Raw genomic sequence first — 72,089 nt, forward strand, 5'->3', positions numbered from 1 at the left:
AAAAAAAAAATCTAAATCGATCGTGGGTTATATGCTGCATAAAATATTGGACAGGAGAAACTGTCGTCGGGACGTGTACCGCGTTTTCTTCCTCCATACAACCCGAAGATGTTTCATGACGGTTGACAAAACATGGATCCACTCGTACATACCAAAACCAAGAAACAGACGAAACAATATACTTAACCCGGCGAACCTGGTCCGAAAAATTCAAAGATGGATCTATCGGCCTAAAAGGTACATAATGACCACCGTTTTCTGCGATTCACAAAGTGGAATTTTTCGACCTCAGAACTCTACTATGCCGAGTTATTAAGTCGAAGAAAGTGCCAATTCGAAGATGTTTCATGTCCGTCGACGAAAGATGGATCCACTAGTACACACTAAAGGGTAAGAAACAGAGGAAACAAACGAATGAAATAATTCAATCGAATGATGACTACGGTATTCTGGGTTTCACAAGGTATGTTCTATCGGATACAGGGCTCTACTATGTCTAGTTATTGAGTCGAAAAATAAGTGGCCTTTCACTATTATGATCAAATTGAACGAATTAGATCACAAACTACTATCCAAAATTTTGACCCTATGTTATTAAAAAACACAATTGAAGAAAGTACTTGCTTTATTTAAATATAAAAAAATGAAAAAGGCTCAAGAACAAATCAATCACGGTTGATAACTTCTATTAACAACAAAAGCGAAAAGTGGGTGGAAACCTCTCACCAATCTCCAATGAGAGCTTCCCCCACATAACTTTCCGTGCGCCATAATTTATTGACCAAAGAAATAATAGAATCAAATTACGTGTTAATGATAGCTTTATTATCGCCGACGAAACGAGCGAGCCATTAAACGGCTGCTTGTGTTTACCCCAACGCTTGTCAATCCACCCCTCCTCCGCTCGGCAAACGGTGCAAGTATAATTCATAGTGCCAAATTTTTCTTTGGGGAATTAGCGCGCGTGTCGTAGACTAACGACATTTAGATTACCCAAACGTTTGCGAAAACCAAAGTGATCCCAACCCTCTCTACACTACTCCTCCCAGTTTGCCTCGTTCGCATTAACGCTGATTTCTGGTGCTAATCTAAAATTCATTACACTAGCAATGCGTTAAATCGCCGCCGAATATGTCGTGGTAATGTCACATTAACTCGAAACAACAAAAATTATGAACGCAGCTGCTCGTGTTTGTTTTTGTAGTTGTTTGCCTTACTCCGTGATTTCGCTGACACCGCTCCACCGCAGAGTGTGTGTTGACAGTTATCACCCTCATCACACTCCCCATTCCCCCATCGACACTTGTTTTATACTCGTCTGCTTGTTGTTGTTGTAGTGAGGGTTGTTGCTTAGTCGTTCTCTAGATGCTAGCAAAAGCAGAAGTCAGTTAAAATAACAACAAAAACATTAAAAAAATTAAATTCGATTTAATCTGACAAAGTTGACTATATCTCTCGGCTTCTTCTTGAGGCAACAACAAAAACAAGTTGTAAAACGGGGAGTTTGTATAGCAGTTATGTTGACAAGAGGGTAGTCAATTGAGAGTAAATAAACCACCCCTTGCTATCATTTGATATGTAACGGTGTGTGTGTTGTTGTTGTTGTATGTGTATTTGTGTAATCAAATCAAATGTTGCTTGCGAACAATGAAATTGCTGCCGCTGCCGCGGCAGAAGCCGCCACCCTTCAGCAACTTCATTGCTATAGTTGTTGTTGTTTCATTTATTTATTTATTATTTTTGCTGTGATATTCAATTTAGTGACGGCGGTGACGCTGATGGTTATGGTGCGTTTATTGAATAACAGCTAAATGGCTGCACTGTCAACCGACACTGTATGTGTGGCGGAAGAAGAAGAAGCACCCTTCCAGCCCTCATAAACAGCCCCTTCATTCGCCACCTTTCTCACTCGGCTTCATTTAACAGCAGGCAAATAAATAGGTAAATACAATTTTTGATTTCTTCTCTACGATTTTTGTCGTTTGTCTTTCTTTGCTGCCTGTTGTTGTTGTTGCCCACACACACTCATTTATCTCATCATTTTGCATGCGCAGCTTTACCTCGGCTGCTTGTTTTGCGGGTGAGAATGGCAGCTTTGATTGTCTTGGTTAAATTGTGTGCAAATAGGAGTATTTTCCTTACACGAAGACATACATATATAGGCTTTAGTGTCCCTGCTGGAAATAAATCTTAAATTACTAAATATTGGTTAAAACAAGTAAGGAAGGGCTAAGTTCGGGTGCAACCGAACATTTTATAGTCTCGCAATTTATTACTACAAGATAACACACAATATGGCTTAGATATTTCAAATATTAACCCATTTAAAAGATATTAAGGCCATCGTATTTCTGAAAATGCTATAATTTGGTATATGAGAGTTAGGGGAAGTTATGACCCGATTTTAATAATTTCTGATACAGATACACACTATTAGAAGAAAACAATTTCCTCTGAATTAAATTAAGATATCTGAGAGATTTACCGATATTTTAGGTGAAAAAATACCATAAAGCACAGAGTTCTTCATTTTCGATATTCGGGGCATTGAAAAGTTATAGTCCGATTTCGACAATTTTTTCACAAGTGATGCCACGAATCATATATAGTATTTGTGTAAACTTTTGTATACTTTATGTATAACTTATAAAGTGAACGAATCAGATGGAATTCAAAATTGATTTATATGGGAAGTTGTCGTGGTTGTGAACCGAATTCATCCATCTTCCACACGTATCATCAGGGTGTCAGAAAATATTATATACCTAATTTTATTGAAATCTGTCGAGTAGTTCCTGAGATATGGTTTTTGACCCAAAAGTGGGCGATGCCCCGCCTATTTTCTATTTTGTAAAAAATCTGAGTGCAGCTTCTTTCTGCTATTTCTTCTGTAAAATTTAGTGTTTCTGACGTTTTTCGTTAGTGAATTAACGCGCTTTTAGTTATTATCCGATTTCAACTATTTTCATTGTGTGTGTTGGGGTACGTAAGAGAATCGACTGCAGAAAGTTTGGTTTACATAGCTTTATCGGTTTGCGAGATATATACAAATAACCGATTTAGGGGCGGGCCACGCCCACTTCCCCAAAAAATTACATCCAAATATGCCCCATTCCTAGTGCGATCCTTTATTCCAAATTTTACTGTTATAACTTTATTTTTGGCTAAGTTAAGTGTAGCTTTATGTGTTTTCGGTTTTCGCCATTTTGTGGGCGTGGCAGTGGTCCGATTTTGTCCACTTTCGAAAGCAACCCTCTCACGGTCCCAAGGAATATGTGTCCAAGTTTCATTAAGATATCTCAATTTTTACTCAAGTTATCGCTTGCACGGACTGACGGACAGACATCCGCATTTCAACTTCACTCGTCATCCTGATCATTTATATAAATAACCCCTGTCTAACTCTTTTATTTCTGAGTGATACAAACAACTGTTATGTGAACAAAACTATAATACTTTGTGCAACATGTTGCGAGAGTATAAAAACGACTTACGTATTTTTTTAAATATTTTACGAAAAAATAATCATAAATATTTTATTCAAAATATGAAATCATTAAATCATAAGAAACGAAAAAGGGTCCACTGTTAAGTGCTGGCCAGCAGAAGGAAAGTTATTGACAATGCCTCTCTATATTATTTCCATTTTTCGTCACTTACACCTTAGATTTAATTTCATTTTTATTATTTCCATATGAGAATATTCAAAAATATTTATGTATTTACAATTTATTTTACATTTCTTGTTATTGTCTGAACACATTTTTGTCAACACACAGGTTGGGTTAACTTGTCTTTATTTGAAAATGTATGTTAGAATAAATGAATTCTGTTCAGTTAAATCACAAAATAGAATAAGCTATACATACACAAGTGTGCACACATTTAAAATATGCATGAAAAAGTATGTATGTACCTCTAAACGTTCCCAAATTTCCTTTTTCATTTCTTCACCATTTTAATTACTTTTTGGAAGACAAAAATATAAAATGTGTTTTTATATTTCTTAATTTAATGGTTAAGTTATTTCACTCACATATAAATTTAAATAAATATATAAACAAGCTGTAAGTTGATTTAAAAATTATATGCAAAGGCTAAGCTGTTTTTATAATCAACTAAAAATTTAGGTTTGAAACTTGTTACTTGTTCTAGTATCGTTCTTGTTGCTCTTTTAGAGCATTCAGAAAATCATGAAATATTTAAAGAGTTTGCGGAAAATATTGTAGTTTAACGATCAGAAATGTATCGAATCCAATATAAAAGTACAAACTTTCAGCTGTCATTCATTAGTTTGGAGTTTCCGAAAGAAATAGTGCCGAATTAGTCCCGTAGCAAGAGTAGCAAGTGCCACGGCTCCCGCTTTTATCGACAAATCTTTAATTTATTACGTTAGATAGGGTCTTAGTCGTACTTAGATTACTCAAAAAAAGCTTCGCTTGCATTCGTTTCCAGTCTTGAGATTTAGAAGTTATTCTAAATCTCTCTTCGATCAATAAAGCTTTAAAAGCGATAACTAAAAATGTTTACCATAAGAATGATCCACAATTGCGTCTGTATCATGTTATACAAGGTCTCAATGTTATTATAAACAGAAAAGATCCGATAATGATCAGAAGCGACCAAATAGTTTATGAAGTTCGAATGACAAGTCGCGAAATTTAGAGATAACCAGGTTTCATATTCTCTGTTTTGGAATATAACTATGAATCATCGTAATCCCGACCAGATATCAAATATCAATCAATATATCTATCAGGGTTTAACGATTCTATATATACCTAAAAGGAGATTTATTCATATTTGATTTGACAAGAATCTGAACATGTTTTGTACACATATATAACTATTGTAGATCGGTACTAATTATAATCCCATAAATGACTATGATCGGATCATCAAGTGAAATATAATCGACTATTCAATTAGTCCGATATTATATAAGGAAACATACATATTTATATTTATATATAATATATATATGAATGTCTAGTATCTGTAGCTAAAAGTATATGTACAAATTAACGATCATTCATCCACCGATAACGCTACACACGAGCAACCATATAGTAGATAGCTTATGGTTCTACCAAATACATCTTTCAACCGCAGAGCTCACACAGCATTCTGTATTCGAATTTCGAAGTAGTCTATCTGTCTGCCAGCTGAAGTGGTTGCGATGATGCTGCTGCGGCAGCTCTTGGTGGTGGTCTGCTCAAGCGGTTGAGGTTGTCCAGTTTTCTCTAGCATCGACGGCTGCGCAACATGCTTTACAACGCTTCAGTTGTAGCTTACATATGTGAAGTATGTATGTATGTACTCAGCGTATGCATGTGTTCACTGGAGTGTTTGCATTTACTTAATTTCAGATTTCAACGCCAAATGAATTGTTGCGCTAATAAAGATGAATGACTTAATAAATTGCGACCCTAATCGTAACAAGATGGCGGTGCACTTCACTGCTTGCCAGCAAACGGCAGTTGGCGGATGGTGGATAGCGGTTCGGCGGTTGGCGGGCGCTGTATTCCACTTTTATTTCTGTTTAATGATGTGTACACACATCGAACGCACCACATCGTGTGAAGTGTCAGCCGACGACTCATGCTCAGCCGTGAATATCGAGGTGGAAGTGATGATAGTGTTAATGGGGAAGATATATAGAATAGATATACGTATTGTTATTGCTGTTGGTGGCATTGGTTGCTAATGCTAATGTTACATTTTGTGTTAGCAAAAATGGCTGAAGTACTTGAGCGGCATTGATGGCATTAGTTAATGCACGAGGGTGGGGGGAGGTTTGTGCATTATTTCACACGTTTTAGAAGCACAAACGTGTACTAATAGCTGCATTTCCTTTAGTAAGTGGCAATTAGTAATTTACTATCAAGCATTTGTTAGTCAACTTTAATTAAATCAACATAGTTTTAAGGTGAGCATAAGCGGAACTAAATTGTTTACATCTAGTAACAGTTGAGGTAGATCTTGAGCTCGGTGTATTTGATGTATAAATATTTTCTATTTTTTTATTTTTTTGACATACAATTTTTTGCTAAATTTCCGAAATTGCTGGAATTGTTAAATTTCGTTAGACAATTATTTGCTATAAAATATAATAATATATAAAAAAAATTAATTCAATTTTTTTAATAATAATCACTTTCGTCTCATTTATTAAATAATGATGCTAATTACGAGCCAAACTTATCACTAAAGCCAAACAAAAATTAAAATTTTTTTTTTTTTTCTATAAAACTTATTTAATAACAAAAGTATATAAGCGGAACAGATTTTAAAATTCAATTTCTATTTTTAGCATTTTATAGCCGGCGAAAATTCATTAAAAGTGGTAATTAATTCCGGAGCAGCCTAGACGTTTTGCGCTCAATTTACTCGTATTTGCGATAATCACATCGGCTTGACTACAAAATATATTATGATTGCTGCGAGTTCTAGAATCTAGACATAACTCAGAAGCATGCTAAATTTCGCGCTAATTATAATATAAAATAATTATAGAAATATATATATAAATAATATTCTACCATGTGATTAATATATATAACTGTATGTGTGACGAATCTTTATTGGAATCTGGAAGCTGAGTGCCAAACTCATTTGCTAGTTCTATTGTAGGTTATCAGCAGTGTGGCGAACTAATCATTGAAATCATTGCGTTTAATATGCAGAATATATGTACATACAGTGTATGTATGTTAGCTGCAATACGTATATAAATAAATATTCTGTAGAACATACATATACATATATGTATATTAATTTTTGCATTTCTTAGAAATAAAAGAAAATAATTAATTTAAATTAAAATAGACAAATGAATTATAATTGCAGAATATTCGCTTTCTGAAATCACTTGTCATTTCATTTGACATTTTGAAAGCAATTAATTGTGTTGCGCCTTTAAACCGCAATAAAAGATTTCCATAATTTTTAATGCGCATAGCATTTATTTCTATTTCTTCAAATTAAAATCTTCGCCTTAACAACTCACTTGTTGTTAGCTTTTCTACACATTTTGCTTTGTTAGACTAAATAAAACTATCAAAATATTTACATTCCACACGCTGAGTGGGCTAATTTATCATTTTCATCCGTCAAAGCATTGTACGCAGCTGCGAGACTATGGCGGTGTATTATCAAAAGATTCACACAGCGCAAAGTTTATGATCTGCAACACAAAAAGCCAAAAAAAAAAATAAAGACACAAGTGGGCATAATAATAAAAATTGCGTTGGTGTAATTCAGAAAATTAAGAAATTTTCACAATCAGCGGTTTTTGAGTGGATAATTTGGGTTTTTATTTTTTTTTAGCTAAGCACAATAGCCAGCCATAGTTTCCAGCTATTACAGCTATTCTCAATTTAATAAAAAATATATTAAAATTAGCAAATATACATACATACTCACGTATGTTGTTTTTGTTATTATTCTTTTATAAAGTCTGTAAGAAACACCGCGATTATACATATATCCAATTGCTGATACAGCCATAGAAGATACATATAAGTCAATGAGAGAGATATAGAGAATTTAGCAGCCCATTAATCCCAGGGTTGCTTTGATAATCATGACTTAATTGTATTAAAATAAAATAATTTTTTATATAAAACAATATTTAAAAAAATTACGAAAATTTCAGAATTTGTCTTATTTCAAGAAAATTATATAGTAGAAGATATACCTTGGCTAGTTTCATCGATAATGATTTTCATATGAATTTCGCATATTTGAAATAATTTTTTACATTTTTATTCTTCATTTTTAGCGCAAAATCACTAACACTAGAACCCTTTCTGAGAAACACATAAAGCAAATTTTACTCATATCAACGACATATGTATATATAAAAAATGTATATATTATTACTTGATCTATCATATAAAAAATATTTTCGCTTTTGTTCGCAGCAACTTTCAAAAACTCTCGATTAACAAAACCGCAGACATGGAAATCACTACTCATACCACATAACCACCAACCAGAGGGAGGACTCCACAAAGCGCAAAATCACTAACATTAACGGCACTTGAACACAACAAAATAATAGATATTTACTGCTTGATTCCTCTTCCTTCTGCCTGCGACAGGTTACACTTTCAACACACAAGCATACACACCCGCTTCCCTCCACCAACACCACTAGCAACTAGCAATTTATCACTTTGAATGGTGTTGCAGCCACTTCCAAGCCAACAATTTCGAATAATAATAATCCTTAAAATGAGTTTAATTTGTTCAGTCAAATTGCTGGCGCGCCTGCTTCGCTTCACTGCACTGCGCTGCGTTGACTTGGTTGAGGTGGAGGTGGGTGGAGAGGAGTCAGGAGTGTGTGAGCCCAACAACTCGTTGGTTGTTGCTTGTAGTTGCTAGCGCTTTGGGTGTTGCAGCAAACTTTTGTGGGTGGCAAATGGGCGAGAAATAGCTAAAAGCCGTAGTCGAAGTCGTAACTTCAACTCGAACTACTTATGTAACCAGTAAAATGGCATAATAATGAAATAAGATGGGAAATTAATTTGCAGTAGATACGAGTATACGCTCAGCGCGAAACAGCGCTACATCCGGAATAACTGTAATTTCAAAGAAATTATTTTAAAAATAATTTTAGTGCCAAGTGGTTCACTAACTACAGTGTTATTGGTGCATTAGCCTGCAAAAATATTATTACTCGAAAATTTTCGACCATAAAATTACCGTTACTCTAAAAAGCACACAAATATGATTTTATGTTAAGTACTTACGGCTGTAGCGCACTAACAAGTCGTCGCACGCTTGCCTGCCTTTTAAGTCAAGCATTTCATCATTCATTCATACATTTAATCGTCTCTTCATTGTAGCGTAATGATTCTACCACCCGTTTTTAATGAGCTTTTTTCGCTCCCTTCCATTTCACTTGGATCGGCGTCGTCATTTGGTTTCGGTTGCTTTTGCCCACCAAAATGGCTGTGGCACTGATTGTGGCACTGTGGCAGCTATAGCCGTGGCGCAACAATTTCATCCGCCCGCCACAACAAAAGAAATCGCAAAAATGTAATTTCCGTTTTGCTGCTGCTGCGCTTTTCATACTTGCAAATAAAAAGATCTCCGGTCGATGATAAGCCACACCATTCAAGCGCCCGCCATGCCACACCATCACTAACTATTTATGTACATATGAATGTACATATGTATGTGTGTACCGTTGTCAGTTTGCAGTCATTGTGGCTATCAATTGTACTTATGTGCAAACATGGTTTGTACATATTTACCGTTGCAACCCATTCTCATCATCGGCTGTTGGTGCCGTCAATAACAGCATCTATGTATATCAACGATGGTAACGCCATCAGCTCAGCCAAAAATAGTCACACACACACACACATCCATACTATATAGTTTGATACCTTCAAGTGAATTGCTGCCCACCACCCTTCTTCCTGACAGCTCTGTTATTTAATTTGTTGTCCTTTTTGTCAACGAATTCGTTTTGTCTGATAATAACGGGACGGCTTATTAATTTATTAATATTTTCTATAACTGTAATTTGATGCGCATATTTGGAGTGCTGATGGCAAAACGGTGAATCGGGATTTGGAGTTGAATAATTAGCCTCTTACATATAAATATATGTAAACTCAAGAACATTTTTTTACATATAACAGTAAAAACAAGTAAGGAAGGGCTAAGTTCGGGTGTAACCGAACATTTTATACTCTCGCAATTTATTTATTTAACTTTATTTATATTATATAATACTCGTATACAATTTACAATTCAAAGTTCTGATATATAGGAAGTAGGCGTGGTTGTGAAGCGATTTGGCCTATTTTCACAACAAATCATTGGGATGTAAGGAAACTATTACAAACCAAGTTTCATTGAAATCGTTCGAGTAGTTCCTGAGATATTGTTTTTGACCCATAAGTGGGCGATGCCACGCCCATTTTTCATTTTGTAAAAAAATCTGAGTGCAGCTTTCATCTGCCATTTCTTATGTGAAATTTAGTGTTCTGACGTTTTTCGTTAGTGAATTAACCCACTTTTTGTAATTTTCAACCTAACTTTTGTATGGGAGATGGGCGTGGTTATTATCCGATTTCTTTCATTTTTGGACTGTATTAGGAAATGGCTAAAAAAAACGACTGCAGAAAGTTTGGTTTATATAGCTTTTTTGGTTTGCGAGATATATACAAATAATATACAATATAAAAATAACCGATTTGAGGGCGGGGTCACGCCCACTTTTCCAAACAAATTACGTCCACATGTGCCCCTCCCTAATGCGAGCCTATGTTCCAAATTTTATTTTCAGAACTTTATTTATGGCTTAGTTATAACACTTTTTGTGTTGTCGGTTTTCGCCATTTTGTGGGCGTGGCAGTGGTCCGATTTTGCCCATTTTCGAAAGCAACCCTCTCACGGCCTCAAGGAACGTGTGTTCCAAGTTTCATCAAGATATCTGAATTTTTACTCAAGTTATCCGATGCACGGACGGACAGACGGACGGACAGACGGACAGACGGACAGACAGACATTCGGATTTTGACTCGTCTCGTCACCCTGATCATTTTGATATATATAACCCTATATCTAACTCGTTTAGTTTTATAACTTACAAACAACCGTTAGGTGAACAAAACTATAATACTCTCTTAACAACTTTTGTTGCGAGAGTATAAAAATTAATTTTAAGGTTACTATAATGTATTATAATATAGTAAAATAATTGAAATTTGGAACTTTTAAGGGGTTACATGGATTTCTTCCAGAATAAAATGTCCTCTGTTCAATACAATTATTTAATACAAAAGTTCAAATATTAAGTTTAAACTTTTTATTGTCCTAAAGATAGAAAATTTAATGAGAGATTACTGAAATTTTTAAAAAAAGAATATTAAAAATGCTGCTATTGTGACGTCATATCCAACAAGCCCTCGAGAAGAGAATCATCTGATTAAGACTTTAAACTTTTAGTACTGTAGAAAAAATAATAATTGTATTTTTGTCAGAGATCTTTGCGAAAAAAATTGATGAAATTTCATGGCATTGTTTCATTGTAATAAAATAATTGGACTCGTCTAATTAAATTGTAACTCAAATTGTAACTATGTAATATTTCTTGACAACCAAATCTGAAACCAGAGTTTTGAAAAAAACGCGTTTAAAGTTTTGAGATTTGACACTAAAAGAGGTCCAGTTACCCTAGAGCGCGCAATTTATTCAGACTGTATCTCCAAAACTATTACTCGGATCGACGTTTTTTAGAACAATATTCAAGAGGTTTTGTAGAATTTATTAAAACAATAAAAAATCGATTTTTTGAAGGCGTGAAACCCATGTAATCTCTCACAATTTAATAATCTAATTATGTTTTTAAACCACGTAAATATAACTCCTTTCGTTCTTTCAGCATCGAAGAAAAGATTTCGAAACCAAAATACTTAGAGAACAATCCAGTTGAAGCTCCTATAATCTCAACAGATATTGTTCAAATACCGTTTATTACAACATGGAATGAAAATCAATTCGATGAAAACATTATTAAATATTTTAAAGATTTTAGGAAATTTCTTCTTCTGCAGCACAACAACAAGGTATAAGAAAAGTTTATGTAGTGTAGGGATATTTTTCAATACGTAAAATAAAAATGCCAAACCGAGAAATTGATATTACTTAAAAGGTGTCTTTGTCACTGATTTCTAATTAAGCTACCGATGATGTATTTGCCATTATCGTACTCTAAAATCTCTTGAAACTTCTAGTGTAATATTATTTTAAATTTGATATGAACTATTTGAGGGTTTTTGGGGATTAGTTTATTAATAATAATCTTAAATAAATAAAATTTAATTACACTAAAACCACTTTATTTTATTCTATTTCATTTGCAAACATATCGTATATTATAAATTATACTCAATTATCATGTTAATGCCCAGTGAACAAAGTTTTTAAAGATCCCCCATTTTAATTTGCCGCAACTGTACTTAATGTAGTTCGCTTTGTTACAATTTAATTTATTCCGCTATTACAATCTTACAATTAAATCCTTGAAATGACCGCAATCTCTAACAAATAATCTGCCTTCTAATATGAACGCAAATTAAGAATTCTGCAAAAGGCCAGACAATGTGGCCCCAACTGCCACAGAAAGCGAGCAGTGAGTAAAGTGGAAGAGGTGAATTTCCCCAGTGGATATACAGACATACCTACACCCCTATAAACATACATATAAGCTTAGACTTTTCCAAATACAAGCAAAAAATGTGCACGAAGTAGTCATTTCATACATACTTATATGTAATGTATATGTAGACACTACGTGCGATTATCAGTTGCATATTAGTGGCCAACGACGAAAATAAAGCCATAAGCTATAATGGCCAACTAAAAGGAATTAATAAAAATATAAAAATGTGCAAATAAACTCTATAAAAGAATTGTCTATGTGCGCATACATACACATTTACATACACACACATCTGTATATAATTCGTGTTTGCCAATAGTAAATGCGCAATCGCTCTCGCTCGACTGCAGAGAAGCCGTTAGCAAAGCCTTGCAAAAACAAAACTCAACTTCAATGCATGTGTGTGCGTGTGTGTGTGTTCGCGAATAAAGTATGGCGGAGACACACTGGAGACCAATTAGGTTATGTGCGCCAAGCGCAAAGCATTAGTAAGCGCTGACGTCGACGACGGCGTCGACAACAACACGTACGCTTAACTGCTTGGCTGTGTGCTGGAATGCAACCGGCTGTAAAAAGGTGAATAGAAAGAAATATTATAGGAGAAGACATAATACATATTGCTGGACATAATACATATTGCTTAACAGTTTCCGTTGCTGGCAAGCGCACTAAATTAAGCAGCGACGCGTTGCATTTAGCGTCTGGGAAAAATAGTTACCGACATGCGCTATGTTGAACGCGTTTAAGAAGAAACGTTAATGCAATTAGCGGTGCCAACGCATACATACAAACATATCTACATTCTTACATACATACCTACATACATATATAGCAAATATATGCGATCCGTAGCGTTTATAAAAACTAAATAAATAAATAACTTTGTAAGCAAATAAGCCATCAAATGCAAAACAAATTGCCGTGTGACGCGCTCGCTGCAAAGAAAGAGATAGCTGGCTGCGCTGAGCGTTGTACAAGTTGGCAGTTGGCGCGTATGTTGATAGAGCGGTTAAGTATGGCATGGCATTAAATAAAAATAATATGATAAATAGTAAATAAATATTTAACATTATTGTCTTAACTTACAACAAGGAACACTGTTGCATTTTTCTCAACACTGCAGCTGCTGTTCCGTTGCATGCCACGTTAATGCAATGAGTTATTTGCTAATGTTCTGTTGGGAAAGGTATAAACACTAACAATACTTAATGCTTCTATATGAAAATTGTATTAGATTAAATGTGCCCCTGTGAGGAGTCTGTCAGTGGTGAGGTGAAAGTTGATAGCATAAAGTTCTTTTAAGTGAGTTAAAAAACTTGTCTGCATATAACAAAAAGACCATTTTAATTTTTAGAAAATAAATTTCTAAAATTTTTCTTCTTTTTAAATATTTTTATATGCTATGTAGGTACTTATAATTTTTCAGATATTGTAACACAAAAAACTTAAAAAATAATAATTGTGACAATAACGAAAACACTTACTAAACGCTTAGAAATAAGTGCGTTATTATATTGAACAATTTTTTTCTCGGGATGTTAGGATAAATTACAAATGTTTTGCATAGGAATGGTATGCGAGTTATTTAATTTTTTAATTCTTTAAAATTTTTATGTTATATCCGAGTTCTAGTTTAATAAAATATGTACGTAAATATATTTAATCAAACATCAAATTAGTTATTTTGTGTTTAAGTTTAGTTTCGAATCCTTCATAAAATGCAGTAGAAGTATGAGTTTGGTTATTATGAAACATTCTATAAATTTATTAAAAAAAATAAACTAATTAAATAATAATTTTATTTATAAAAGTATGAATAAATAAAGCAATTAGTCATATTTTTGTTAGTCTAACTAGTTGTTGTTTCTCCATTTTTATTGTATAAATTAGGTGAAGAGTCAAGTTAATTACATTAAAAGCAATATCCATATGTTTTCTCAAATAAAAATTATATTTTTAGTTTTTAAAGAAATCCTTTTTTGCCCAAGACATACATATATTTGTAAGTATGTATGTACATCAAGAATATTCTCAGATCTGTGTTTAGTAGTGAAACTTGCCTTCTTTTCACACATACATAAATATCTTCCATTGCAGAATCTTATTCGCATCACATAATGCTTTTCATATAATCCATTTGCTTATCCAGTACTCAATAATTCACTAAAATGCATATTTTTATGAAATACAAGTATTTTGAGTAAACAAAATTGCATGCTAAATAAGTGTGAAATTCATATTCAATTTTATTAAAATTCTATTACCATTGTAAATATATAAAATAAAACCTTTTGGTTTTGAGCGCAACCATTACCATTTATATTACCCTTATTAGCTACCTCTATAATAGATATATGAAGCACAAATTTATGCCATTTACCACTTCCTGTAGGGTATACATACATATTTATATATATATGTATGCACTTACTTATATATGTAATGTAAAAAAACAACCAAAAAACTACATTGCGGAGACAATAAATGCAATTAGAAGCAATCGACGCTTTTAAATGGCTGGGTGACAACATTTCTCCGCCTTTAGAGAGCATTGATGTAATGCAAAAAACAACACAAGCACTCAGTCAAGGCAAAGTAAAACAAACTCACCACAGCACACCACACTGGAAATTATTGACTACTTCCAGCGCTTAGCGCAGCTGAGTGAGCGCAACTAACGGATTGTATATGGAAAATGTCGGTGTGTGTATGTGTAGAACTGAGTGAGTTGAAGTGCGACTGCATTTACGTGAGCACTGTGCAAGGGGCGGTAACCAGTGTGCACTTCCAATTGCCAGCCATCAACTGTAGTAAGTGAGTGAGTGAGTGCGCGACTCGAGTGGGGAATAATTGCATTTGGTTTTTTATATCTATGAATATCCAATAGATACACATACCGTTGTTGAACAAAGTAAAAAAAAAATATGAAAAAGTCGGAAAAAACTTGAGAGTAGCCATGTATGCAATAAGTGTAAAAGAGCGCGTGAGACCGTCCAATTAGTTAAAGGCGGCGGTTGTTAAGTGTGAAAAGAATAGCAAGAGCGCACTGTATTGTGAGAGCAATAAAAAATTACGAATTTTTTTTTTAATTTGTTTGACGAGTATTTGTTATGTTTGTTGTAAGTTTTATACCTATTATTTTATTGGGAAATTGTTTTAAAAAATTTTGATTTTTAAATTATTAAAAAGTATTTTAAAAAAATTTTAGTTCCTAGTTTTCACCAAAAAAAAATTATCTAAACTATTGCATAAATATTGAAATTTGTATATATTTTTTTAAATTAATTTATATTAAAATTATTCGCTGAACTATTGCTGTTATACAACCCAATTGGTTCGATTTGTGTTTAACATTTTTATTTAGCTCTATTTCATCTATTATCTATTAATAATAACAATTACAAATTAAAGTTATTCAAAAGTCAATTGTTTTTTAATTGAAGTTCGCATCTCGAAAATATAAGCAGCTTCACTAACCATTCTTCTGCCGCTCACCCATCGCTTTACTGCAATAGTCTAACACTTCTCTTGTTTTTGTTGTTGCGCACATAAACCAATTAGAAGCAATACACTCTTGCGCTCGAGTGCAAGTGTGGCGCTGAATACGAACATATCTGAAAAGCTATAGCCAACACGCTCGCACTTACAAATTAGTGCTAGCATTAATACTGGTTGTTGTTGTTGCTGCTACTGTTGTTGTTACTCTTATAGGTGGTAGTACATGCCTCAACGCTGTATTTCATTGAATGGTCGTTTCGACTCATATGACTGGCCAACAGCCTGCCTTCCACCCTCGTCGAAGGCTTGCATGAATGGCTGGCTGGCTGGTTGTCTGCTCACCTATTTGGAGACACACACACTCACAGCAGCGTTCAGTTGTACCACCGCATAGCAAACCGGTCCGTTGTGTGTGAGTGTATGTTGATGTGTGTGTGCATATTGCGCGGAGCGACCACGTTCGCTCTGTTTCTACAAACGCCACCAGCCGCTCAGGCACTTTGGTTTGTGAGTATTAAAATAATTCAGTTGTAGACCAGTCGTGATCTCAAGCGGATGTGTTGTCCGTAGTAGTTCGTTCGTTTGTACACGCCGCACGCCAGCCATATGTTTTACCGATATACGCTAAAGGCAAAGTAAAAGCCAACGAATCGATTAAGCAGTGACAAATCGTTTGGTTAATAAGTGTATTGAAAACAATTTTGAGAATATTTTTTCTTGTATATATGATAAGAAATAAGCAAAACGCCGGAATTGTGTTACAAATCAAAAATTAAAAATAAAATAATAATAAAGAGTAACACACACACACACCACAAAACAAACTGGTTTTAAAATCCTGACTACTGATGAATTGTGCAATTGTTTTTGTTGTTGTTACGTTAATGAGTACGCGCGCGCACGGTCGCATTAGTCATTAATTAAAAATTAATTAAAGCGCTTTAGTTGAAAGCTAACAAATTTGCGATCGAACAAAGGTGACAAGCCAATTTGAGCGTGAAAAAGCGAAAAACGAAAACAAGAAACCAAAATTGAAACAAATTGCAGTGAGCAACAAAAAAATAGATTGCAAAAAAGCACAGCAGTGTTGAACAGATTTAATTTTTAAACCCGTGTCTGAGACTGTAAAAATATGCACTGTTTAAAGTCAAGCAGCTGTGCACTGTGACATGTTTGCTGACTGCTTTTATAAAATATTATAAAAAAAAATTATTATTATTTAAAAACTAATATTGTGCAAAATCAATAGAACAGCAGCGCCAAACAGATACTCGCCACCCCGCTGCCCCATGTTAAAGCTGTCATCCACAGGAATGACTGTCACTGGTTTACGCACAAGCATGACAAGCCCGACGGTACCGCCGCAAACAGCGTCCGCCGCCATCACCACCACCATGACAATGACCAGCCCCAGCACGCTGGTGGTCAGTCCCGCACATTTAATTGGCGGTAACAACAACAACAGTAATAACATCAGTCCAAATACAAATCTCAATCGTAGCGGCAGTAATAGCAGTCCAACATCACCTTCCACACTCCTCTTAACGCATCAGCAACAACAAACGTTGCAGCAACAATTGCTGCCGCTCCATACCCAGTCAACGCATAGTCATCCGCATCAATTGAATAAGACCAGCTCACGTTTGAGTAATTTCAGCGTCGCCTCACTGTTGGCCGATACACGACCAGCCGCAAATCTATCGCCAACACGCACCCACAGCGCGGACGCCATGCAAATGGAGCCGCGCAATTTGTCCAGCCACACACCAGCCGTCACGTTGTCACCTGTTTCACCGGCAGGCTCCTCACCCGCCTCACCCAATGCCGCACACAGCGCGCAACCGTTAGCGCCACATGCCGCCAACCATCCGCCACAGCATCAGCATCCACACGCGCACTTTCATTCCGCCGCCGTTGCACATCATGCACATCTCTTACATGCCGCAGCAGCCGCACACGCGCAACAACAGCACGCCGCCGCTGTGGCGGCCGCAGCAGCAGCACAACAAGCTGCCGTTGCGGCAGCGGCTAACAGTGGCGCGGCGCCACATTTGCACGCCGCAACGGCACATTTGCGCCACACGTTGAGTAGCAGTTCAGCGGAAGCGCCCACAAATCTAGTTACCACAGAAGGTGGCAGCAGCAATGCGCAACATCAAGCAGCTGCGGCGCGCCTTGGTTCACCCGCCGGCCACATGAGCGGTCCCAGCGCGGACACATCCTCCTCCTCATCTGCCACTGCAGCGTTGCTGGCGAAACATGAACGTCACTCGCCCATCGGCAGCTCGGTGGATTCAGAGTTGGAGTATGATGATGATTACAATGAGCACGAGCACGATGGTGAGCATGAACATGATGAAGAGGAAGACTCGATAGTGGATATTGAAGATATGAATGCGGATGATTCGCCGCGCTCGACACCGGACGGCATGGATAGCAGTAAATCGCCCGAAACACTTAGCGGTCATATGCCCAACTCACCGCATTTGCTCTCACCAGCAGCACTAGCGGCCTCAGGTCATGTACCCATCCGGCCGACACCTTTCAGCGCGCTCGCTGCAGCCGCGGTGGCGTGGGGTGGCATCGGCGGTGGTGTACCATGGCCGGGTGCGCGTCAAATGCCACCATTCGGGCCACCGGGCCTCTTTCCAGGACAAGGATTCGGCGGAGGTGGTAAGTGGAGATTCTTTCTTTATACTTCTATTATTTAATTAGTACATAAAGTTAGTGAAGTGGGAGAATTGTTTGGTTGTGAAAAGCCGTCGGGTGGGCGAAACTCCATATAGAAATGTTTGTTAAAGAAATGTGTTATAAAATGAAAAAATTTAGAATTAAATTTCAAAAGCTCAGTACGCTTTATGAAAATATAAAATTAGAATTGCTTATTTCGTATCAAAAACCGACTGATTAGAATATATATGACAATAATTTTTTTTAAAAGCAATATGAAGGAACTTAAGGTACAAAAGTTCAATCTGAGCTTTCACTATTATTTCAATCTACCACACAAAAATAAATTAGACCCTCTACAAATGTTGAATAGCTATAACAAGGTTCCTAAGGAACATAAATTCAACCTGAGCTTTCACTATTAATTCTCTCTATAATACAAAAAATATAAAAACTTCTTTTATTGGCTCAAAATCAAAATATTAAATCTCCATAACAACTATATCCCACAATTTAAATTTCAAAATTGCTTTAAAAAGCTTCAAATACTTCCCAAACCATTAGAGGCTCTAATTTATAAACCTCCCATTCAATTTGCCAGCAATTGAGTTACTTCATTTACAATTACTAACGCACCCATTAGTTACGAATTTCCTTAGTCCCAAACGGGAAAAGAAGAAAAAACAACAACAACAACAATGGTAAAACAAAAACTACAGAAATTTAAACAAAAATTTTAATGAATTCCGCAAATTCCGCCGCAGCTAACCCCGACAGAAGTGAGCCAACGAGCGCTTCATTGACTCATTAAAAATTATTTGACAATTTTATTCTTTCATTCCATTTATTTACTTTTATTTTTGTTGTTGTTGGTTTTTATTTTATACACATTCAAATGCGAAAAGCTAAAAATAAAGCGCGCTACTGCTGTCGCCATTAAAGACACATCGCAGATGAGCAAATGTACACTGTGTCTGTCTATGTGTGTGTTTGCGGGCAGTAAGTAGCCAGTAAAACAAAACCTATTAACAATAATAACAACAATAACAAAGCAAAAGCACCATTAGCTCAAACGACAGCGGGAAGAGCAGCAGCCAAAAAGCACTCAAGCACGCACTCACACATATACACACTAGCATATATGTAGATATACTGTAATTGGATAAGCAATATGTACTGTGCGGTTGGCTGGTTGATTGGGCGGCTAGCTGGCCATTTGGACACTTATTGTGCGACTCCTCCGGTTGGTTGTTGTTGTCAATGCTGATTTTCGGTTAACCATTTGCTCTTGCTACGCGGCAAACAATTACAATTCATTGTTTTTCAACGTTTGCGTTTGTTTTATTATTGTTGTTGTTTTACATTTTTTATCTGAAATGTCTGCAATATCAATTGGACTGCGCGCAGCAGAATGGTCGCAAACGAGCAATTGTGTGCGGCTGATTGGAGTTAATATGCAATTATGCGATGGGGGCAGCACAACAACAACAACCACAACAATAACAAGCGAAATACCACAAAAATAATAAAAACAAACTTTTTTCAGTAAATGCTTTCCGCTTCTGCTTGCCTCCAGCAATTGCTGCGTTGCCGCGCCCAGTCAAAATGCGTGCAATTATCATATTAAATGCAATAAAAAGTCCATTTGGGCGCTGTCACACAAGCAAACTGCTAATAAATAATCGGATAGATAAATATGTAGAGCTATTTGCTGCAACAAAAATCTGGCTGATTGGCGCGTCGGCATAGCCACGCTCTTCCGGTAGTCTATTAAGCGCGCGACATATTAATGCTAAAGTAAATATAATACACAAAAAAATATTTTTTTTTTCATCCTAAAGCTGTAACTGTAAGTGATACTTCTGCCACATTGCAACTTTTCAGCCGTTTTTGTTACATAAACGCGCTTTGATGCTTATCTTGCCACACACTTAATGCACAATTCACACTATTTTTGTGCAACAATTTTCGCAATGTATTGAATTTGCATATTCTTAAATAAATATACTTTCATATATGCAAAAATTCTATATACATAGCTAAAACGATGTGGCAACCTTTCTCCCGCCAACTTGCCTGCCTTTTATTACCTCTACTACCACTTTTGAATACTCTAGTGCGCCTATTTTCAAGTTTATAAACAATATTTGTGCCTTGCATTTAACTAACTAACTAACTGTGGTTCAAGCAACTTACTTGCAACAGCGCTTGTCCAACCACAGCGTTGCATTTTTGCCAGAAAAACAGAAAAACTTTAATTGTATGCAAGCAGCCACTCACTAGGGACAAAAAGGCGCTGACGCTCACACGCGTTTTTGTTGCACCCAACACTTTGTCAACGATGCGGCAAAGCGCGCGATACAAGCGCATTTGTGTGGCACCTTTCCAACGAACGGACGAACCCTTTTGAGTGACAAGCAAACGTTTTGTGGCAGCCAGTAAAAGTAACAAAAGTCAAAGTACCAAGTCCACTAGAAGTCCAAGTCCAAGTCCGAGTTAAAGAGACAGCTACTGTTTCAATGTAGAAAAACGTGTGTATTTAGACTCTGTATATGTGTGTGCGTTTACCTTTTTTTCATTTGTGAAAGTCCAATTGCAGCATAGACAATTGCCACAACTGCTAAATAAGCGTGGAAATACTCATGTCTATTGTTGTTGTGCATATGTATGAGTTCATTTCACCTTTTCAACGATGGCATACAATATGCATGAAGTTCTTCTTTATATAGTTGGATATGTATGTTTGTTGTTGTTGTAATGCATAATTTTGTACCTTCTGGTCTAAGCAACTGTGTCCACACACTGTGCAACATAATTTTATTGTATTTATTTACTATGCACTGTAGTGAATTTTGTCTAATGACCAGCAGAAGCAGGAGCACCGACTGATGAAGTCTTTAAATTACTGCTATTCTTAAATTTATGGAGTTGCAGTGATTTTTGTTGTATTTTATTTGCATGTGATTTTGAATATTTGTATGAGAATTATTTCAGTATTTATATGTATAATGAAATCTCATTCGGTTGAGATCCAAATTGAACATAATCAAGGATTTCAAAATTCTAAAAAAATTTTCCAAAATAACGTTTCCCTACAGTTCCGACAAAATCGAGATATCCAACAAATTAAAAAACAAAATATTTTTAAAAAATTTCGGAATTAACAACTGTCTTTAAAATTCGTACCAATAAAATATTTGTATTAAAAAAAATTATTAGAGCTCCTCAATCAAATTGTTTCTCCTTCAGCGACGGCACTTTCTTTCATCCCTGACCCCAGGGACGATTTAGTGTCACATTAAATTGTAATTGGACTTTTGGCCACGTACCAACGAGTACAAAAGCGGCAATAAGTTCATCAATGCTGACAGCAACAACAAAAACAACAACAGCAGTGGCAGCGGGAGTGCAGCCAAAAGGACAGCAGTCAGAATGAATACATGCAAATTTTTATAAAAAAAAAATATTTTTGCAGGTAATTTAGTTGCTGACATTGGCAATGCAACTAATTCCGATGAAAATGGATTTTTCAACAAATTTGAATGCCAGCGCGAAGCTGAAGCGAACAGGTGCACTGTCGCAAGGGCACATAAGGTTGACCAACCAAGCGCAAGCACACATATAGACAAACAACAGTTATAAAAAGTGCAGCAAATCAGCAGCTTGTCAACTTTTTCTACCTTAGCGCATCGCCACTTGAAGTGTTCGATACTCCTCTATATGTATGTATGTGTGCCGCTACCGTTACGACATGTACGATGTGGCACTGCCACTTATCCAACATTTATCCATTTGTTTTGTGTGTGATGTGTTGTTCTTTGCTATTTGTGCTGTTTGCGCTGCGGCTGGATTATTGTCAGCGCTGCAGGTTGCCATACAACTGAAGTGCCGCCGCCGCTTTTGCCGAGCTGTCACCGCCAGCTACATACATACAGATATGCGTCCTTTGTGTGCTATGCACAAGTGTGAGGTACTTAGAACCTCGGCAGGTCTCACAATGCAACACACACATACTCACCCGCTCGATAGGGCCAATTGGTCATAGCCGATAGTTGTTGTTTTTGTTGTTGTGAGTTGGCAGTGGCTTGCATAGCTGCAAGTTAGGCTCACTGCCACATGTCAGATTGCCACTTCAGATAATGCGAGAAGATTATAGCCGCATTGCAGCCGAGTAGGCGCACGCTGTGGCAAATGTCGTAATTTGGCTACTGACTGTCACTGCGCCGGCCGTTACCATACAGGTAGCGTTGATGTGTGACAAGTGGTTGGCGGCCGTCGGCAGCTAGTCGCTACTGTCTTCGGCAAGGAAAAAATGAAAATGTCGCGCTTATCTTCAAATGTGTTACACTTAATTTAGTCAAATTAAATGATACACTTTGTAGTCATTTAACGTATCTATTATTACATACTTGTACAAGCGCTGTTTGAGGAATGAGTGCTCGCCACGTTGCTACTACTGACCACACACATGCACTTGTTGAGATCTATAATACTCCCTCACACAGCCACGAATCGCAGATAATACTACAATAAAAGCAACAAAATTACAACTACAAGTTAAGACATCAATGGCATTTAGCTCCACCAGATGAAAAAAAAAACTACACAAAATATTCGTGTTTTTCAGCTGATGAGGCCATAAAAAAGTGTCGCATTTAAAGGCGAGGAGACAAAGCAGCGTTGTTCCAATAAAAAAAAGTAAACTGTAAAGGTCTAAATGACAATGTGACAAATGAAATAAAAAAACAGCAGCAGTTCAGTCGACAACAACACGAACAACTACTGCTGCTACTATAAAGCGCACTACAATTATGCCCCCGCGCCTGTTGGTAATTAAATATTTTCAGCTGGAAATTTTTTCGTAAATAAGCCAAGTTAATTGGGCGCTGCATTGCAAGGCAATGCGCCGAAAAAATGTTAATTTTAAATAATAATGGAGAGAAAATAATGCGCGCAAAAGGTGCAAGCCGTTAAAGCTGTATGTGGCAATGGAGGTTTACTTGAAAAAAGCTTACTGCATAAAAACGGCTAAAAATAACGGTATTATTGCACATTTTATGAAGGAAAACATTTTTTTAATTGTATTATTGTGTGGTTCTGCTTAAAATTTTACACGGTCAACAAATTTAAAATTTAACAAAAATTATTGAAAAAAAAACATTATTGACAAAATGAAAGTAGTTTTTTTAATAGTTTTTCTTCATTAAACCATTTCTTTACAAGTATTAGTCTCATAAAAAATATTATGAAATTAAATTTTTTTTATTTAATTTGTCTTAAGTCATGAGAATTATGATTTTTGAATAAAAAATTTCACTTCTCTTTTTTATGTTTTTTATTATTTTAAAATTAACAAAAAAATATTTTAGGAAATTGAATTTCATGAAATTATAATTTATTTATGTAAATTATAATAATTTCCATTCGATATTCAATAGGTATTCACTTTTCGTATTAATAATTTAATATTTCGCTTTACTTTTCTTATAACTCCACCCTGGCATTTCAGGCTGTCTATCTACTACAATCCATAGGATCCATAGAACATCATACAATTATTTAAGCATTAAAAAATTAGTAAGAACACATAGCAACACTAGCAGAACGAAAAATTTCCAAAGAAATTCTGCAAACACACCTCTTTGCAAGATTTTCAAAAATTTTCACGTGAAAAATTAGCTGCACCACCTTTTTGTATAACTCTTTGCTGACTAAGAAATTCAATTAATTTAATGCAAATGTGCACACGCAGTGAATAAACATACATACATATGTAAATACAACTCTGAGTAAATATATTTACATATATTTAAACTTACAAGTAAATTGCATTTCGATGCGTTCAAATGCATTTGAGCATGTAATTTTATATGTAGATATGTATGTATAAATTTGTTTTTGCTTGCATGCACATTTATTTGCCTTGTCGGCGCACCCGCATTTTTCGCCAAGCGCAAAGGTTAAGTAAATATCTTAAATCAAATTAGCCAAAGTACGAATTGCCTGCAATGCAAATTATGCGAAAGAGTGGCCGCTCCAGCCAGGCATATAGTTATGCCGAGAACACAAATGCAATGCAATGCACTCACTCAATCAGACATACATACATATGTTTTGTATATTATATTATATAAGTGAGCGGCATTAACGCTTATGTGTATTTGGGCGGCGATAGCAACGACCTAGCGGTGCATTTGAACACGCATGGACACACACATACATACATACTTACATATACAGTGCGCTACAAAGTTGACTAACCCCCCTTTAAGCAACAACAAATAGCACTTTACCCCTTTTTTTGCTGCTGTTGTTGTTGTTGCCGCGCGCTTAGTTGGTATGCAAATGGATGTAAGCGACTAATATGGTCTTATATGCTGATTTAATGCAAATAAATTTTATTTGGCACAACATTTTTCTTCATAAAGTTGAGTGGCGGCGATGTCGGCTGCGAAAGCTTTGCCTGTAAATATGCAGAAATACATACATATATGTATACATGTGTGTGTGTTTGTCTGCCATTTGGCATGCGAAGTGTAAATTTGTATATGTGGCATGCCACTAGCAGTGCAAGTATTGTTGTTGTATGTGTGTTGCAGATGGCGTGCAAAATGCAAATATTATTAGAAACGCCCTGCCACATCGCCACCAACAGTCAACGGTTGGCAATTTGATGCGCCAACGCGTCACCATCATCAACGTCTTGGCGGTCAACAGCTACAACAACAACTCTAAGAGTTGTACAAAGAGTCAGCACTAGCGCCGTAGTGGTTAAGTGGCCAGACGCCATCACGTGCAACGGCAACAAAAACAAAAAAAAAATACTAACAACAAACACCAGCGCCATCACCATCACCAACACCATCTCCAACCAAATCTGCCATCAACCATCAACACCTCAACTTTCAACTACTGCTTGCCGGTTGCAACTATCAAAGTCAATTTAGTGAAATTGCTGTAGTTGTTATTGCTGTTGTATGCGCCAAGTGTACAACAACAACAACAAATGATTATGTTTATACTCATTTTGCGAAAAATTCGTCTGCTCGGTTGCGTGTGTCCGTTGCGCTTGACGTGGCAAGCAAGTGTTACATACATACATTAATATGTACATATACGTTTATGCTTCTATTGGGCGTCAGCTCATGTGGCATGGCTGCTTGGTTGGCACTGTGGCACGTCTAAAACTGTTTACTTAACTTACTTACATATTGTAGGTGGGTTGTTAGCAATCGTCCGTCTTTCAGTTAAGTCACTTAACAAAAAACAAACAATAGCAATAACAACAACAACGACAACTTGACTTAAGACACACCCTCATTGTGGCACAGCTAATAAGCTGGCGCCCTCCACCATAAGCAGCAACGCAAACACGCCAACCACTTTCCTCACCGCCCTCACCTATCCATATTTGTATTAACCAGTTAGCAAGTTTATGCCACAACAACAACAAATTGCATACAATAAACGTTGCAATGTGTTTATTTGGCGTATTTATTTGTTTGCTTTTATTATTGTTATTGTTATTTAACATATTTGTGTGTTGTCGTCGCCTCCATTATTTTGCTATTATTTGCCTTGACGTTTGTCGCGCAATTTCACATGCAATAGACTAATTTGACTGCAATTATATATTTTTTATGATTTTTGCATTTTCTGCTGCTGCTTCTTCTTCTTCTTGTACTACTAACTTTTATTTGTATGTTAATTATTTTTCACGCTTATATTTTGTGGTATTTTTATCGTTTTATGTTATAGAGACATTTTATTGCTATTGATTTTGTTGGCCGTAATTATATATACCTATAGAAAAGCATACATACATATATAAATAACTGTTATGCAGCTGCAATGTCATCAGCCAGCTAACCATCGATCACCAAGGTGGTTAACCAGAAAGATGTGCCAAAAGCAGCAAGCGTGGCAGCGCTTGTTATAACTACAATTGGTTATTTGCACTTTCTTGTAATTGCTGTTGTTGTTATTCTTGTTGTAAATTGCAAAAATTAATTGGTCATTTGTCGTTAATTGCCATTGGAATGGGGTTTACGCTCCTACCAAACAAATATGTGCAGGCGCGAGTGCATGTGTGTGTTTGTGTATGTGCGTATGACCAATGCGGGAATCACACGAACGCGGACAACAGCGATTGGTAGCCGCACATACGTGCTTAGCTGGCTGACGAACGAGTATGATGGCGATCGTGAGGCGCTGCTGTTGGCAATGACGATGAAGATGACGAGTACGTGTACACATTTTCGCTGAAAACAAGTAAACAAATGACAGTGGCAGCAACAACAACAACGCCAACAATGCTGTTTCTGCCAATGGCCGAAGACGCAGTGTTGCCACACACACGCTTTGACGCTACAGCTGCGGCAGTTGTGTCATCAAAATGCAACAGCAAGTGTGTGTGTTGTTGTTGTTGTTGTGTATTTACTGAGATGTTAAGTTCAAAATGAGCGAAACACTTTGTCGCCGCATATTTTGTGCTGCTGCTGCACTACTGTTGGCCTGCTGGTGGCATGTGTCTTTGGCTTGCGGCATGCATTAGTACGCGTCTCGCATGCCACAGCTGGAAATTGTGACATTTAACTACCATTTAACAATCAGTCAGTCAGCGCTTTGTTCGTTTGTATGTATGCCGCCGCAGACCGTTAAGCGGCCCAATCATTGCTGGTCTCTTTTAACTTATTTCTTTGTATTTCCTCTATCTTTACCTTATTTTGTTTTATCTCACTACATTTTGGTCAGTCAATCAACTGCATTTATCTCACTTTTGCTGGCAACTGCGCTGCTGTTGCTGTCGTGGCAGTCACTTTTCACTTGCCACAGCATCTATTTGTTGTGTGCCCAAAATTGGTTGAAGTATTTTCAATTAATTTGAGTTCTCCAGAGTGTTGTAGGCATATTATGAAATCAACAACGAGCCATCAGCGAGCGTCAGCAGCGGCTGCGACAGCGCTGGCTACGTGACGCTCGGAAGCGCGACGCAACATTGTACTGCTGCTGGGTATCTAACAGTAGACACGTCTCTGTTTTGCTAGTTATTTTGTTCCGCTTCTTGTTGTTGTTGCTGTGCTGAGTGTGGAAAAGTTTCTGGAAAATGAGTTGAATTGCGCTGCTGCAAATTGCTCGCAATTAGTTTTTAATTAAAGCGTTTTTTCAGAGGACACAACCATTTTATATGCTTAATAATTGCTGTTTAGTGTAGCTAATCTATTTGTTTTGCTTACATTTAACTGTTATTATTGTTATTGTTGTATTGCTTTACAACAACCAGCGTTATATTACTCAGCCGCATTTGGCTATTTTGCAAGCCCAGCAACCGGCAATTATGCGCTCAGCTGCTGCCTCTGTTCAGTCCATCACTCAAATGGTGGCATGCAACAAATGCATACCATAACGAGAGAGCCACAGTAAAAACCATAACAAACCCTAGCAGAAACTTGCTGTCATCCATCTTACCAACTTTTGTACATATATATAACAGCTATTGATATAGGTATCATGCAGATCGGTCGCCAACAAAATGCTTGCCACATGCTGTATAAAATACATACAAATGAACATGCATGCAGTTATGTTGGCAATCGTTGCCAACTGATCGATCGCATGAATTGCACGAATTTGAGTTGTTGCGTTTATTCTTGTTGTTGTGATGTCATAACTTCGCTGCTTTTTTAATTAATACCAAATTTGTCATGTTGCACGTAACTCCATGTTTTTTCGCCATTTTTCACGAGCATGCGAAACATATCACTAACAACAACCAAGCTGTTGGCTGTTGGCATAACTGGCGAAATTCGTTTTCTAACCGCCGACGGCTGTTAGTTGCACTATGTTGTTGTTGTTGTTATTGTTGTTGTTATTGTTGTATTGGTGTTTGTGCGGCCCACCAGTGCCCAATATGTCAATTATTGCTCGAATGCATTTCGTTAGCAATGCGACACCCAGTGCTACTCTTGTTATTGTAGGTGTTGTTGTTGTATTTTCGTTTTTTGCCCACAATCTTGTCATGCCAAAAACAAAAGCTGTGTATTAACTATTGCTTAATTGTTTTGCCATTTAATTACACATGTATTTATTGCATTTGTTCATACAACTTTTGCTAACAAATAGTTTTGTGGCAATTACAGTGAGTTAATCTGTGGTATGCGCCACAAAAGTCAATTGCACCGCTTGCACGTTGTACATGTGCGTCAGTCGATCGACTCGGCTGCCTTTCGTTAATGTGCAATTAAATTTATGTTTTTTTTTCGCATTTTATTTTTTTTTTATTTACGGTTAATGGAAAAATTACCGCTGCGCGTGTGTTTGTGTGCGTGATTCGCGTGTGATTGTCTCACAAATTAATTTTCAAATTGCAGAAATTAATTTTTAATGGAAATTTAAACGCCAGCAATTTTAATGATTTTAACATTAATTAAACATTAAATATACGTGTAAGCCGTTAAATAATGCGGCGAAAGGGTTTTTATGGCAAATTGAAGAATTGCAGGCGTAATCGGGGTTAATTAATAGTTATGCTATAAATAATGATATAGTCAAAAAAATGCGCTTAAAAATTAAAAACAAATCGTGTAATTAAGTTTTTAAAAAATAATTAAAATTATATTTTATATTTTTTATTTAATGAATATGGAAATTATAATGAATTTATATATATGACTGCAACTCATTCGTATTTTATTGGTTCTACTTAAAAAATAATAATTTTTATATTCAAAAGAATCATCAATTTGATTACAAAGATTGCTGAATTACTTCAAAAGCTTCATGATTGTCCTTTTTAATATACAATTTAGTGGCTAAATTCACATTTCTTGGCAAAAATGCAAATTTTAAAAGCTTTTAAAAGCTAATATAAAATTGATTTTCCTTCCTCATACTTTAAAAATATTGTTAGTGGGACAAGGCACAGATTTTATAACGACTAATTTCAAATTTAATATTTTTAATATAATCTTGCATAATCATCTTGAGTTGCATCAGCAATTTTTAAGTGAATTTTCACAATCTCGAGCAACTATGGTACAAATAGTTTTTTTCTCATTTATTAAAAAAGATTTTGAAATTCAATTTTTAAAATTTCCACATTCTTGCAGATAATTTTTATAAAAATAAAGTTGAATAATATTAGTTTTCTTAAACGAAAATGTGAATAGCGAAAGATAGAGAGCTTGAAGTTATTTAAATACATTTTAATTTTATTATTGGCAAATAAATAATAGACATTATATATGAGAATATATTTTCGAAAAATTTGGTAAATCCTGTACCTAACCTAAAAAAAACGATTTCTGTCTTATATGAATACTCTATATATTTCTTTACTGAATCTGAATTTAATTAAACTAACAAATAGCAAATTTGCATTCCTAATATACATAATTACAAAAAAAAACGAGTTATAAAATTCAAAATTTAAATTTTGCATTTCTTCATTAACTGTCATCAATTACGCTCGCAGCTACCGCAGTTGACAGACACACCAATCAATCAAGTTTTATAGCACGCCAAACCCCTTTTTGCCAAGCAAGTGAGATAAAGTTTTGTATTAGAAGAAACAACAAAAAATATACAAAAAAAAAACTTTCGAAAAAATCCTGTATATTTTCTCTTGCAACACGCCAATGCCAATGCGCGCCTTTTTCCCAACCAGCACTGCCGCTTAACCAAGCTCGCTACAACGATTGTGGCATATTTGGGTGCACACGCACTCACACACACACACACGCGCACAAACACAAGTTTGCATGAACATGCACACTGGAGGCGTTAATAACTGTCACAAAACGACATTAAAGTGTTAATGCATGGCAGCGATGCCGAGCAGCAGAAGAGCTGAGCAACTCAGTTGTGGCAAAGTGAGGCGAGCCGGCAGCGGCAGCAACAGCATGCAAACGAGCAACAATCAGCGCAGTTGTAATGAAATTAGCATATTTAACTTCAACATGTCATAATCGCCGGCTAAGAGATAAAAATACATGAATGCATTTGTTGTGATCGCCGATACGCTGATACCATTTAACGCGCGCTGCTGCCGCCGCATATGAGCGCAAAATCAGCAAGTTGAATATACAGATGCTGGCATGTATATATATGTGAATGTGTATACGTATGACTTGCTGCGTTGGCAGACGGCAATGATGCAACTGGCTGCTTGCTTGCTACCGTGCAGCAGCCAGTCAACCAGCCAGCTAGCAAGCGCTTAAATTGCCCAGCACGCACTCGTTCCCAGCACAACTACGCCGAACACGCAAACGTATTAATTTCGAGCCGTTTTTGGACTTCCCTGAATGTCTGACGACGACGACGCCGATGTATACCGCGCCGCACCGCGCTACGCTGGCATTGCCAACTTGTTGGGGACCGGCTGGGCGTCTGGCTGCCTGGTGGCTGTTGTGGCATGCAGAAATGCTTAAAATTGCGAAGGCGCAACTATTTCTGCGATACGCCGCGCTGCGCCGCCACTCATACCTTCCTAGTTGGCGGTTGGTTATTGGCTGCCGCGCGCCCCACTCGCCGCCATACACGCGCGCTCGGCGAGTAGGAATTTCAACGTGCAACATATGCCGTATGCGGGTTTGCAGTTGCATTTGCGTGTATTTGTGTGTCGCGACTCAACTGCGTAGGTTGCCGATGCGCCAGCTTGTCGACCACCGCGCGCCGCCATTGCCGCCGCTCTCCACTCTCCACTGATTGTCGCATTGAATGCGCGTGAACACGATATCTTGTTTGGTCGTTTGTTGGTGACTTTTAGCTTAGCCATTGGCGATTAAAAATGCACTTCATTGCTGTTGCATGCACATGCACAGCGGCAACAACAACAAATTGTTTAGCAATTGCCTGGCAGTCAGCTGCTCGCCAGCCTCCACAGTTGCAGGTTGCTAGTAGCTTTCGCGAATAGTTGTTGTTGTTGTTGCTGCTGCAGCTCGCGTGCAGGACCCACAATTGTTGACATTTTGCTATAATTATTTGTTATTATTGTTGTTGTCGCTAGCATACACAGCGCGGCAAGTTAATCCTTCTTGCCACATATGTGGCATGTCTGTATGTATGTCGCCATTGCATATTTGCGCTATTTAGTTGTTGTTGTTGTTGGCATAAGTGCCTGCGTGTTGGTATTTTATTGCTTTTACGTCATTACATTGGCTAATTAATGTTCCACAAACACCAAACAGCTCAGCTCCTCGACTGCCTGACTGCTTGACTGGCTTTCTGCAGTCATTTAGTTAGCTTGCTTGAGTTCTTATGCTGCCTCTGCCTTTGTGGTTTTTTTAATTCATTTACTTGCAGCGTTTTGTTTTGTTTTGCTTCTCTCTTCATTTTTAATGATTTCCTCATTTTTTTATAATTGTTGTTGTTGCTGTTTTCAAGTTTCTTCCGTGCTTTTTGCTCCATTTCTTATTGGTCTTACTTATGGCGCACACACTTCTTGACCATAAAATGGTGCAAGCTATGCGAACATACACACATACATACGAATATGTATGTGCACAGTATAATTAATGTTTGCATGTCTGCGTGTGTGTGCTGTGTAGCGCTGTCCTCCTCATAAACAATTGATTTGTTCGTTTTGATATGTGGCGCTAGGTTTGTGTGTTTGTGTATGATAGGTATACATATAACTGTGCCCATAAAAAGGGCGTTTGCCATTTTTTGCTTCACCTTTCATTAACATGTCAAAATATTTTCATTGCCGATAAGCCTTTAGCCATAAGACTTACACATGTGAAAGGAATAGTAGGGATTATTGGGGTATAATATGGGATATGTGCATACATACATATGCTTATATGCATATTAAAATAAACAAATTACGATTTTTAATAGCTTGAATGGTTATTTAAGAAAATTTATGCAAGTTTTTGCCTAAATATGAATCTATAAAATTACAAAAAAAAAAAAATAGAAAATTACAAAGTTTATGAAAAAATATTTTGGTTTTAATATTTTGCAATTTTTTTAAATATTAAAATATAGTTTTCAAGTTATAAAAATGTTTATATATTTAAGATTTTTACAAAACAAGAATTTTAAAATTAAAAAAAAAAAAAATATTTTAAAAATTAAAATCAGTTAAAAAAGTTTTGGAATTATTTTTTTTCTTTTCATTTATTTTTTACTAATTATTATATTTTTTTATAAAGTAGAATATGAATTTTGAAAATTTTTTATATATAATTTTTATCAAAAAAGTCGCAGAATTTTATATATTACAAATTTAAATAATTTTAAAACAATAAACTCCACCAAACCAAACTCCATTTATTAGAAAAAAAATATTTTTTATTAAATATTGAAGCATTTTCTACTCAGCTTTATTTTAAAAATATTTATACCTCTCCCTTTATTAATAATTCATAAACGCTCTTTCCACAAACAACGAAACCGCTATATTTGGCATTTTGCTTTAATTTATTTACAAAATTAATAAATTTTTATTAATAAGCGCGACCACTTATTAAGTGATATAGGCTCATATAAATACGATATGAGCTCATAGTTTATAAAGCATGAACAAATCAACGCCTATTTGTGCATATATAATTTGTAGCCCAAACAAATTGAGCACTTAATTTATGAGCTGAAAAACCAAAAAAATATTTTTGTTGTTATGCTTCTTTTCTTTATTTTGAGTATTATTTTTTTCACTTTTTTATTTTATTGCTGATTACTGACTTTCATACAACGGAAATATTCCCACACATTACTATAAATCACTTAACTACAAAGCCGACCAAATTAAACGCGTCGTACACACGAAATTAACTGTTCAATATGCTAAACAATGGGAACCAGCAGATAGCTAGTGGATCCCTAAAATGTGTATCATAACCTTTTTCTACATTGCGTTGTTACCTGCAACAACACTGCTTGCTTGTACGTATTTAATTCATTCATATTTATGTTGTCGATGCTCGTAAATGACATTTTCTGGTTAAAGAAAACCCCTTTTCGATAATTTTAATTTTCATAAATTTCGTTTTCTTGCCTTTTGTACAACTTATTAAGGTTTGATTTTTCGATACTTTTCTTCTTTTAATTTTGTTTACTTATATATTTCGTAAATTATGTGCACTCCGCTTTGTTTGCGTTTGTTCCAGTAATGATCTTTACTGCAGCTTCCATTTGTATTGAAATGTTTGTTATTGCTTTATCTAGCTTTACACTTCAGTGTTGGTGTGGTTGTTGTTATTGTCGCTGTCGTGGCACACTCTAAATTGCATTTTATTTATTTGTTTGAGCGTTTTTTGGTGGGTCGTTAGATGGAGAGAGATATGAGAAAATGTGTGAGTAGCCATATTTATGCCCAGCGGCTAACGCAAAGTGGTGGGAATATAAACTAGTTGTGTTAATATTAGTTTTGTGTAAGCTTTTTTAGAATTTAAGCTTCTTAAACAGAGTTACAGTCAAAAAAACTAGTTTCCATTAAAAGTAACTAGGCGGAAACTTGTCCGAAAAGCACTAGTCCATTATTTATACATTAAATACTTAGTTTTACTACTTTTATAAAGTTTTCAAAATTTCTACATTTTTACAATACACAACAGCATCTTTTCTTCTCTTCTTCTTCAGTTCTTTTCTTTATAATTACCGCTACACCAATACTTCACTACTTATAAATATATATTTCTTCTTTTAATGCCACTGCTAATGCGCCACTAACTATCAGCCATAATCATTTCCGAATTGTTTGAGGGCAGTTATTGTTGCTTTTGTTTTCTTATGTTTTTTTTTATTTATTCCATCATTTTTATTTGTCTCAATAAAATCGTTGGAAGCTGTGAACCAAACCAAAAAACCAGTTACAGCATTTCTTAAAGCAATTTTTGTTTTTGTTTTGCTGGTTTTATATATCTCGTTGTTATTGTTGTTGCTCAGTGTTGATTGTGTGACTTTGGTCTCTTCATTCCCCATTGTTTCGTGCGCTTTCAACTGCTATTAAATGTCTGTGGCTCTTTAACTGCTCGACAACACTAAATACTGTCTCAATAAACAAATACAAGTCGGTTAGCCAGCGAGCGTGTTTGTATGTATGTATGTGCATACATAAATATTCTACAACAGACACACAACCTGTCCGCTGTTCGCTGTGCGCTGTGTTTTTTAATTAAATTCATATTAAAGCGAGCACACCAAGAACAACGCTGCAAACGTAACTTTGACATGTCACACTAATTACTTAATGGTCCCATAATGCTGCTGGAACGCGCTGCGGTTGTTGTTGCTCATATGTGTATATATGTTTGTAGCTAAACTTTTTCAATTAATACATGCTACCAGCGCTCGCCGTCAAGTCTGGGGCTCCGTTTAGCGCTTAGAGCGAACGAACGAAAGGCGACACACCTGCGAGGCTGCGATGCGCATGCGCAGCAGCAGCGGCTACAGCGTACACACGTGATTCCCAACAGGCACACATATTTTCAAGTAGCATCTTCTATATGTATTGATATACATATATGTATGTGTACAACCTGCTGCAATGCTGCGGGTCTCGTGCGCCACATTTTTTGTTCTTATTTGAGGTTTTGACTGCTTACACTTGGCAGTTTAGATTATTATTATTATCAGCATTTTTATTGTGCTTGTTGTTATTGTCATGTATGTAGTTAGTGGCTGCATCTCTGTGTGTCACAACAAAGACAACAAGCAGAAGAGGCAACAATTAAGCCTCAACCCGTTTCGTTTTTGTTTTAATGTAAATATATATACATCTGTCTATATATGTTTGTTTGTCTGTCTGCTGTGTGACCGAATTGAAATGTACCCAAATCAGCTCGGCAATTTGAATGTGGAAGCTGCTGTTGCTGCGCGTTGATTTCAATTTCCAAGAATTGACAAGCGTTGCATACAACAACAACAACAATGTGTCGTTAAAGTAACTACAACAACAATGTGACCACTGTAGACTCCTGCTGCTTATACCTGCGTTCACCTCATTGCTTCTCACTACATAACTGCTTCGGCAGCCTCTTTCCCCCCTCGCTGCCGCTTGCTCAGCGCGCTTGCGCTTACTGCTTTGATGACATTCATTTGATTACGTTATGACGATAACATGACGTGACAGCCGTGTGACAAAAGCGACGACAACAAACTAAAAACAATCAACTAAAATAATAATAATAGCAACAACAACAACAAAATATGAACAACATTCCTGCAAGCAGTGAGCAGGTCGCAAACGCATCTTCTCCCCACAAATGCTACATGATGGGAAATAACCCAGTAGGCGAAACTTGCTGGAGACATGAAAATTCTTTCTGAAGAAGTGAAAAAAAAAAATTTTTATTTTTTATTTTTTTTTTTTTAATTTTTTATCATTGAAGACCTATTATATATAACCTCATATTGTTTCCTCAAACCAACCACTTATGTAAGCTTCCATTCAAAAAGCATACAATTTACGTTTTACTGGGTTAACATTGAGCACATTCACATATCTAAAGCACACATGTCACTACTCCACACACACACACTCACACACACAAGCCAGCAAGTATGCCTGCACTTGCACTTGCACTCCTCTTTAGGGACATTGTACAACTAAAAGTTAAGATTTCGATTTAATGGCTGGTGTGGCTTAATTAATTGACAATTAAATTGCTGCTTGTGTTGGCATTCATTGCAACGTAGGAGAACATATGTAGCATCAGACATCAGACAATTAAGTGGCAAACCGCAGCAAGTTAAAGTTGAAATATATCGAAATGGTACATGCACTCGTTTGACTTCACCATTTCCAGGAATAAATATTTTTGTTTCTGCTGCAATGACATACAAATGCATATATACATATATATATTTACATACATACTTACATGGGTGGATATGTGGTAGCTATAAATTGTGAATTATTTATGCATATTTCTCTTTTCTTCTTGTAATCAAAGACACTCTACATGCCTATATATGTATATGTGTACATATTTATATGTTTGTATAGTTGAACAAGTGAATTTGTGAGTTATATTTGAATGCTTTGAAATACATAAAAAACGATATTTTGCGCGCATGCGTGGTATTTAAATTGTTTGATGCATATGTGGCAAGACTTATAGGTGACTTGAGCCGCTTGTGAAGGAGTGAAAAATAATAAAAAAAAATTTAAATTAAAAATATAAATAAAAAAATTTTTTCTCACAAATTTTTATTAAAAAAAATTTTTCTCGTATATTAGAAAAAATAATAAAAAAATATTTATACTTTTGTGTATAATAATAAAAAAATATAAAAAGATATTAAATAAAAAATTTAGTTATTAAAAAATAAATAAGTATATATTATACAAAATTATTTTTATAAAAAAAAATATTTTTTTATTTTAGACATTTTTCATCTCAAAATTTGTATTTCCTTTAATTTTTTTCAACCATAAATTATGGAACAATTGCTCTCAAAATTATTTCTTCAAATTTTTGGCATTTTTTATTTTCGAATTAATATTTTTTATTTTTTATTTTTTGCCATGTGCTTTATTGTTCTTTTTGTCATTTTTGTTAATGCCAGTTGCGCTCTGCCGCACAGCACTTTGCTCACGCTTCACGCTCGTTGGCATTCCAATTTACAAATTCAACGTTTAATTAAAACATAACAAAAAGACGCAACAATGACAGCGGAAAATGTAAAATGCTGAGATGAAAAAAAAATACCAAAAATATTTTTTTATGAAAGTTATGCAATTAAAAATTACAAAAAAAATAAAAATACACTGGAAAAAATTAGTGTGTTTCATATAATAAAATTCGAATTTTTTTTTGTTGCAATTAAATAAATTAAATTCAGAAATTTAAAAGAATTTAAGGCAAAAAAAAAATTTAAATTATTAATAACATAATTAAATATTAATTGAATAATTATGTATTATACATTTTAAAAATTTTCTTAAAGAAAAAAATTCAAATATTTTTTTCACTTTACCCAAAATACAATCATATCACTGAAGTATTCTCTCCAAATATACAAAGGAAACTAAGAACAAGCAACAACAATAAACAATTACCGCCACGCCACGCATTTAAGCAACGAAATTGTGCATAAAATTAAAATGTTCCTCCTCATTTTCAGTTGACTTTCCACTTGATTTATTGAGTGCGGCATTGTTGTTTTTACTTTTTTTGTTTTTCATATCAAAATATTTGTGTTTTTATGTGAAAGCATTTAAGCAGCGCGTGCACAAGTTTCTTTGCTGAAATTCAGAATTGACGCTCAAATAAAATTATAGTTTCATAATTTATTGAAAATATATCTTAATATCTGCCTATCTACACAGAAACATACACACGCGTTCACTTTAATTTAGACATAAATTTCGGCAACAAACTTCCACTTTTGTGCAATATGCGCTTGAGTCCTCCGCATCTACCACAAGCAGCACTTTCATGTTAAATTGCTCATCATTTACGTGCGACCCCATTTGCTGCATGCCACAGCGCATTCCTGACGCATCTCTGTGGTTTTGCATGAAAATTGCACGCAGCCAACCCCGCCAACTCACTAGCCCTCGTGTGTGCGGCAGCATCTGCAGCGGCCTTTCTACCCATGCAGCTGGGTATATCATTAAAGTTGTTGGTTGCTTGCTTGTTGGCATTGCATTTTCATTAACATTAAAATGCCACGCCAATATGGGCATGCCGCACATTGTTGCTGTGAAATCAATGTCACACAATTGCAAGGCGAGCGTGGCAAGCAGCAGCAGACAGCATACAGTACACTGTGGCATTAATGTGCTCACTTGTTGTTGTTGTTTTTTTTGCAATGAAATAATTTCAAATTAAAATTTCGCGAACTTTACTTTGTTGTTGTTGTTTTTTTATTTATTTTATTTTATTTTTTGTTTTTGCATTCACTTGCAGTGAGCAGCAGTTTTGTTCCGCTTTTCTCATACTTTACCCAAATGTCTACACACCGCCTTTGTTTTCGCGCTTTAGCGTGTACGTCACTCAGCCCATCGTGTGACAAATGATTTGGACAGCAAATTTATTGGCCACTTAAATAGCGACTAAGTGTACTTTTGGCGTGGCGCAAAAAACACCGCCAGCAAAAAAACGTATGTGTGTGTGCGCAAAAAATGCAACAACAACAAAAAAATTAAACACAACAGAAGCAACATATTTTTTACAACAACAAAAAGTGTTTTACAACAACAATAAATTATTTACAACAACATTTCACTTGCAACTGCATTTGTTATATTCATTTAGTTCTTAGCGTCACTTTGTTGTGTAGTCGACGCTTGACTGCATTGCCCTGCCCATCGCGTTACTCATACGCCATGTTGTCTCTCAATAATAGTAATAAAATGCATGCAAATCTGCGCATAATTTTATTTCGTTGTTGCTGTCGATTATTTTTATTGTTGTTGTAGTTTGCTTAAAGAGTGAATTTTTATTGTTGTTTTAGATTTTTTTTAATTAAATTATATTTACGGCAGCGCTTGTCATCGCCACATTGCCGTCAACGAGCGTTCGCCTAATTGATTTTCAATTATATGCAAATAATGCTGTTGCCCCTATAATATATACAAACAAACATACATACATACTTTTATATATGTATATATATATGTATACGGGTTTATATGCATATTCATCTGTATGCAGCGCTCGTGCCAGCAATGAAAGCAGCAAGTAAACTGTAATGCTGCTAAATAAATAACAACAAAGTAGCATGCAACAATAGCAACAAAGACCGAAACAACAACAACAACAACAACAACAATAGTAAAATAGTAGCAATTCCAAAAGTAATTCAACATGTTCACATATCGTTTTAATTGAATTTATTTTTAATTAGCGAAAGTATTTATTCGTGTTTAATTGACAATTGTCCGTCCGTCCGTCCGTTCGCCTATCCGTCTGTCGGTCTGACGGTCTGCCGCGCGGCTGTACGGCTAGTTGCGCGCCGCCTTTGTATGTCTGTCGTCGCTAATCCGCTGACTGTTTGACTGTAATTGATTGCTTATTTTTAGTATTGTTTCGCATAGTTTGTACTTGTATGCGCATGTTGAGTGTTGACAGCGCTCATTTGTTAAGCAATTTACAATTTTGTGCTTTTTTCCCCTGCCTTTTTTGCAAATAATATAAATACCATAAGTGAAGTTGACAGTTTTAGTTGCTGTGTGAGTCTCTAAATGAAAAAAAAAAAAAATCAAAAAGAAACGAAATCAAATGCTAGTGTCTGCTATTTAGTTGTAGTTGTTGTTGTTGCTTTTATGTGCAGCTGCAGACAATTTATGCAAAGTGTTGCTTCAATTTGCATATGATTTTGGTTTTTTATGCGAGCTAATTGTTTTAAATTGAGGTGGGTCTAGAGTTTAATGTGACCTTTTTGGAGAGTCAATGAACTGCGGCGAGTTTTAAAAAATCATTTTCAAGCAATAAAAAAGTTTGAAATGGTGAAAAAAATAAGTTCTTATAAATTAAAAAGTAAAAAAAAAATATAATTAAATTTAAAATTATACAAATTTAAACAAATAAAAAGACACTTTTTGAGTACAAAAATTTTATTGAAAAATATTTATAATGAAAAAATTAAAAAAAAAAAAAATTTTGGGGAAAATAAATATTAAATATTTTTTTAATTACCACATTTCGCCTTTTCACACACCAAACAATGCTACCACTTTCTATATATAAATATTTTTACCTTTATAAACCAATTACTCAAAAACTAATTTATTTCCTGTTTCTCTCTTCTCTCCCTCCAGACAACAACGAGCCGCCACGCATCAAATGCAATCTGCGCAAACACAAGCCAAATCGTAAACCACGCACCCCCTTCACCACCCAACAGCTGCTCTCGTTGGAGAAGAAATTCCGCGAAAAGCAATACCTGAGCATAGCCGAACGCGCCGAATTCTCCTCATCCCTGCGCCTCACCGAAACCCAAGTGAAAATCTGGTTTCAAAATCGACGCGCCAAAGCGAAACGACTGCAGGAAGCCGAAATTGAGAAAATCAAAATGGCTGCGCTGGGACGTGGTGGTCCGGGTGCGCAATGGGCGATGGCCGGTTACTTTCATCCCAGTCTAATGCATTTGGGTTAAGCAGCGAAGCCGAGCGTGTGACGTACTAGTAGCCAAATGGCTTAGACCCAGTTCTTACATAACACATTTCAAAACTGTTTTCATTAGTTAAGCGGCAGTGCGCAGTTTATTTTGTGCAACACTGTTTAATTTGTAGTTTCTAATTTGATGGTTATGTATTCGTAGTTTAACTTACCCCAATTGCTGTGATGTTAGCGCATTTTACATTGTAACTGTAAATATATATATTATATACATATAAAGTAAAAAATTGAATTTAATGAAGATTCATTAATTTGTATAGTATAATTTATAAGAATAAGTTATTTAGTGGAAATTGTAAAATAGAAGCTTTGCAAAAAAAGGGCACACAAACTCAGTTCACTCAGCAATGAAAATTTTTTTTTTAATTATGATAAATTGATTAAACAAAAAAAATATGATTCGGCAATAATTTGATGATTTATGGCGGAATATTTTTATTTCAGAATATGCATTACAATTTTTGTAAAATTATTAATTTCTTAGCATTTTTATTTTTTCAAAATAATTTTTTGTTTTTGTATTTTAAACTTTATGATTTGTTTAAATTAATTTAAATTTTTATTTTTCATTTACTTAATATAAACTAATTCAATTTTTTTCTAAAAAAAATAATTTAATTTAAAAATGTTTATTATTTTTTTTTAATATTATTATTTTTTTTTATTTTTTATTCATACAACAACTATTCCAAAGTTAGTTAGCCAACAACAAATAATTATTTTTATTGTAAAAAAATTCAAAATTGTAAATAGCATTACCATAAATGTTGGCACTTAACACAGATTAACTCCACATAAAGATATCAAATTCATGAGCAACAGATGCGCAAACAAAGCTTGGACGAAAAAAAAAAAAACAAAAAAAAAATATTTTCTGCTAAAAAATTACAAATCAAAAGCTGAAACAATATAAAAAAAATAAAAAAGAATAAAAAACAACACTAAAAAATAGCAAATGAAAAAAGTCAACAACAGCATCCAAATACATACATATAAACGGAAATACAAAAATCATTCTCTAACTTGTAGCTTTTATGTAAATACAAACACATGCAGTTAGTTAATCAATTAGTTAGTTAGACTAGCGCTTAAGTAGTTGTATATATATTTATGTAAACACGCTAATACAATAAACAAAAATGCTGTTAAAAATAATTATGTAATTAATATTGTATTATTCTATTATGATTAGTAATCAAAGATTTACAGCTAAATAAACGCATACATAACAAATAAGGCACTGTAATCATAAACAAAAAAAAAACTATAAAAAAGAAGAAAAAAACAACAACAATTGCAAAATATAATTTATTATTAGCACTTAAAATTATTTAAATAAAAACAACTGTACATCTACATACATACCTACTTATTTAACTAGCTATAAATAAACGTAAATACCTAAAATAGTTATGTTAATTCGTAAGTTGAGAGAAAACAAGTCGTGCACATAAGAATATTAAATTAATGAATAAAACAACAAAATCATATTAAAATAAGCATAAAAAAACAGAATAAAAGTGAAAGCCTTTTTGAAGAAAAAATCATATATAACTGTTTTTACTGCTTCTCGAAAGTCGCTGTGGGTGAAAGGGTGGGGGGTCAAATAATCTGAATTTGAATTTTTGAAGGTTTGTTGGATGGATGAAGGGAAAATGGTTCAAAATAAAATTTATATTGAGGATATAAAATTGGACTTTAGTCATATTTCTAACAGTTCTATTGTCTTCGGCACACTAGTGCACCATTTATGAAACACGATTTCTTTGAACTTATTCGGCTGAACATTTGCTCGATATTTTTCCGAGAACTTGAATAGTTTTGAATAGTTTTTCAAATCGTCGAGTAACAGAATAGTATTTGAAAGGTGGGTAATTATTACATATATGTATGTACAGTATCTCGATGATATTCCAATCCAATGATTACAAAAAAGCAACAAACAATGGAACCGCAATAGAACTTCTCTAACGCGAATCACCATAATTCACATAAAAACTTCGAGTTATAGAATTTTCATTTCAATATAGATTTATATACAGTTTTATTTATGTACTTCGCATAAAGCTTTATGTAAGTGCGTTAAAACTTGTATTCTGTAATTCTAATTGCTGCAGTTTGCTATTGTTTGGCTCTGGATGTCTGTACCTCATACCTTTGTTACATGGTTTATGAAATCGATTAGAGCAATTCAGATTTTTGTTCACCTTTATCCTATACATGAAAAATTTAAAATTTTCTATTATGCTCTGGTTGAAAAGTTCGATTTATATGAGATTTTACTTCTATTATCAATTCAAGAGTTCGAGCTATGGAGAACTTCGAGTTAAGGAAGTTTAAGTTATAGAAGGTAATTTGTATGAAATATGATTTCTAAACGCTATTGCCAATTCGACAGTTCGAGTTATAAGGATATTCGAGTTATAGAAGTTCGAGATATGAAAGTTCCACTGTATTCGAAATTCATATGCTGAAGGAAAGTTGTTAAAGGTCAAAGTACAAATTGTCCCAATTCTGGATGCCGATAGAAAAATGCGGTTATTATAAAAATCCATTTTTGATCAAAATCATTGGTCTTTAAAAGCAGAGAACGTAAATAATATTAAATAGTAGTTATTCTATATATACCTTTAAACTATGAAACTTTTACAAAGAAGATGATCATGATCTTACGATTGGACCATGGCAACAGAAGAGATAATTGGGTAAAAATAGCTTTAGATTGTGTTACCTATATATGTATATGTTTTATAGATGATCTGAAACTGTATGGACAGCCCTTAATATGGGCGTTAGTTATATTCACTGGTCAGACGATTTAAGAAAAGTAGATAGAAAGGGTTCATGTATTCGTTACTCGCAATATATTTACTGTGCTTACTAATTAGATTACAAAATTAAGTTTTTAAGAGATATTAACTGTTGATTCATCTCTTCTACAACAATCTAACGAATTTACCTATGTAGACTAGGTCACACTTTTACTTTTACATTTTCTTAATCATGACCAAACCATTTTACACTAGATAGAATACTCTCAAGAACATCAGTCTTCAGTCTACTCTGTCACTTGTAAAAACTGTCATTAATCTTTATATGAATGTCTGGCAAAAATGTGCTACTTCTCATTGATAGATTGCATTTACGATTTATCCATATAATTTGATCTTATTTGGTATTTGAGTATCTGAACTGGAACCAACGTTTAAGTATCATCTCGCAATTTAAAATCAGCCATCCACTGCATACTTATAAATAACCATTGAAGTGTCCAACAACCAACTGAAATACATTAATAAATGTCTACTCTTCTCAGATACTCGACTCATTGCGCATTTCGTTTGAGACAATATAAGTCACAGTGATTCAGAAATAACAAATAAGTTACCATACGTTTCCTAAAATGAATCCTAATACCTATGAAAATATATTGTAATCAACCAAAAATAATATTCTACTATATCTCTAATTCGATCACAACTTTCTTAAAATGTTTAATGTTATCGTACTTTAAAATACTGATTCAATTTCATAGAATTGTCAAAGGACGCTATCCGAATCAAATTTGATCAAATAAACTCCGTGTTATAGTGGGAAAAAATGGTTCGATTGGTACATGGCGATTTTTAACAATTATTTACTGATTGACACGTCAATGTCGTTGAATACCAACAACTCGTCCTATTGAGAACACATTATAACAGTGAATACATAAACCCACATCCTTAGAAACCACATCACACAAATTAAATATGAAGCTGAGTAATCAAACTGGTGTTTGCTTGTTATAATTTCTGTGTTCATTACAAAACTGTCTACGGTAATAAATTCAACGTACAAACGATGATGGCGAGCATAATCAGACGAAATGGATGACACCAACAACAATTCGTAGTACGAGTTTCGGTTTCCGCAAAATAAGTTGTCCATATTACGGAGCAACACAGATGCAAATGTATGTAAGTATGTATGTGTGTATGAGTCTCCTGTAATGGGTGTACTGGTATGTCGTTAGACGTTTATTGCTTTGTAAAATATTCCAGATTGACAATAAATAACGCCAAGTTACGTGGACAACTTCAAAATGTTACGAATCGATTGTGAAGCAGCAGCGACTTGAGTGGATCAAAGTTTTCGGATTAATAAATGGGTAGGAACAAATCGCAAGTTGAAGCAGCGGCGAGTGCTTGCAGTTGAGGCTTATGAGCTCATAAGCCTTACATATGGCATAAAAGCAATGCAATGAGGCGGTACTGGTAATAACAAAAATTACAATAACAGCAATAACACCAACAACACTGCGACCAGCAATTGTAACAAAAGTGCAGAAGATGAAACAACAAGAACAACAACAGTAACAAATAGTGCAAACAATAAATGCAACAACGAAAACCAACGTTGCATCGTTCGTCGTCCAGTTGCCGTCGCCGTTGCAGCCAGTGCAACCCGTTCACCAACAAGTTGTTGATGTCTCAATTTCTTTGAACTACGCCAAAATCGACCGAGACGTAGAAGACGCGAACGGCGACGACTATTTCACCAATTGTGGGCATTTCGTTAGTCAGAATGAGGATGTGGTCTCGTCCGTCTGGCTGTGTATGCATATGTGTGTGTGAGTGCCCGGCAATGAATGAACAAAGCGATGAATGCTTTGTACGGCGGCCGGCCTCAAGGATGGATGTGGAGGTTATGTCAGCGCGGCAGCGTATGTGTACGTCAAACTCGTGTAAAATCGTAGCAATGAGACGTTTTAAGAAAAGCTGTACGATAAATTACATACACAACAGCGCCGGGCGCAAGGATATTGCGATTTCCCAGTGGGAAAAGTTCTTCATAGCGCATTCGTTTTCTTCGAACTTGAACAGCTGGTGAGCTGTTGAAGTTAAATAGTTTATTATTACATTTGAGAAGTGATTAATTGTGACTGAAAACTGTCTACTAACGTCTTTTGATAAATTTGGCTTGGTTCTAGATGAGATAAATTAGAAAAATCATGTGATAAATCGACTTATTTTTTGTATATTATTGGCTTGAACATCCAAGACCACTATATACACGTCTTCTTTTGTTTTTGAATAGTTCAAACTCCGATTAAACTATTTGGGGTACCTTCAAATATGTTGGCTTCTTATTCTAGACGATTTTTTTTTATTTTGAAGATTTAAGCGGATCTAGCATCATCTAGAACAACAATTCCAGATTTAACTTAATATCATACGCATTTCTATAATAGCTCTCTGGCTTTAAGACAGATGTGTAATGGTTGGTTAGAGATGGAACCTTTCTTGCTGTATTCGAAGACAAAGCGCTAAAATCAGCCACATTTTGAATCAACATTAAAAGATCACAAGCCAAAGGTTAAAAAAAAACACTAAATTCTGCTTTACGGCAAGGTAACAAGTCTTGGTCAGGGCAGAGACCTTAGTACCTCGAATAACACAGTGATTTGATGAACTAAGATTTGGAAGGCCAATTGGCAGAAATACCGATCAAATAATAGAAATCGTCGAATTCGTAATCATATAAGCCCGGGATTTAAAAATTGTACCAAAACCGTATGGAACCATTTAAATAAGGCCGGATGCAAAAAACAACCCGTATGGGCACAACAAGTGGACGGTTACTGATGAAGAAAAGTAGGTCACTGGCGACAAAATCAAGCGAAAACCGTCATGGTTTAATCCCAATGAGCCGATGCAAAAGGGAGTCAAGTCCGGTCTAATAATTGACTACTATGAACTGGTCCAATGTAGCCAAATCGGAGCCGCATTGTCAACAATTGGACCATCTAAAGGAAACAATCATCCAGAAGCAGTGAACTTTAGCCAATAGCAGAGGAATTGTGTTCCAACAGGACAACGCCTGGAAAAAATCGCCTCCAGAGAAGCTGGTGAAAACTAACTTTCCAAAATTTATGTTCATTGTTTCCAACAGGTTGCTACACATCTTTTAGGATTAGTATATACTCACGCGTATATATTTACGTTTGTATATATGTAGGTATGTATATTTGTGTAGGATGACTAGCGGATGCATCATGAGAACCAACTGCAGAACTTGATAGTGCTGCAAAAATAATTGTTGCAACAAATATTTGATGCTTGCAACATCATCAGCAATTCAACGCTAACAAAGCCAATATTATGAATAATTCAGCGGATAAACGCGAAATGCAAGTGCTGCTGCTGCAAGTGGAGCTAAGTCGTAAAGTGATGCAACAAAATAAGCGCCAAGTCAAGTAATGAGCAACATTCTAGAGCTGACGTTGTTTTAGTCATGACAATAGCAACAACAAAAACAGCAATAGAGTAAGAAAATAAGAATATAAGAAAGAAGAACTGTATTTGTTAGTGGCATTATAAATGCAAATATATATAGGGGTGTTTGTATATATGTTTGTTTGCTCTTGTATGTGTTGTTTTGTTGCTCTGTTCGTTGCAATCAAATGATATATGCAAAATGCTAACACAAATATTTCAATTTGAATAAACAAATTGCACTTGCGCACGATACAACAACAACAAAAACAATTACAACAACAACATATACACATATATAACTGTGAACAACAACAACAACAACAACAACAACGACATGCGATGTGCTCAACCGACGCAAGCGAATGCAATTAAATTGTGCTCATCACACAGCAACAACAAAAATAAATAGGCGCGCTGTAGCTGCAGCGGTTGCCAGTCTTATCAAAATACAATTAAATTTTAATTAATAAAATGCTGCAAATTGCAAATTTCAAAGCTTGTGCATTCAATTGTGCTTGCAAATACATACTTACATCTCGCAGTATGTACGTGTGTGTGTTTGAGCCGCTCTTCAAGCTTATATTATTTAAATAATAAAATCAGCGTTCATATACATATTTACATATGTATATGTATGACATATGTAAATAATTGCTAAGCGATGCTGTAATGCGATAGTCAACAACACTAAAATCATTGAAACGTTAATCGAGAAAATAAATAATTTTTCATTTTGAAAACAGCTTAATTGCACAGAAATCAATAAATAGCTATAATAGAGAAATTAAATAAGCGATAAATGTGATTATCTCACCACTACAAAGCAGCACCCTCCACACACTCCTACGTCCATACTCGAGAATTGTTGTCAAGCGCCATAAAGCACATACATACATACATACCTATATATATATATAAATGTCTACAACTATTTCCCCCAGTAATACAACTCCGTTGAACGGATTACGTGATCAGCGACAGTTCATCATCGGCGTGAAATTGTGAAAAAAAAAAACAAAATTTGAAATTTATTTTTAAACATTTTTATTTAATTATATATTAAGTAACAACAGCAATAACAAATGCTGGATTAGCAGATTTATTTATTTTCTTATAATTTGAGCTATTTGTACAATGTCACTGGGGTTCAGTAAGCGTTCTTCATAATCGCAGTTGCCATTTTTTTCCCACACACACAAAAACAAAAAATCGTACGCTGCGTCGCTGTTGCTCGGCCAATAATCCGCGTCTTGTTTATTTGTAGTATTTGTAGTCGATCCGTCCGTCCGTCCGTCCGTCACCGATCTTTGACATTGGCAAATGAGCAGCGAAATCAGTGTAGATCACTTGAAAGGCACTGTTTGCGTCTCTTATCAGTTGAATTAAATCACAATTAATTTAATTACTAATGGAAATCACGCTAACGGCGACTGTTGCAACACCATCACGACTGCCGCGCTCTATCACCTAACACGCGCCGTAACACATGCTAGAAGTATTACGAGTATAATCTGTATTCATATAGTAAATGTCCGAGTACTCGCACACCACATACTTATGTATGTATGTTTATAGATATATGCAAATATATTTTTGGCATTGGAGATTTCCTATGAATTACTCTTCTAAGAAAAATACGTATATAGATGTACGTATGATATATACCAGCCATTTTTGAGAAATTATTTCGAGGTTAGATTAACATAGCCTTTAGTTATCAGCTTCCAAGCAATTTTAAAAGATTTCAGAGAGTGTTCGATGAGTTCAAGTTCTTATAAAATATTTATCTTATAAGCTATGAACCTAAGAACATTTTTCGACTAACGCGTTGATTTCCGTAGAAGAGTGATAACATCGGTCTAGAAACATCTTATATTTTATATACAAAATATTTCAAGACCTAATTCCTATAAAAGCACTTCTAATATTCGAAACTTTGATTATGGTTTTAAGGAATAAGAGAAGCTTACGTTTAAAAATATATTTGTGGAGCCTTGCTTTCTCGGCATTGGTGTGTTATATGGGATCTAGTTAAGTCATTGAAAAGCCACAGATTCGATTGTGACATCTGCTTCTTGGATCACAGTCTCAGTTTGTCCGAAGATGTAGTATCTAATATATGATTATGAAACAATAACAAAATATGTTGGGTATTGAAAAACCTCGTTAAGCACCAGTCAGCATTCTGCTGAAGGACTTTAAGACCATATAAAGAAACTTTAAAATTTCAAAAAGCGCTGGTAACAGTTAATCATTGCTGAAAGAGATAAACCTTATGACTCAGTTAAGCGACCGATCTAGGAGGTGTTAAACTTAGAGGTAACTATGGTGTGATAAAGCAAATCTACTTTGTTATACTTATAACAGAAGGAGGTGATTTGGCAAAGTGATAATTTTTTTTAGAACAAATCTATCAAAGTCTCTAAATAGGTATACAGATTTCTGACAATTCTAAATTTTTTACAGATTTTTTATAGAAATCTCTCAGACAGATCAGCATTTATATATGTATGGTGTCAAAACTACATATTCTGAAAAAAATAAATGAATTAACGCGAATAAAATTAGTTAAGGCCAGCAAATTACATTAAAACCCCATTTCATCAAATCAACTGTTCTGTCTTATTGATAATAACAATAAATCAATAATATGACACTTGCGTATAAATACATATACACAACCAATTACATATAAATATGTTTATTGCTGATTTAAAACAAAAAATAATAATTTAATCTTATTGACTGTAAATCGGTTGAAGTAAACAAATTAACTGCGTCGATTGATATGAGACTTGTCTATAATTATATACAATTGTTGGTGTGTATGTGGCGCACATGGATTTCATAACCAATACGACTCATATTTATTGCTCTGCGTTATTGACATGCTGATAACCCGCTAAATTTATAAATTAAAACTGAACTCATTACTCAACATATAAAATTTGCAATTAATTGCGTGCTGTTGATAAGGTTGACGCCGCGCCGAGCAAAACAATGAGCAATTACTTGTAGTTAAATCCTTCTTTGGCGATGCGAGGGTGGCCATGTAACTTTGACGAAAGGGCAAGTGTGGAATTTTACACAATGTGATTTATATATACATATGTATGTACATATATGTATAAGCTTGTGACTATATGCATGTATGTATGTATATAACGAAAATAGAAGCTTCTCTTTTTTTCAAAAAAATATAATAAACAATTCGCTAGATGGCGCGGAAGGTGTAATATTTCCACATAAGACCCGAGTACCGGTATATTTATGCACTTCTGAAGCTTTATTCCAAAATTTATTTTATAAAGAATGTATCTTCAGTTCATAGTTATATGTTATGACAGTTATGACTCTAGTCAACAGTTTACTGTGTGATTGGTGGATTTCAAAAACAAACTATCTTCTTAGTTAATCAGTTGTAAAGAAATAGTCTTTCCAGGGATTTTGAGCTCATTCGAACTAAGTTCGGATCGGAACTAAGAGTTCTTTCTCGACGTATAACACATATTGCAGAAGATATAAGCCTTAAGATGCAAAGAATTTATCTGTGCTATTAAAAAGGCATCTACTCATGTTTCAAAGGCTTAATCGTTTTTCTCAAGAGAAATTCGCTCGTAAAATTAATACGGTCCCAAGGAACATGTGTTCCAAGTTTCATCAAGATATCTCAATTTTTACTCAAGTTATCCGTTGCACGGGCGGACTAACGGACGGACGAACAGACAGACATTCGGATTTTCGTCACCCTGATCATTTTGATATATATAACCCTATATCTAACTCGTTAAGTTTTATGACTTACAAACAACCTTTATGTGAACAAAACTATAATACTCTCTTAGCAACTTTTGTTGCGAGAGTATAAAAAAACTGATACTGTTAGACATATACTTGGCTATATACATATATACAGACATTTTACATGATTCACTTTTTAATCTAGACTTAGCAAGCGTGGCAAGAGTAATAATGGAGAGCTTCATCTGAGAGCCTAGATCTGAAAACCTAATAAATTATTAATATGAATATAATTAAAAGAACCAGTTCGTATATTATATTCAATTCAGCTGGGTCCGTTATTGAATTGCACACCCCCTGTCGACAGCAGTTGTCAACTTGTCGCCAGAGTCTTCAATGAAATTCATAGCTTTCTGAGCGTCTACAACGAGCTCCGCGCATTTTAAACTTTGTATTTATGTAGTTTGCCCGAATGTCAATTGAAAATTAATAACAAAGTAGAAATTAATTGTGCGACAACAGTGGGCGCCTAAATCAACATGAGGCGTATAATCACCGGCAATTAGTTGATGATGCACCCCGCGGGGCGTGCGCCTTAACATTTCGATTTTATTTCCTTTGTTTTTGTGTTTAATGAGTTGATTTTGAAATGCGTTCGGCTGCGCCCGTCTTGTAAGCCTGCTTACGATTTCTCCAAATGTCACACTGATTGCCGCGCTTATTAATAATAAAAAGCGTAAAATTATGCAGCAACGCAGAGACACATGCAGGCATAAGGTGGCCGAGTAGGTGCCACGGCTTCGTGAGCGAAAGGTGGTGTGTGGGGCAACTGAAAAGGCAAAAAGCTACCGGCAAAGCTGTCGATTATTAATTGGATTGAATATTTTAGACAACAACACGAAGTGGAACGGCAGGTGGCGCTTAGTTGCAGTTGTTGTTATTTTTTTCTTACTTAATTTCTGCAGCGTCCGTTACGCGCCAGCGCAGTGTCCACCTTTCACGGCTGTCGGTGCCATTATGAAATAATATCCTGGCGCTAATAAACAATAAAAACAAAAACAACAACAACAAGTTTTTTATTAATAAAGGAGTACAACTTAAGCGTTACAATAAGCGCCAACAGCTGAAACCCCAAAATCGAACACACCAAAAGCGCTCACACGCACACACACATACACATGCGTACAGGCGGTACAAAGCTCCCCGTCGCGCTTTCGGAAAGCAATTAAGCGTTTGTTCTGCTTAATGGACACAGCGCCGCCTTTGCTGATTGAGCGTATTTGTTTTCACTCGTCCGCTGGGCGGCTGTCGCTGCGGTCGCAGCGTTGTGTAAATGTTTACATTCATGCCCTGATATCCGCGTGTATACAAACACACACACGTACACTCACACGCGTGCGTGTAATGTATGTGTTTACGCTGCTCATTGAAAGGCCGTTAACTGCCCAATCAAATATAGAGTCATCTATGGCGCGATGGGGCGTCAACGCCCCCAACTGTGAGCGCGCGGTGCATTTCATTTACAACAAACAAACACAAACTTCACATTGACGATATGCCAACGGCTTGTTTATTGACGTTCAATGTGGTGAAGACGTGCGGTGGCGGCGGCGGCGGTGCTACGCGTTTACTTTGAATTTATGTAATGTGTGTGTGTGTGTGTGTGCCATGTTCGTTCAGTTGGCGATTGGGTGCTGCAAGTGCATGACTGCGTGGTTTATGAGCCATGTCAGTTCGAGCTGCGCAATAGTCGCGTCGCGCGCGTGTAGTGATGACGCGTTGACAGGCGAAATTGGGTAAAAGTATATTTTATTATGCGTTGCACCAGCACTTCCGCCGCATAGAGTAAAGGTTTCAATGTAAAATCACTGGCGAAGAGCTGCATTTAGTTATTGTGACTTCCTGCTAATGAACTCATGAATATGGAGCATGACATTTGACCCCTATAGTTATTAAACTTATATTTACTCATATTAGCTTTTCCTTTTGAATCATATACAGCGCTTAAGTTACACATGAAATGCTTCCTCTGGGTAAATTCTTTCCTTAAATCTTTGGAAAATATTAGCAAACACTTGATATATGAGAAAAATAGTAAAATTAAAATCGTTAATATATATCTTTGGAAGTTAAATGATGGGCCATTTCTATTGTTATCCTATTCTACAAGTTTATTGACAAATAATTGAATTTGTGTATTACAATAGAACTTTTAGCACTCGGTCTCCACTTAAAATCTCGTTGGGCTTCATATTTTTCTTCTTTTTCTTTACTGGCGAGTAAGAGTGTCTCTTACGCGATTATAGCCGAGTTATTAACAACTCGCCATTTGTTTTTCCTTTTCGTTTATTTGACGCCAATTGGCGATACCAAGTGCAGCCAGGTCCTTCTCCACCTGGAGGTACACCAAGGAAGTGGAGGTCTTCCTTGGCTTCTACCGGCGAGTACTGCATCGAAAAATTTCAGGGCTGGAGTGCTTTCGTCAATTCGAATAACATGCCCTCGCCAGCGTAGCCGCTGTCTTTTTATTCGCTGAACTATGTCTATACCGTCGTATAACTAATACAGCTCAGAGTTCCAACGTCTGCGCTATTTCCCATTGTCAATGTTCAAAAGATCATACATCTTCCGCAAAGCATTTCTCTCGAAAACTCCTAGTGCCGTCTCATCTGATGTTGACATCGTCCACGTTTCTGCACCATAAAGCAGGACGGGAATGATGAGCGACTTGTAGAGTATTGTTTTGGTTCGTCGAGAGACGACTTTACTTTTCAATTGTCTACTCAGTTCGAATTAGCATCTGTTGGCAAATGTGATTCTACGTTGGATTTTGAGGCTAACAAAACTGTTTAATGATAGAAGATATTTCGTCTTGTCCCCGTTCACTAACAGACCCAAACAAAGACTGGCCAGTTTTATGGTAGAAAGCTAATCATATGCGTAAATATTATTTTCAAATTACTTAATTATTACAATATTACAATCAAATTATTATTATTACAATATGAGAACTTTTATTATGACTCCCTTTATTTCGCATAATTCCATAAATTAGTATACAAAAGTGATTTATAAGTGGATTATTATATACCACATTTTTACAACTGAGCTTGGAAAACTGCGAAAGTGATCTTTGACTTTGGATAGAGACCTAAACTAGTGTCTGGTGCAAATATCAAGAAAGATTAATCTAGCGGTAAGAATTGTATTACTTCTAAAGGAATGGTGTTATGTGGTGATTGACTTGGGGTTATGTTAGGTTAAGTGGTTGTCAATCGACGCACTTAGGCCTTTGGGAGGCCCATGGTGACATCGCCGGGACTGTGATCCCCTCACACTATTGAGAATCCCCTGTAATTTTGATAAAGTGAAATAGTTCACAACTTCGACCACATTTTCGAGGAAACCGCGTCTAATAGTTGCAATTCTTTTCCTATACAGAACCATCAGAAAGGTGTGTTATCGTTTCTTCTTCTTCTACTTCTTGGCAGCTTCTGCAGTAATCATTGAAATCCCCAGTCTGCGTGTCTTCCAATCAGACAGTGACCCGTTATTTTCCTAACTAGGGTTCTTATGTCATTTCTGTTAAATTTCCATAAGCGGCACTTATTCCACTCTGGCCACGTTTGTCTGCTTATTGAGCAAGTTGATTATTTCCATTGGGGTTAGAGAAATATTAAGTAGATTACGTTTTTTTATATAAATATAAGCACATTATTGGATACAATTGAGATAAAAATTATTAGTTGACTCTCAACAACAGTTGCCAGTTTTCTTCATATATTTAGAAAAATATATTTTATAGACACTGGATACTTTATTTTAGATTTATAAAATTTTATTCAAACATATATTTTGCTTTTTTCTTATAAGTGTATTATAATAATACAAATTTGAGATAAAACACACGATTTTCCGAGAAAGTAAAATATTTATATGCCACATCGCTTGCAAACTATGTGAGAAAAGGACTGCAACATGGCCAGCCAACTTGTCTGCAATTGCATTAGCATTAATGAGCGCCATATAAAATACATATTTACATTCATAGACTAACGGTCCGGCCAAATAAGCGTGAAAATATGCGCGCTGCCACACAAGTGTCGTTTTATAGCACACTTTGCTGCATTTTTCACTTCCTCCACTCCTTCCCTCGTTTCCCATATAATTATTACATTTAATGTGTTTATTAATTTTTCCACGAATTTTCAAATGGAAATTGTTATAATGACAATGAATTTGAGTGAAATATTTTTTTCCATTCAACTTTCAACTACTTTTTATGGTTTTTACGCATTACTTTACTATAAGAGTGTGAATAATTTTGTGTATGCGTGTTTGAGTGTGTGTGTGTGTGTGTGCCTGAGTTCATTTGTTTGTGGTTTTCAGCTACATTTAATTGCCGTATTTGCCACATTCACTGCCAGATACTTCCACCTTTCTTTCCAACTCATTAAAATGTCTAAATAGGGCAATTACACAGAATAATTGTTTTTTTCGCATTTCATTTCATGTTTTTTTTTCTATAGATTTTCTTTTATTTTCGCTGATTATGGTGGCAATAATTATAATATACTTATGTTGTACTCGTATGTGTGTATGTATGTACATTTAAATTTCATTGCGATAATTACGTTTAATCTCATTACGAGAAGATATGCCAATGAAAAATGAATGAAGGAATTATGTGAAATAATGTATGTATATATGTACAACTCTTCATTTATGCATTAACAACAGTTTTATTCCTACATATATACATTGTAAGGCCCGCGTAGGTGTGTTTCCCATACACCATGCTGCGCCGTTCGGTGGAAACTTCAAACGAAAAATGCAAAAAATTTAATTGACTTGAAAATTCCATGGAAAATTAATCATTTGCATAAAGTTTTCGGGACTGATTGCGGTAACAGCTAATGCGAGTCGTTGTACTCTGCTGCTCACCTGTGCGGCGCACAACATTACATAGCTACAACTACATAAGCCATAATCATAATCACTTGAGGTTGTGGCCAACCTGTGCCACAGAGTCTGTGCGCGCGCTGACCAACTGTTTGGGCCGTTGTTCGCTCCGATTGGCCAGCCAACAGCCGTATGCCGTGAGCACTTTTGTGCTTAGACGCACACACACACACACAGCAGCGAGTGCTTTCATGAATTACGAGGTGAAAATATTACACTATTTTTACAACCTAATTACCTCAATTTATTCTCGGTAATGCTCGTTGTTTGCATTTAATTAATAATTTCCAAACGTTGCACGGCCAGCAGATTAGTGGGTGAAAAATTCCGTTGAAGTCTCCACACACACCTACACACACCTACGCACACCCACACTTCTAGCAAAGCTGCGCGCTTACAATTACCCCCTCCAAAGCGTTTTTTTTTACGATTTCATGGCTTTTTGCGCTTTTAACCGTAAATTGCCAGTTGTTGTTTGTGAATGAAGTCACACAGCAAAACCAAAAGCGTCGAAAGGCACCGCAACACTTTGCCGGCCAACGGCGGCCAAGCGGCTGCCTTGCTTGATGGCTGCGTGTACGCATTGCTAATACAAAAACAACAACATTGCAGCAAGCATTATTCACCTGTATTGCCAGCGAAAGTTGCCAATGTGGCCACCTGATCAATATTACTGCGCGCAAATATCGCGGAAATGTGTTGACCTGCTTTTTCGCCAGCGAGTGCTCGTACTACAATATTTCTGATCTGGAAAATATATGAGTTCGATTTCGAATTACAGTGAACTCCACTGGTACATTTTGGCATAATGGGAAATTTGAGGAAATTTGTTAAATTCCTAGTATTGATTGTACTCCATTTAAACAACTTTTGTATGGGTATATACGTATGTATGTATGTATGCACTTTATAGTAGGACACCTGTTAGGAAATAAGCACAGATTGTTGTTCTGAGAAGACTTTGATGGAACTGGACTGGAAAACTTAAAATTTTTAAATAATGTGCATATATACATATATAATATTTCTGAAGAATCAAAGAAAGCAAAAATAAATAATTCAATATGCCATTCGATTGAATATTACTCGTAATCGAAAATTTCTTTCGAATAGGCTCCTGAAAGCAGCTGTGAGTTTAAGCCAAATATGCCATTAAATATTTTTGACTGTAAATTTTTAGGTTACCTAAAATATATTTGAAGATTACAGAAATAATAATTTGAACATTGTTGTTTTTTCTTATGGAAACTCAAATATCCACTTTGATGAACGGGATAAAGGCTCAGTTGAGGTCATAAAGGGAGGTTCGTTGATCAAACTAAAAGGCTTATTGGGATAGGCTCAAGTGAACTTATTATCATATACATAGATGTTCTTTCCATTGAACCAGTCATTGTATAGATCAAAAATAGAATAATGACTAACAAAATCTTGTCCGAAAGTAGTTGCCTTCTGGTCCATTCAAGTTAAATTTGATTTCTAACGAAAAAAAATGTTTTCCGCAATCTTTAATCTAATGTGCTTGCGTCGCAGAAAACCCAACACTATCCTTTTTCTGGGTAGATTAAACGGCATTTAAACTCTCTTATCCATTGGCTCTGACCTACGATCTTCGACATTTCACGAAGGGAAAGTCTTATGGGTAGTACACCAATCGGTGACCAATAACGTTCTCTTCCTTAAATATTATGTCTACAGATGAGATGACATTTGATGCGGAATTAGATATAAAATTCATTAAAACATCTGTTGAACAGGAAATAGGAATTTATGAGGTGATCTAAGGCGATAGCAAAACGATCCTTTGAGAGCATTATACTAAATAGTTGAGCTGAATAATAAGTATCTGAAAGGTCTCAATCGGTTCTACGTAGGCGAAACGGACGCGAATTTTCATCCGGTCAAGGAGTGTCGATACGGCAGCATTCCTAAAAATTACTTGGACACTGTTTTCTGCCGCTAAAACAACAACAACAAAACCAAATTTGTCATCTAATTTAACGGGTGTATTCTGGTTCAGCTCAATCTCACTGTATTCTTAGCATCTCATGAATATTTCTCCGGGCTATATAAAAGAAATTCATCCATTTCCTGTAATCAAACAAACAGCCAGCGCACTCGCGTCTTGGCTCCCACGTCATTGTTGACAGCCATAACTTTGAAGTCGTAGATACTTTCGTCTACTTGGGAACCAGCGTTAACAACATCAGCCTCGAAATCCAGCGCAGAATCACTTTTGCAACAGATGCAACTTTGGACTGAGTAGGCAATTGAAAAGAAAAGTCCTCTCTCGGCAAACCAAAATCAAACTCTACAAGAAGATTGGACGATGAGATGTGCGATTTATACGACGACATTGACATAGTTCAGATAATAAAAAGACAGCGGCTACGCTGTCTAAGTCAAGTTGTACGAATGGATGAAAACACTCCAGCTCTGAGTATTCGATGCAGTACCCGCTGGAGGAAGCCGCGGAAGAGGACGACCTCCACTCCGTTGGAACGACTAAATGGAAAGTGACCTGGATGGATGCAGTTTTATGACCGACATTTCCTTCAGGGATTCTCTAGTTGAATAATTTTTTTATCTTAGAATATTCCCACCAGCCTTTACTTGAAGTATTTATATTGCAATGAACACTCTACGCATGTATGTATGTATATCGCTGTATGTCTGCTGTGGATATTTCTGAAATGGCTTACAGGGATTTCTTGGAATTCGCACAAACAGTGCTAAAATTAAACACTAAATTAAAATGTAATGAAAATGTCGCACGAGATGTGCATGAGGCAGAATATGCACAGGCACACATACAGACAAAGCTTGCCATATGTATTTCTATGTGAAGATATTTATGTATTTTTAAATGCTGATGTGCGTATATTTGCCTCTCTATAATATGAAGTGAAAATTGACTGTAATGGAGTATGAAAGAACGTTTAAATTCGTTGTATGTGCGTATATATGTAATGAGGTTTATACATACACGCATGTGGAGTCCTAATGTTTGTAAAAGCTGGCGCTGAAGGAGCTCTACCGCAGCAAGGTGGGCTAATATCATGGCAACAAAACGGCCGACACACATCTTAAGCATTGCAAAAACTACAACGCCAACTGAATGCCACCTGCCCGTCTGCCAGGCAACCCACCGCCGGCGCTCCACCGCTCACAATGGCTGCGCTGAACAATTTCAAGGAATTGAGCATATCAAGCGCGTCGGCACGCTCCGTTTCAATTCACAATTAATTTCGCCAGATGAGAACACCAGTACAGCAACAACAACAACAACAGCAAAAAATGCAACAACTTTCTTAATGCCACAAATAAATTTGAGGAAAAATTCTGAAATGCGGCAAGCGAAAGGGCCGCAGGCTGCTTGCAGCATGCATTTTCACACAACTCGGAGGGCAGGAGCAGCGAGCAAATAAGAAAAAATCGCAAAGATTCTTATTCATGCAACACAAGTGTGTTGCAGAAGTGTTGCCGCAGCTGACTTCATATGCTAGTGTGTGTGTGTGCGTGCAACATATTTATCTCCGCTTTGATATCATTTGTGTGCCAGCGGCGCGACGCAGGGCCCGCCGACCTCATTCACAGACGCTTTGACTGCCGTTGTGGAGTGGTTTGACTTGGCGGCGGCGGAGGGAAGTCGCTAGCTGTGGCGACGGCTGTCGCTCAATGACTGCAAGTGGTTACAAGACAATTCACTTTATTTTCTGATTTTCTGTGCAGGCAAGCAAATTATTTATGTTGTTGTTGCATTATTTTTTTATTATTTTTTATATTTTTTTTTAATATGCCTCCAAGCATTTGCAAACGCGCGAAAATTAAGTGGCATCCACACGCGCAGCCACAATGCAACGAATAACTAATTACATTCGCAATTATTTCATGTTTTGGCCAATTTAGTGGGACAAATTTATCTGAGCGGTGTCATCTATTTAGAATTGTTGTTGACGGTGGGCGTCGCACAACAGACGACGGACGTGCCGGGGCGACACAAAAATGGCAGCGCAACGCAGGGCCGAAATACATCAGACGAAACGTCACAATGAAAGACGGCGATTGTTGAGCGAAACAGTGAAATCATTTTAGTCAGCAACAACAAAAGCAACAGCAACTTTTGATATACATTTGTTTATTCTTATATGTATATGTGTATGTGTATGTTGGGTGCCAGCCTGCCTGGGTCGCGCCCAGCAATTGGCCACCGGCCGCCAGCCGTCAGCCGCCGCCATTCACTTCAGCGATTAAGATTTTCTAATTAGATGCGAGTGCAAAGGCGAACGCGCCAACAACGAAATTACATGAAAAATACACAAACTGCATCTGATATCCGCCGAGCTCAAAGGAAAATTATTAAAAGTGCATTCAACAGCAGAATGAAATGCTAAAATGCTTTGGACAATTTTCCGTTTGCAACAAATTACTTTAAGGGGCACAGTAGTGTATTAGATAAAGCTCTGTATGTGGCAAAGTATAAATTTGATTTATGTAAAATACAAATATTTCGGTCTCCAAAAACATTTTCTAGTTGAAGCTGATTAGGGGAGGTTCTTGAAAGAAAGAGTCGATTCAAAAAATAACAAAATTGTAAAATTTAAATTTTCACGAATTTGGAGAGTCCAATTGTCAAATGAATAATTTTTTTTTTCAAAAAAATTAAAATTACCGTTAGTTTTTGAATTATTATATTTATAATAATACCTGTCTATAAATAATATATTATTAACGTAATGTAAAAGATGCTGGAACATACTATGTAAGGAAATATTTTCTTGTAATCGCGCCACACATCATGTTATTGGTCTTTGAGTTTGAAAAAAGTGATTTTCGTGTTTATATTAAACATTGTTTCCTGATGGAAACCATAAAATAAACTCGAGTTAGTCATTTAAGGGGTTTTGTCGGGTAAAAAAATTTATATTTTTAATAATTTTTTTTTCTATGTAAAAAATTATTTAATTAATTCAAACTTTTTTCTGTCTTGTAGATACATATTTAAATAACAATTTCTGAAATTTTCAAAGAAAAAAATTAAATTTCTCCATTGTGACGTAATTCCGGTGACCCCTCGGAAAAAAGATGAGTCAGCGTTGTCAGCATAACTCCTAACAGGATCATCTAAAATAAAATAAAATAAAATAAAAATAAGTGTTTTAGTTAAGACCATAAACTCATGCTTGAACGAAGGAAAGACAAATAAGTAAAAATTGGAATTTGGGCAAACATTTTCCCAAAAAAATAAAAATGTCGGTCAAATTTGCTTGAAATTTTGTTTTTTTTTAATAGTTGTAATTGAAAAACAAATCATTGAGTAAATATCGAGAACATTTGACAATCGACTTTGAAAACACGGTTCCCAGAAAGACCCGTTTAAAGTTTTGAGTAACAATAATACTTGACTTGGAGCGCACATGTTCAAACCCTGTGTCTTCGAAACTATTATTCAGATCGATTTAGGATAATATTCTTGAGATGTTGTAGAAATTAAAAAGCGAAAAAAATCAATTTTTTTAACCCACGAAACCCATTTAACCCCTTAACATCATTGGTACATTGGTACATAAGGCATCCTAGTCCATCTTTTGTGAGTCACCGAAGTTAGAACTTCGTAAGTCTTCAAAAAACCATTTTCACAAATCCACCACCATTATATTTAACATCAAGCTATCGTTAATTCACTATTCCGTTTCTGGAATTAGTGACCTAGCAAGAGACGTTCAAAAACCTTCTAACTAGTATTACTGAAACAAATCAATATATTACAAAATGGCTTAAAGCCGAAAACGTTCCAGAAAGACGGTAAATCTTTAATGCAGGCAAATCTTGGAGAGAGCTGCCTCCTAACGAAAATATCGATTTAAAAAAGCTTATGAAATGTTTTTGAGAAGTCTTAAAAATATTTTTAGGAAATTGTAATATGATATGTATGTAAAAGAAGTTAGAACAACGGCTGAAGAATCGGATGGTACATTCTTTGTTACCTTAAACAATGTACGAAACTTTAGAATGGCTTTTTATTTGAAATCAAGAACAAAATATTAATAGAATATATATTAAAGTCGGTTGTCCTATAGAGCGATTATTTGAGTCGATGTCTAGAAGTCTTAGAAATCTGTTAATTTGTACTACTACATTAAATAAATCAAAAATGAATTTCCAACATTAATTTACTGTTAAAATTAAATTTCACACCTTCATAATTCAACTAATAGCAATATGTATAAGAAAAACTGTTTAAATTGTGCGCAAACTGAAAAATCGATAAATGACATTTTCCTCCAACCACAATTCTCTGCTCACACTACTTAGCTTTTACTCCATTTTCTCTATATTTAGTATTCATGTGTGTGTGTATGTACGAAGCCTTGGAGCAGCATCAGCTCCAGACGCCACCCTTAGCACCTTTTTGATTTCCTTTTTTTTCGTGAACCTTTCAACCACAACGAACGAACGATAGAAGCTTCAGAGGCAATAAAAACGACGACACAAGTTCACACTTACAAATACATATACAAATATACTTTATATACTATACTTGAATAGGTGAATCGGTGTGTATATGGTTGTGCACAAAAAGAATACAAATAAGTGCTTGACTGCACACATTCTATTAGAATTCTAGAATGAGAAGACTGGAACTGGGCGCGTAGTTCCACAGTCCAACACAATTTGGTGCGCTAGCACCCGCTTGCACGCCGGCCCCTTTTAATCGGTTCAAGTACTTTTTAATTGGGCTACCTGTCCACCACTTTGCTCATAATGGCTGCCATTTTGAACTTCGAACAAACATACATATTCACAAATACACATAAAGGACATTCTGTTATGAAGGCGATAAGTGTGTGTTTTTTTAGAAAAAAATTCCAAATCGAGCATAAAAAATCGCTGAAGAATTCAATTGTGGTTGCTGATGCGCAAATTTAGATTTTAACGTTTGTTTTATAACTTTTTACTGAGAAAATTTAAATTTGTTGGGGTTACCACTTTAATTTATAAAGCATACGTTTTTGAAGGCAGATTTAGAGAAAGAGTGAAAGTAAATCCTTTTCAGCAAGAATATTAGAAATATTGGAAGATAAGAAGAGGCAGAGTTCAAGCTATAATAATTGTTCATTTTAACAGACTTTTGTAAATAATATCAATGTTTCATGAACGACTGTATATCAATGCCAAGCGATGAAGACATTAAAATATTTAAGATTACGATTTTAATTTCAATGGAAAACCAAAATGAGATGCCAGATATCAAACTCCATTTATATAGCGAATTCCGGTATGCTATTTAATGCTGTTCAAGAATAAATATAAACCAAATAATAATCATCTCATACTTTATTACATTATATCTCAAAGAATAATGTACATATGTAAAATACGAGGGACACAGTGAGAACTTATGTTTCTAAAAAAAATTTCGACAAAATTTGGGAAGTAGGTGGGGTTGTGACACTTTTTTCAACCAAACTATTTTAATCTGACCTCTCGAATCAGTCTGTATCGATCAAATTCTCAGCTATTAGGCGACTTTTAGTGAATATAAGTAACTTCATTTAATTGGTTACTTGGCTTGGAACCAATATGGCATTTTATCTTTCTCTGAATAATATTAAAGCTGCTTTGGTTTCGTTGAAAGATTTCAGATACCTTATGTGCTGTCGGGACTTCCACTTTTTTAAAACTCTAATGGATTTATATACATAGACTACCTCGAAAATGATTAAACAATAAAAAACGCGTAATAGTCGAGATTAATGACCATGAACTTTATTTTTACGTCATATACATTCATAGATATTGAGATATTGCCATTAATCTAAATATCTAAAAATGATTTATAAATATCACCACTTTTTTCTTCTTCCCCATTCTTCCTTAAAATTTAAAGATATTAGAGAAATTCAAACTAACCAAACGGTTGAAAGCATAAAATTAAAAACTATGTTACAACTCTACAAGAAGTCTTCATCAGTCATCGTCATCATCACCAGAATATAAAGCATTTATGAGTTCACTATCTACAATATATTACTAAAATTATTATGTAAAGGATTGTTTCTAAAGAATGGAAGGAACCAACTTATCGTTCGTTTGGGACCTTTAGCTTTAAATTCTTATAGAAATCTATTGTAATCTGTGTTTCTATTTTTCTATGTTTCCAAAGTAGTTAGATCTTACGAAGAATAGCATGACATTTCCATAATTGAACCAATTAATTTCAGAATTTTTGGTAAGCAGAAAATATGAAAACACACAGAGGTGTTGAGTTGAAAAATAGAAGCTGAGAACTATATCGCTTCTCTTTAGAATTGTAGTTTTTCATAGGTTTTATAAGAACTATTTTAGAGATAATATTGAACGCTAGGCTACAACCTACCGATATAAGAAAACACATTTTCGAGATTAGAAGCCACGATGCTCGCACAGGCATGAATATGAAACTATAAATATATCTAAATTTATTACAGCTGAAGTGGCAACTCTTTATTTATTGCACACTTTTGTGACCTCTTCTCTACCATATAAACACACATGAGATCACACACGCACACATAAATACCCCACAATCAAGTGTGATATGGGTGATTTGTATAGCAAACGCCAGTAAACCAACGAACAATTCATAGTTGAACGCCACAAACAAAAAAGCAAAAAACATGGCAAAATAAAAGCGAAAAGTGCAACAACAGCAAAAGCAATTACTACAACTCAAAATGGCACCGAAAGCGCCAAACAATAACAACAACAACTACCACTGCTGCAGCAGCAGCAGCACCAGCCAACAACAATAAGTCCGCAAAAAAAGTTACTGCTGACGTTAACTGCTATTTTAAGTGAGTGGAAATTTGCTACATTATAATTATTTTCCACAATTGGACATATTGGTATGGTTTGCAACGCTATTATGCGCCGCCAGCACACACAAACAAACACAAATACCATATATACGCGAAAGCACACAATCTAAGCGCCCCACTCGGCACTCGGGCGCGTAGCATTATTAATGGCGTCGCATGGAGACCGACCGCGTACAAGGCAATCGCAGCGACGGCGGTGGCGGTGGTGGTAGTGTCGTAGGAAGTGAAGGTGGCGTTGGTGACGCCATTTTTATTTACTTACTTGTCTTTCGTTTTCCCCAATGAGGGGTACATGTTTTTATTATTTTTTCGAACTCTCTGCGCTTGCTGTCTGGCAAATAATTCTATGCATTTAGTCGCTCAGCTAATATTGTTATCCTTTTTACACCAACGTGCAACAGGACATTCATAAATGTTTGTGTGTGTATGAAGAACGCATGCGCTTTACAAAGAATATCAGAAAGAAGAAGACCATATTTATATTTCTCCCTTTGACAGTTTGTCAGTAGGTTATCAATTACGTTGTTGAGAACGCTGCCCGCTCATACTCCCCTTTACTCCTTACGCATTGCTGAGGTGAGCTTCAATGTTTTAAGGGTAGTTTTATCGATCGCCCACAACTTTTACACAAATTCACTGGAATTCTTGGAAGTCTCTTATGTAGACACCTGCATGTAATCGTGGTGAAAAGCAAAACTTTTAATATTTTCCTGCTTGTGACTGCTCTCACTGCGCATTCGAGCGTAACTCCAAAGCTGTATAGTGTGTTTGCAGGGTGTACGTGAATATTTTAACGTTGAAGTAACCCCTCGCCAAACCAACTCTACCTGTCTCAGTTGCACTGAATGAGTGTACACACTTGTTATTTACTAAATTGGGGGAAAATTTGTGCGTTCATGCTATAGAATGGCGTAACGGGACTCTATATAAATTATATTTTTGTTGTTTTTGTATATACATCTGTATGTATTTGTGCTGCTTTTCACTGTTGAATGGGCGAAGGAAATACTGCAATTAGAGCCATATTAACCGTAATTAAATTTAATTGTTTAATTAAGCGTAAGGAATAAGACAATATTACGACTGCGACGCAATGCGCCATCTCCATTGCCATAGCGACACAAACACACGCACATATATTTACATACATACAAAGGCAGTTACTGTAGCACTTTGTATCGTTATGAGTATTGTAGTATATATATTTGTATGTTTGTATTTATGTAAGACCACATTATACTACCTGCAAGAATATATGATTATTGCTTTCAAAAGTTCACTCAAGTTATTTTTGGCGTTTAGTTGTTTGTCTGCAAACGGAACTTAATGTTTATATGGAAAGTTTAAAGGACAAAGGAATTTTTCGCCAGTTTTATTACCGACGGTGAAATTAAATAATTTGCTTGTATTTTCAAATATTTCTTCTATATAGATTAGATAATTTATGATAAAATTGAGACAAGCAACAGAGGATTTATGGAAGTGGAAGGAAATATACATATATGTATTGTGGTACTGGTTGTCAGGTTCAATCCAACTCGAACTCGAGTATAGGCTTATAAGGGTCTGCAAGATAATGTGTCTTCAAGAAGATACAGCTAGAATTGGAATAATCAAAGACTCTAAGATATGGTAGTATCAACCTGATAAACTTGCTGTCTTTATTATGGTTACAAACTTAGTTATTAGAAAAAAAATTGTCATAGAAATAAACTTAAGAAAATATAAGTAGTTGTAATATTCTGAAATATTTAAAAATTAAATATAACAGGATTATACATGGAGTCTGGCGTTTGAAATTACATTAAATGTAATTAAACCGTACTTTCAACAGATTATCGTATCATATCTCGGTTCACGGTATCAAATCTCGAATTACCGTATCAAATCTCAGATCTTTATTCCTGTGAAAGTACATTCGGTATCATTATTTATGGAACTCAATTTTTTTTGCATGGCCATCACGGGCACGTTTGCAGAATTCCAGACGCTGACGACGGCTTTCAAGCATAAACCGGCCGATTCTACTGCAATTTCACGTTCGATATTCGACCATAGACTCGACGTAGCCACACAGAAAATAGTCTAACGGCGTCAAACCGCGCGACCGAGTCATCAAATTTACTGGCCCATTTCGTAGTATAACTCGTTCACCAAACTTGGTTTTCAATAAATCGATTGTGAAATTCGCTGTGTGTCTTGTAGCGCCTTCTTGTTTGAACCACATATTGTCCAAGTTCATATCATCCAATTTGGGGAACCAATATTTGGTTATCATTGAACGGTAGCGATCCCATTCACAGCAACGTGCCAGTCTTGATCATCATGGAAGTAGTACGGTCCAATGACTCATGGAGTACGTGTGGATTGCTGCCTGAACACAAACGCATATTTTGCTTATTGACGAAGGCATTCGGCCATAAATGAGCATCATCGCTACGTAGCGCTTTTAAAGTTTAGGCCACTGACCCTAAACTTCGGTAGTACATTTTAATAATTTCGATTTGTTGTTGGATCGTATATCTTTCCATGATTAAATGGCAAACCTTAATATCAAAATAATGAAGAGAAATATCAAAATATGGCGTCGTTTGCTTGTCGACTATTGTTGCGTCCTTTTTGAAAAATCCCTTTACAATGTACTTTAAGTATTTTTAGTTCCCTCTGATTTTAACACATGGAGAAAGTTATGGCAAAGAAGAAAATACATGTATACTGGTTTGCCTAAATGCTGATAGCAGTCGAATCCAATACCCCAAACTGAATTCGTTGTATCTAATTGCGATCACTTGAAAAGCTCTCACCTTTAGCTTGACTTTAATATAAAGTATGCATTTTCAAGACATTTTAAATTCTATCCCGAGGTAGCTAAGATCTTTTCGGAATCACACTAAATGGAATAAATCACTGAAGATAAAGGCATAGATGAAGAGACTTGTACTTCTTATTGTCATTATTTAATACGCTAATCTTTCTGAAAAGGTAATAAGTTATTACATTTTCCGAGCTTCGATGTTAGCTTAATTCCGGGTTAGGTGAAAAATTGCTTTAGGTCAAGAAAACCATACTGTTTATTTAAATTATGTTCCTCGCTGAATATGATAAGAAGAGTTCAAAACAAGTGAAGAAGTATTCATTTTGTATGTCCATGTTGAAAGTCACATTCGTAAAAGTTGGAAATGATTTATTTCGAAAACACAGTTCTAGCCTAGAGGCTGAAGATGAAGATCACAGAATGACTAGCCGCCTCCTTTTAGGCATCTTAAACTTTATAATTGATATAATATAGTATCACGAGTTATTTCACAGTATCGAGGACAAAAGCTTACAGTGCTTCGTTCCATTAAAACTGAACTTGCGTAACCTATTCAAAAATAGAGCATGCGCTTATTTAGATCACTCAATTCTATTGTTTTATTGCTAAGAATGCCCTGAACCGTCGGCTCAGACGAATCTGCAACATATTATACGAGTATCTGTGTAGAAGTCTTCCGAAGACACTTTGTGTTTGTTAAAATTTGAGAAATTTTAATTTAAGATTCTTGACTTAATGCTAAATTGTCTGTTGTTTGTTTGTTTGCATGTTTGTTGTTGTTATTGCTGATGGCTCATATGAATGTTATATGCTATTATTGCCATACATACCCATTCAATGTTGTCACTACATGAACAGGACGTTGCCACTGACGCGCTTATTGTTGTCATACAAAATGTTATTGCCAATACTTTTCTACCAAGCAGACGACAACAATAACAACAACAATATGAAGTTGCAGCACGCGGCAACAAAGTCAACCAAAGCAAATATAAGAAGGGCAACAGCAACAACAACAAACGGTAGAGGGACTGACTGCCTATGAGGTAGTGAGCCGTTTTGTGAGCCAACCCAGCCAGTTGGACGATTGTCGATCGTGTCGCTCGTTTGTTTCTGTGGAAATTTTCAAAATTCGCGCAATTTCATGTTCGTTAAATTTTGATGTTGCATATAAATTGAATTGTTAAACGTGCAACTCAACTGCATAGAATGTCCATGCGACTGCCTGCCAGCCTGACTGCCACACCGGCTTGCAAGCCGACTGTTGTTGATTTTGTTGGTTTGTTGTTCTGTTTTGCTGCAGATTTGCTTGCCGCTTGTTGTGACTGTTTGTTTGTTTGTCAGTTTGTTCGTGCGCTCCTATCCCTCTGGCGTCTGGTGGCAGCCGCAGCGGTATCGCATATTTAAACAAATGATCCGCGCCCAGACACACTTACATAGAGATTACGCCGCGTTAAATCGACAATTGTTGCCAACTTGGCGCTCACAGTCGCAGCGCAGCGCTGAGCTTGCAGCCTCCAAAGCGCACCGTGCTTTCGATTGTCTACTGACGCTCTGTCGCTGTTGCAAACAAAAGACAATGAATCTTTCGCGCTTTCATCGTGGCTCAAGCCCAAAGTGAATGAAGTCGAGCCGCGGCCCCACTCCTTTGCCACGTACCTTTCATAGTCGCGACCGTCCCTTTTAGTTGTTGTTTGCACAGTCTCAGTCTCTCTGTGTGTGTGTGTTTGTTTTTTGTACCCTACAAATCTTGCCTCATTTTGTGGCATGCTCATAAGTTCAACTGCTGCCGGATTTCAACTGTTGCCAATCAGATCAATTACCATAAACTAGACTGTATCCGTGCGCTGTGGCAAGCGTTAGGACTTATTAGGGCGCCCAGTTAATTTTTTACACCTTAAATGACAAGATTAAATTGCCACAACTAGTATGCAACTAACTACGAAATGTGGTAAGATAATTGGTAAAAAGAAAGAATTCAATTTAACATTCAATTAGAGTGATTTGCACAATTTAGTGCATCAGCTAGAAAAAAATAAAAGAAAACAAAATAAAATGAAAAAGAATGAGAATAAAATGTAAATGCAACAAATGGTTAAGCGAAATTGGCAAACAAATATATGTTTGCTTTTGTTTTTCTAATGCAAAGCAAAACGGTTATTGCCCATTATGTTCCCACAAGTATTTTAATGCCTTCAATTCCCTTCACTCAGAATAAATTGCCTGCCTCGCCTTCTCAGTGTCACCATTGCCATGTCAAAGTTGTCAGTCAAAATGCTCGATCAGTCAGTCAATCGATCGGTCGGTCGTTGGGTCGGACGATTGGCTTAGTCTACTTTGTTGGGCAGTCAGCACGGAGCATTCAATTGGTTATATATGAATGAGTATGTCTGCATGAGTAGAACACAATAAAAATAACCAATTTATGCTTTAGTTATTGTAAATTGGTTGGTGGTTGTTTCTGATTTCCCCTTTGATATTCTATGCATCCATTTAATAAGCAATAATTCATATACAAAATTTATACGAGCTATAATAAAATGGCAATTATAGTGCAAGTTTAAGTAGACTCTGGGTTTTAAATCTCAACACGTCGAGCGATTATTACTGACGCAATAGTCCTTACAAAATTCTAGCTGATTTTGTTGTTATAAAGAGGCGTACGTAAAGTTCTGAAGCTCTCTCTTGGTGGCCCCTGCGAAGTCGTGACTTGACTGCACGTGGGATTTTAAGAACCTAAAGAAAATACGGTAATTGAAGTCTTAAGCAACAATATAACTTCGGATCCATAGCTGTTATTAAGAACTCATAGAGAAACCGTTATGATATCCGTACATAGCTTCCGCTGATTTTATGATGTTATGTTGACTTTAAGTCCAAACTAATCAATAGACCATGCAAACTAGATCTATATAGGACCGTAGTACATGTTTTGTGCTATGGAGCTGAAAATGGACAACAAGCGAAAAGGACAAAACCTTCGAACCTAGTGACCTTCGAAAAAAAAATAGCCGAAAAATTTCCGCTGCAGTCAGAATTGGACTTGAAGAATGGCGGATAAGATGGAAAAGCGTACTTGACTAGATGACTAGAACATATTACAGGAATGGATGATTCAATAGCCCAAAAAAAGGTAATGGATGCGAAAGCATTCATGGTCTAAGCAAACGGTAGATCACGATCAAGATGGAAGGACGAATTATACGCAGATCTGAAGAAACTTCGACTGGAAACTGGAGATCGACTGCAAAAGGCAGAGTAGCGTATTGTTTAGCAGGCCAAAACTCACAAAGAGCTGTAGAGCCAAATGATAATGATGATGTTAGCACAATGTGTGACTCTTGATTTCCAAAAGTGGCTATTTGACAGTTTCCGAGGTGTATAAAAGATTTCCAAGATGATGTGACTATGACTTGAAGGTTAAAGGGCTAAACCCTTGATGAATTTCCGAAAAATAAGTATATACTATAGGGTTTAGGGTAAAGAAAAATCAATAAGCTCTTGTAATTTTTTCAATTTAATGAAAGGAAGAAACAATTAAAAAAACATTCTAGTTTGAAAGCATCAGAAACAAAATCTAATGATCTCGGAGATTGTACAGTTTCGTTACAGTTTATCAGACATTAACGGAATATTATGAGAAAAGGAACAGCTTTTTTCGAAAGATATAAAATTTTTTTATAAGAATAATGACGAATAAAACATGGGTCTAAAAAAACTTCCATGCAGTAACGAGTGAGAGCTTTCGACTTTGGAGACATATCTTGCACAAAAAATATAACATGGGAAATGAACTAAATTTTCGAACACCCTAAAATGAAATAATTATAATTATGTGCCATAATAATACATTTACAAAATTTTTGTGCCGGAAAGAGTTATTCTAAATTTAAACTAATAAGCGCTCACTACCAAAAATTATGTGTTCTTCCATTTATTATGACATTTTTCTAACATGCATGTGGTAAATGATTTCAGCGCATTTTCCCAGCACCCAAAAAAAATGCAGGTTGCCAACCGCAGCAACCACAATGTCAATACGATGCGCCAGCAGCAATCAATCTCCTACGCCTGCATCCTCCACAAAAAACATTAATTCTCAGCATTTGGTTTGTAGAAATGTGTGCTTCCCATCCGCATTCGTTTTCAGCGTTCAACTAAATCCCTGTCTCACTACTAATTGTGTCTTCTGGCTCCCTAAACTGCCCGCTTGCTGTCCGTCTGTTTGTCTGTATTCGTTTTGCTCTTGTTCTGGTTTGTCAATTTGGTCCCTCAACTGTGACTGAGACTCTCTTTTTTGTTTTCTGATAAGTGTTTTCTATTATTTCAAGCATAATTCATCATTGTTATGTTGTCACCAGCATATTTGACGTTAATTTCATGCATTCCAAACAGCCAACCGAGCAGCCAATCAACCGGCGGACCACTCACTCATTTAGCCAACCAATCATCCAGCAATCTGCTCGCTCGCCTAACAAGATAATAAGCACATAATAAATACATATATCTGCGAGTATATATACTTTTAAATGACATTATTAAAATTTAATTGATTAGTGTTTTTAGGGTTTGACAGCTGGCATACACCTGCTGGTTCGCGTACATACATACCTATGTATGTATTATTGTACATATGTATTTATGTTAGTTTTCTGTGCATTTGCTTTGTGTGTTTCTGTGTTTCTATGCATTTAATTGTTTTCACATTTCGAGAATTCACAAAAATAATCAACGAAAATACATAATAAATTCGCTTTTCGGAGAATTTTGCACGATGAGAAACTGCATTTGTTATGTAGAACATGTGTATGTACACAATGGATATGAAGCATCTGTAATTGTGCTGTTACATTTACAGTTAATTAGGATATATACATGAAATATGCAGCATCAATCCGTCATTCTCACCAATAAAATCTGCATTGCTTTCTGAGGCAACCTTTTATTTCATTTTGATCCTATCAGTTCCAAAGTAAGATAGTAGTAGTACCAGATCTATCGAAAGCTTCGTCTTGTTTTAAA

At 35.7% G+C, this 72,089-nt stretch overlaps 1 protein-coding gene across 1 annotated transcript; it reads left to right on the forward strand.

Moving 5' to 3' along the window:
* Positions 1–16,196: 16,196 nt before the first annotated feature.
* LOC105209146 (muscle segmentation homeobox) lies at positions 16,197–41,975 on the forward strand. Its single transcript, XM_011179391.3, has 2 exons — positions 16,197–18,355; positions 40,068–41,975. The coding sequence occupies exons 1-2, from the start codon at positions 16,972–16,974 to the stop codon at positions 40,403–40,405; spliced, it is 1,722 nt and encodes a 573-aa protein (XP_011177693.2). The 5' UTR covers positions 16,197–16,971; the 3' UTR covers positions 40,406–41,975.
* The last annotated feature ends 30,114 nt before the right edge of the window (positions 41,976–72,089 follow it).

The sequence above is a fragment of the Zeugodacus cucurbitae genome, chromosome 2, assembly GCF_028554725.1.
Source record: "Zeugodacus cucurbitae isolate PBARC_wt_2022May chromosome 2, idZeuCucr1.2, whole genome shotgun sequence".
In the NCBI taxonomy this organism is placed as follows: Eukaryota; Metazoa; Arthropoda; class Insecta; order Diptera; family Tephritidae; genus Zeugodacus; species Zeugodacus cucurbitae.

Bases quoted from the DNA above. Each gene is read 5' to 3' on its own strand.
- LOC105209146 (XM_011179391.3), top strand. From the start codon at position 16,972: ATGTTAAAGCTGTCATCCACAGGAATGACTGTCACTGGTTTACGCACA. The intron at 18,356-40,067 runs GTAAGTGGAGAT...CTCTCCCTCCAG, and splicing joins ACAAGGATTCGGCGGAGGTG to ACAACAACGAGCCGCCACGC.